The sequence below is a fragment of the Azolla caroliniana genome, unplaced genomic scaffold (genome assembly GCF_043228905.1).
Source record: "Azolla caroliniana isolate FFs.n. ecotype wild unplaced genomic scaffold, voAzoCaro1.0.p SCAF_13, whole genome shotgun sequence".
In the NCBI taxonomy this organism is placed as follows: Eukaryota; Viridiplantae; Streptophyta; class Polypodiopsida; order Salviniales; family Salviniaceae; genus Azolla; species Azolla caroliniana.
Genome location: NW_028230448.1, coordinates 496,261 through 566,778, shown reverse-complemented (window position 1 = coordinate 566,778; position 70,518 = coordinate 496,261). Strand labels below are relative to the sequence as shown.

The following is a 70,518-nucleotide window of genomic DNA, read 5'->3' as shown; positions in this document are numbered from 1 at the left end:
CTTCGAGGTCACCGTGAAGGAATGCCGTCTTCACGTCCATTTGTTCTACCTCGAGGTCCATACTTGCCGCTATGCTCAGCACCGTCCGGATGGAGGTCATCTTCACTACCGGGGCAAATATCTCGTCGAAGTCGACGCCCTTCTTCTGCTGGAACCCCTTCACCACGATCCTGGCTTTGTATCTCGGGGGGTTTCCGGCATCTCCCAGTTTCAGCTTGAACACCCACTTGTTTCGAAGTGCCCGTTTTCCTTTCGGCAACTCCACAAGTTCATATGTGTGGTTCTCATGCAGGGAATCCATCTCCTCCTGCATGGCACTCAACCACCTGCGGCTATGGGTGTCAAGCTTTGCTTCTTCAAAACTCTCCGGCTCCCCCTCGTCGGTTAGCAGCACGTGCTCTGGTTCTGGGAATCTCCGGGGGGCCCTTCTCTCTCTTAGAGGATATCTCCGTTCCGGAGCTTCGGTAACCGACTCCTCCGTTTCCTCTTCATCCGAATCCATTTCGGGATCGGGGCCGGTTCCGATATCAGTTTCATCTTCCTCGGCCGGTTCTGTTTCTTCACCGTCTTCGGCCGGATCCTCGAGTGCTAACCGGTCCCTTGCCGGTCGGGACTGCTCTTCGTAGAGTTGATCCTCACCGGTCGACTTGGAGCTCTTCATCTTCTTCTCCGACTCCCAGTCGGCGAGTGTCTTGTCCTCCATGAAGATGATATCACGACTCCAGGATATCTTCTTGTCGACCGGGTCCCATACTCGGTAGCCGAACTCGTCGTCGCCGTAACCGAGGAATATGCATGGCCGGGTCTTTGGATCTAACTTTCCTCTCCGGTCCTTTGCCACATGCACGTATGCGAGACACCCGAACACCTTCAGATGCCGGTAGGACACTTCCTTACCGGTCCACACTCTCTGCGGCGTGTCTCCGTCCAAAGGTACTGAGGGTGATCTGTTTATCACGTATGTCGCCGTCGACATTGCCTCAGCCCAAAACCCCTTGGGTAATTTCGCATGCGCCAGCATACTCCGGACCCTCTCCATTATGGTCCGGTTCATCCTCTCGGCCAGCCCGTTCAGTTCCGGCGTCTTCGGCACAGTAAACTTCAGCCGGATTCCCTTCGAGCGACAGTACTCCTGGAACTGCCCCCGGTATTCCCCTCTGTTATCCGCTCGTATCACTTTCAGCTTCTTGCCGGATTCCCTTTCCACTCTCGCGTGGAGTTCTTTGAAGACGCACAACACTTGGTCCTTTGTCTTCAACGGTGCCGTCCACAGCTTCCGGCTGTGGTCATCAATGAATGTCACGAAGTACTAGGCTCCGCCATGTGACTTCGTTTCTACTTGACACACGTCAGTGTGCACCAACTCCAATGGTGCGCTACGTCTCGTCGGTGGCCTTGAGTGGAAGGAGGTTCGGTTCTGCTTACCGGCCAGGCAATCGGTGCACTTCTCCAGGTGCACATGCTTCACTGGAATAAGGTTGTCTTCTGCAAGCCTCTTCATCCCCTTCTCACTCATGTGGCACAGTCTCTTGTGCCACAGCTCACCGGCAGCGTCGGCTGCCACGTTCAACTCCTCCGGACATAGCCGGGAATTCATCAGGTACAGTGTGTTGACCTTCCGGGCCCGAGCCACTATCAGGCTCCCTTTGCTGAACTTCATGACACCGTTCCAGATGCTACCCGTGTAGCCTTCATCATCTAGCCTCCCGGCCGAAATCAGGTTCAATCGAACCTCCGGAACGTGTCGGACATCCTTCAGCAGCATCTTGCATCCGGTTGATGTCATCAGCCACACGTCTCCTATGCCGGCAATCCGGCATGTACCTTCATTTCCCATCCGGACACAGCCGTGCTCACCGGCTGTGTAGGATGAGAAGTATTTCTTCTCCGGGGTCAGGTGGAACGACGCTCCGGAATCGACCACCCAGGTCATCTCTTCACCGGCAAGGTTCAGCTCCCTCTCTTCGGTAATGAGCATTATCTCTTCTTCACTTGCCGCGAGTGCCGTCGTTCCTCTCCGGTCCTGCCCTCGCCGATCCGGACCTCTCCGGTCCGTGGCTCCCCGGTATGCACCGTTTCGCTCCGGTGACTTCTTCGAATCGGTACCGTCGGTTCCGTTGTCTTTCCGGAAATGCCGACAGTTCTTCTGGAAGTGCCCCGGCTTCCCACAGTAGAAGCATGTAGGTCTTCCCCTCGACTGCGACCGTGTCCCCGACTTCTCCCGTCTTTGCGGACTCCGGTTCCGTTGTCTTCCCCGTTCCGATTCGGTAAGCAGCGCCTTCGAGTCGGAGGTCGGTTCTTTGTCTCTCCGACGCGCTTCTTCATTTAGAATACTTGTCTTTACCGTTAGTAAAGACAAGTTCTCTTCCTTATAGGAGGTGCTGAGAGTAACTACCAAGTTCTCCCAGCTCTCCGGAAGGGTACACATCAACATGATGGCTTGCATTGCGTCATCCAACGGGAACTTGATCGCCGCAAGCTGGTTCACAAATCCCATGAACGTGCTGACGTGTTCGACCATGCTCTCGCCATCCCGGTACTTAAGATTCACTATCTTCCTCATCAGGGAGGTCCGGGTCAGAGCATTCTTCCTCTCATACAGTCCGGACAGCTTCTGCCACATCTCATAGGCGTTCGTATCGTTCGCCACATGTTGCAGGACACTTACATCGACATATTGCCGGATCGTCGCTACGACTTTCCGATTCAGAAGCTTCCACTCCGACTCTATTACCCCCTTGGGTATCTCGGCATTGTCGATCGGTTCGTACTGGTCTCGGACGATGAGAAGGTCTTCCATCTTTATCTTCCAGTCGGCGTAGTTCTGTGAGTTCAATACCATCATGCCCGGAGGCCCACTACCGCCGCCTTCCATTTTCTGTGTTAACCGTGCTCTGATACCACTTTGTTGAAAACAGTGCTCGGCCACAACCGAGGAATAGGATCAACTCACAGAAAACAGGAAATACAAAATGCACGAAGACAATAGAGAGAAGAGTACACGGGATGTTTTAAGTGGAAAACCCTAAATGGGAAAAACCACGGGAGTCCTCAAACTCCAACTATCAGTATAAACAGAGATGTACAATGGTGAAGCTACAAGGCAACAACCTTGAGCTCACTGTCTTCGCCACAGTCGGCGGTAGTACACAGAGGCAACAACCTCTTCGTCTCCCTCTCTCTCTCTCTCTCTCTCTCTCTCGGCTGCTCACTTAGCTCTCTCTAAGTGAAAAACCAGAAAAATGAGCAACAACATAAAACTGTTTGCCCTAAGTCATATTTATACACATATGACTTTTGGGCTATTTACAAATATAGCCTCAAGGGCCCTTGGCAAACATATTCACAAATATGTCCCCGCATCCGGATCTCTCTCCGGGTACATTCGTCATCCGGCTCCGTAGCCGGGGTCTTCATCATCCGGCTCCGTAGCCGGGGTCTTCATTCCCGATTCCCGGACATCCGACCATCCCATCCGGAGGGACCGTAATCCCAACACATCTTGCCCATCCGGGTTTGGAATACTAGCATTGGTTTGCCGATTGCGAACATTTTTTCGTTACCTTTCCTGTGCCGGTCGACGAATGCTTTCCGTCGCCGTTGCTCCAATTCTAAATGTAGGATGCTGGCCAACCGTTGTTCCTCCAGCTCACACAGCGCTGTCAACCTTATTGTCTCCGACTCCTTCTCGTTCAACCGTTCTCGTAGCTGGATCCGTAAGCTAGGTACTTGAAATTCTATCGGCATGACCGCCTCGAGTCCGAACGCCAACCGGAACGGTGTTGTTCGGATGCTCGTTTTGTATGCCGTCCGGTATGCCCAAAGCGCGCTATGTAGCTTTGTGTCCCAATCCGTCCGGTTCTCGTTGACGATCTTCCGAAGGATGTTCTGGAGCGTCTTGTTTGTTGATTCCGCTAATCCGTTCGCCTGTGGATAGTAAGGTGTGCTTCGTTTGTGGACCACGGCATAGAAGGTTGTTAGGCTTTCCACTACTTGTCCGAGAAAGTGCCCCCCTTGGTCACTTATCAATTCAATGGGGCATCCATAACGGCACCAGATGTACTCATATAGAAACTTTGCCGTTGACGCAGCGGTGTTATCCCGTAAAGCTTTGGCCTCCACCCATTTCGTGCAGTAATTCGTAGCAACGATAACGTACCGATTACCCGTTCTCATTGCCGGTGGCTTGAACGGTCCTACAAAGTCCAGCCCCCACTTTTGGAATGGCTCGAGTGGTAGTACCGGCTGGTGTGGCATACGAGTCTGCTCCTTTGGCTGGCCCATTCTCTGGCATAGGTCACATTCTTTTGCGTACCGTACCGCATCTTTTAATGTCGTTGGTCACCATAGGCCACTTTGCCATATTTTTCTGGCTGTCGCATCTCCGGCATAGTGACCTCCGGCAACTCCGCAGTGGGCTTCCCTCAGTATCAGTTCCTTTTTCATCGCTGCGCACCGCCTGTCTCCATATGCCGTCAACGCCCTTGTGGTACAGTGTGTCTTGCAGTAAGCAGAAATGTCGGCTTTGTACCGCCAGGCGTTTCCGTTCGTCCCAGTTCAGCTCTTTCGGAGGCAGTCCTGTGCTTAGAAACTAGTGCATATTTGTCAGCCACTTGTCTTCCTGGGCCACTGTCTCATCTGCTGCCGTCTCCGTAGTGACTCGAAACAGCTCCGCATCCAGAAACTCATCCGGTACTCCGTCACCCATCTCTCCGAACTCCAATCGGCTTAAGTAATCCGCTACGGCATGCTGTATACCGGGTTGGTGGAATATTTCAAATTCGAACTCCTGTAACAATAAGGTCCACCGGGCCAATTTGCCGGTGAGTGACGCCTTGGACACCAGGTAAAGGAGTGCCGAATGATCTACATGGAAGGAAAACTTCCTTCCCAATAAATAGTGCCGAAATTTTGTCACATTGTAGATTATTCCTATAGCTTCCCGTTCCGTAGTAGAGTAGTTCCGTTCTGCTTGGGATAGCTTCCGGCTGCCATAGTACACTGGCCGATACCACTTTGGTTCCGTAAGCTGCATTAGTACGCTTCCGATTGCGATGTCGGAGGTGTCCACGAACACGTGAAATTCTTTACTCCAATCCGGAGGTTGTACTATCGATGCCTGCGACAATAGTACCTTGAGGGCCTTATACGCCCTATCCTCAGTATCGGTCCACTGGAATGGTGTCCGATGTACGGCGACATGCAACGGTGTAGCCAGGTCGGCCAAGTATCGGAGCATCCGGCTGTGCCACCGGATCTGGCCTAAAAACCGGCTTAATGCCTTTGCCGTTGTCGGCGCCGGTGCTTCTAATACGGCTTTCACTTTGTCCGGGTCGACTGCAATACCTTCCTGGCTCACGATATGTCCTAATAAAGTTCCACGGGACACGCCAAATACACATTTTGCCGGATTCAAGCTTAGCCGGTACGCTCTACACTTTTCTAGACAAAGACGGAGGTGCTGAAAATGGTCCTCCTCCCGGCTATAGACGGCGAAATCGTCAAGGAAAACTTGCATAAAAGCCGGTATATATTCACCAAAGATTTCCATGATGATTCTTTGAAACGTTGCCGGTGCCGTTTTGAGTCCGAACATCATCACCACGGCCACAAACACCCCCCATTCGGTGACGAATGTCGTTTTCTCCTGGTCGTCGGGGTGCATCCGGATCTGATTATACCCGCTGAATCCGTCTAGAAAGCTATAGACCTCATGGCCGGCGACGACATCCAACACTCCATCTGTGAACGGAAGTGGAAACGCATCCGTTACCGTAGCCGCATTGAGTTGTTGGAAACAAGGTCGTCTATGCGGAAGATCAAGAAGAGTATTCGATTAGGATTGAGTACCTGCGTATGACAGTTTCTGAGATCGTGCACAGAGAGAGAGAGAGAGAGAGAGAGAGAGAGAGAGAGAGAGAGAGAGAGAGAGAGAGAGAGAGAGGCACAAAAGAGTCTTTCTATTCAATAGAAACAATAATACAACCCCCAACCTTACAAAAAGGTTACAAGGTCACTATATATAGTGACCGACTTAGGGCAACTACCCTTTATGCTAATTACACAAATGGCCCAAAGGGATAGTGTGAATACGTCCATTATACACTTGTATTCGACACTCCCCCGTAATGGGCGTATACATGGGTTATCTAAGATTACAGGTATAGACTTAGGTTCTCGGACATATCAGCTTTGTTCGAGTCGGCAGGGTCCGAAGGCAGAAGACCGAACTGGTCGGGTCAGAACAGTTGAAGCCGATCATTAAGGAACTGATGTCGGTTGTCGGGAACCATCCTGCTCTGTGTCCGGCTCTAACCGGACTGGTTTGTCATTACGCCCATCTGATGCCGAAGAGACCGAAAACGGTCTGCCGAAAGACACTTGGTCATTCCATCTGCGACATTGTCGGTTGTGGATATTTTCTCTAGACTGATTTTCCCTGAAATGACGCAGTCCCGAACGAAGTGATATCGAACGTCGATATGTTTGGAGGCGTTGTGGTGAACCGGATTTTTCGACAAGGCAACAGCACCTTGACTGTCGCTGTAGACAACTGGAGCCGAGTCATGGTCGACTTGTCGAAACGTGTGCGCCAGCCGACCGAGCCACAAAGCTTCTTTTGCTGCGTCGGACGCAGCTACATATTCTGCTTCGGTCGTTGAGGTCGCTGTGCACTCCTGAAGTTTCGACTTCCACGAGATTGCTCCATTGCCGAATTTGAAGCAGTATCTGGTTGTTGATTTCCGACTGTCTATACAGCCGGCGAAATCCGAGTCGGTGTAACCGACTACGCCTGAGGTTCGGTTCGGACCGAAAAGAATGCCGTGGTCTTTTGTGCCAGCCAGATATCTGAACACATGCTTGACTGCGTTCCAATGCGATCGGCCAGGGTTATGCATAAATCTGCTAACGACTCCTACGGCATGAGAAATATCAGGCCGTGTCGCGACCATTAGGTACATAAGGGAGCCGACTGCCGGTGCATACGGTACCGACTTCATATCTTCCCCCTCCGAACCAGATGTCGGGCAGTCTCGCTGAGAGAGCCGAAGATTCATGGGGAGCGGGGTTGAAGCAGATTTGGCTGATTGCATGTTGAAGCGTTCCAAGACACGTCCGATATAGTCGGTCTGAGACAAAAAAAGATGTCGTTTATCGCGATGCCGACTAATCTTCATGCCGAGTATGTGTCGTGCCGGACCGAGGTCCTTCATGGCAAACTTCAACCGCAGTTGCCGAATGAGCTCGGCAAGTTCGCCCGCGTGGCGTCCAGAGATTAGCATGTCGTCCACGTAAATGATGAGGAAGATGGGTGATCCATCTTGAGCTGTGTTGGTGAAGAGACAATGGTCCTCATCGCTTTTTGAGAAGCCGATCGATTGGATGAAGTCGTCGAACTTCTTGTACCATTGTCGCGGTGCCTGTTTGAGGCCGTATAGACTCTTCCTGAGTCAGCAGACTAGATGTTCTTGGCCAATTGCCACAAAGCCTTTTGGCTGCTCCATATAAATTTCCTCTTCAAGATCACCATGGAGGAAGGCTGTTTTGACATCTAGCTGAATCAGCTCCAAGTTGTCGGCTGCCACTACGCCGAGTAGGAAACGAAGGGTTGTCATTTTCACCACTGGTGAAAAAATCTCGTCGAAGTCGACGCCATATTCCTGTCGGAAGCCCTTCGCAACTAATCTGGCCTTGTACTTTGGGGTGGTCGAATCAGACGTCTCTTTTAGTCGATAAACCCACTTGCAAGGAAGAGCACGTCGGTTCCTAGGTAATTCGACCAGGTCCCAAGTCTTGTTTGCCCGGATGGAGTGCATTTCCGACTCCATCGCCAGATGCCAGGTGGCTGAATCGACAGATGTCGATGCTTCTTCGTAAGACGTCGGTTCACCGGCGTCGGTGAAGAAAATTCCAGGAGAATACCTCTCCGGAGGTTGCGACAGTCTCTCGGATCGGCGAGGTATGATTGGACTGGTCGCATCGGGTATCGAGGTCGGATGGTCCGAAAGCGAATCATTCGGCTGTACCGAGTCGGAGTTGTCCGAGTCGGTAGTGTAAGGTGCAGCTACCCGTGAAGCTGACCGTGTGTTAAGAGCGGGGCCTTCTTGAAGGGTCGGCACATCGGAAAATGTTACCCTTCGGACTTCGATCGGTGTTTTGACTGATGGAATCATAGCCGACTCGTTGAACACAACGTCCGAACTTCGAACGATTTGTCTGCGTTCGGGGTCCCAGAGTCGGTATCCCATTGCGCCGTCTGATCCATATCCAAGGAAAATGCATTTCCTGGACCGAGGTGCAAGTTTTCGGCGATCATCTTTCGGAATAAGGGTGTACGCCTCGCATCCGAAGATCCTCAGCTTGTCGTAATTCGGCTTACTGCCGATCCATAGTTCCTGAGGAATTTGAAGTCCTAGAGGTCTACTTGGCGACATATTGATTATGTACTGCCGTGAGTAGAGCCTCTGCCCAGAAGCCATCCGACAGTCCGGAGTGTTGGAGCATGGAAACTATCCGTTCTTGGATTGTCCGATTCATTCGTTCTGCAATCCCGTTTTGCTCCGGACTGTGTGGTGCCGTAAATTCACGTCGGATGCCGCGTTGTCGGCAGAATTTGACGAATTCATCGGATTTGAACTCTCCCCCATTATCGGTCCGAAAGCATTTCAGTTTTCGGTCGGTTTGATTTTCTACCATAGCGAGCCAATCGGAGAAGATCGAGAACACACGATCTTTGGTGCGAATTGGATAAGCCCACACCTTTCGAGTCGAATCGTCAATAAAACTGACGAAGTAAGAGGCACCGCCAAGAGACTGATGCGGCATTGGGCCACAGACGTCCGAGTGGACTAGATCGAGAGGTCTCGTTACTCTTGGTGCTGATGTCGGGTGTGATGCGGCTGCTTGTTTGCCATACTGGCAATGCTCGCAGAATTGATGGTCGGAGAAGGAGAGTTTGGGGATGTACCCGGCTCTGGATAGATGCGTAATGCCGGCCTTGCTGAGGTGTCCTAATCTTCGGTGCCATAGTGATGACACAGGAATATCCACCAAAAATAGGTTACCCTCTCTGAGCGTAACATGTAACGGGTACAGTGAGTGTATCTTGGGTCCTCTAGCAAGCAGGAGGTTCCCCCTGTGGAGTGTCCACCCTCCCAAAGAGAAACCGGCACGAATGCCGTCTTCATCTAGTTGTCCGACTAAGATCAATGGCCTCGAGAGCTCGGGTACATGTCGGACATTGTGAAGTACAAGTGTAGAGCCGCCTGCAAGGTTGAGCTCTACTGTGCCGATTCCGATGATGTCACAGTGTTGTGAGTTGCCGACTCGAACTGAGTCGGAATGACGGATCGTATATTGCCGAAATTGGGATCGATGAGGAGTCACGTGAAATGACGCGCCCGAATCTAAGAGCCATGTGCTCGACTCTTCAGTCGTGAGTAGGACTTCTGATCCAACTGGATTTTCGATTGATAGTATATTCGGGTCGTCTGGTAGCACATCAGCTGAGAAGCTGACGTAATTGATCTCCTCATGCCGGCCACTCTTCTTGTCTGATCTCTGAGACTTGTCGTTCTTGTTCTTGAGTGCGCGGCAGTCGGCTTTGATGTGTCCGGGTTTCTTGCAATAGTTGCAGATTCGATTATCCCGTGACTGGCTCCGTCTTCGCTGATTGTTCGGCGGCCGTGAGGAATCTCTTCCTCGTATGTCCGATCGGTCTGTCGAACCTTGTACTACGTAAGCGTCGTCTGTTGAGTCTTTGGCGAAAGACTTTCTCCGAGCTGCTTCGGTCAGGATTGCGCTCGTGACTTCGGAGTATTTAACAGCCGTGGTTGACGCGTTGCACACGGTTGTGACGAAAGTTTCCCATGATGAGGGAAGGCTGCTCATGAGTATCATTGCTCTGAGTTCATCCTCGATTGCCGTCCCCTGAGATGAGATTTGGGAGCTTATGCTTTCGTACTCGTTGAGATGTGCTTGAACCGAATCGGATTCTTTCATCCGCAAGTTGTAGAGGCGCCGGATCAGAAACATCTTCGTTGCAGCGACCTTCTTTTCGTAGGTGTCCGACAGTGTTTTCCACAGTTCGAATGTTGTCGTACACGATTGCACCGTAAAGTATACCGATTCCGATAGGTGCATCCGAATCGTGGCGCGGACGATTCTGTCCAGCTTCTGCCACTCAATTGGTTTGTATCCTTCTGGAGGTTCTTCATTTTCGATGGGATCGATTTGCCCCTTGACTATGAGATAGTCCTGCATTTGCTCCTTCCAGAAGTTAAAGTTCGATCCATCGAACTTTCGTAGACTCATTTCTGACGAGCCGGATGTTGATGCCATCAAATTCGGTTTCGGTTGACGAGGCTCGGTTCGGAGTTGACTACGAACCTTGTTGGACTGCAGCCGGTTGGCTCACCCGATATCGTTCTAGTCGTATTTGAACCCGAGTCGGTTCGGCTTCGGATATATGTATTGTTGAACTTGCTCGAATTGACTCCGGTAACTTGAGGGACAGAACCGACTGGTCTTCCCGAATGTTGCCGAGTCGGAGTGAGCCCGGTTCGCTTTGGATATATATGCCGAATACCGATTATTGAAACCGATTGTCTGGACCGATTCTGCTTCGGGTGACTGCAGCGACGAGAGAGACGGATCCAACTGATCCTCTCGAATGTCGATCAGCCGGATGAAGCACGAATTGGGGTTGTTGTCTTGAGACCGATCTGCACCGAGTGGTTACAATGAGCGGCGAGCAGCGTTTGTTGACCTCTTCGGATGCCATTTAACCGAGTGGAGCACGATCGTGTCAATGTTGCACAAGGGGATTTCACCTCGAGCGGTTACGATCACAAGGAACAGAGTACAACGCGCTGGCTTACTCCAAGCGAAGATGATCTAACGCGATGAGGTGCAAGCCTCGTTTTTCTTCTTCTCTCTTCTTCGAATGACGCAGGAAACCGAATGCTGTGCAGGCTGAGACGACGGCCGACAGCGGATTGAAGGACCGAATACTGTGCAGGCTCTGATACCAAATGTTGGAAACAAGGTCGTCTATGCGGAAGATCAAGAAGAGTATTCGATTAGGATTGAGTACCTGCGTATGACAGTTTCTGAGATCGTGCACAGAGAGAGAGAGAGAGAGAGAGAGAGAGAGAGGCACAAAAGAGTCTTTCTATTCAATAGAAACAATAATACAACCCCCAACCTTACAAAAAGGTTACAAGGTCACTATATATAGTGATCGACTTAGGGCAACTACCCTTTATGCTAATTACACAAATGGCCCAAAGGGATAGTGTGAATACGTCCATTATACACTTGTATTCGACATGAGTTTCCGATAGTCTACGCAAACTCGAATTTTTCCGTTCTTCTTCGGTATGACTACGATCGGGCTCAACCATGTCGCTTTCTTTACCGGACGGATAAAGCCAACTCTTAGCAGTTTGTCGATTTCTTCCTTGACCTTGGCAGCATAATTGGGATTCATCCGGTACCGTCTTTGTGCCACTGGTTTTGCGTCCTTGCTCAAGTGTACTTGATGCTGGTATAACTGAGGGTCGAGTCCTCGCATATCTTCGTATGACCAGGCGAACACATCCCGGAATTCCGTGAGAAGTGTTATCATCGCCGTTTTGTCTTCGGACTTCATCTCCTTGGCGATGTGCACCGGTTTTGCTTCGTCCGTGGTGCCTAAATTCACCTCTTCTAGTTGTGATGCTTTTACGCGCTGTGAAACGGCCATTTCCCGTTCCAACGCTTCCTGCGCTTGCCGTAACTCCCAGATTGCGTCTTTATCCGGTTCTGCTTCCGCCTCTTTCGGTTGCGGTAAGTACGGTGCTACGGCTTCGGCAATGTCAATTTCGAAGAGGGGTATGATCTTCGGGTTTTCCTGCAGGTATTGAGCTTCTTCTTTGTCCGCTAACCCTTCGAGCATGTTGACGCATTCCGCATACAACGGTGTACATTCCTTGCCAGTGCTCGTCCTTGGCTGTGTTGGTACCCGTACCTTGGCTTTTCCTCGCCGGAAGGTAATTATATTTTTTCGCCAATTCTGTTTGATATGTGCCGTTTTTAACCATGGCCGCCCCAGCAATAGCGGGTATGCGCCTTGTGCCTGTAATTGTAGCACTACGACCGAGATGTGAAATGTATGCCCGCCGACGGTGACTTCTAATTTCCGTATTAATCCTGTCGGCCGCACTGAGCTTGTATCAGCCATCCGCAACCAGAACGGACACGGCTCCCACTCGTGGATTCCTAGGTCCTCACACGTTCGGAGGCTTATTACATTTACCCCAGAGCCTCCGTCTATAACTGTGCTGGGGAGTTCTTTCCCTTTTACAATGGCAGTGATTACCGGACTGCTGGTGTCTACCACTGTTGGTCCCTCCTCCGGATTCGAGAAGAGTACCGGTGCCGGTGATGGTTCTCCTGCCGTCATGGCCGTCTTCAGTCCTTCCGTGAATCTAGGCACGAGTTGTAGGAGTCTTCCTAGTGGTAACGTAATCTGGCATTCTTGCAACGCCTGCCATGTCTCGTTCTCGGAGTGACCACCGCCGGCAAGCCTTGCGGTGTTCTCCTTTTGCTGCTGTAAGTCTGTGACATTCTGCTCGTTTGCTTTCTTTACCCATTCCGTTGCTTGTTTCCGGATGGTCTCCTGTGTCTCCCATTCTTTGGCCATGCCCTTCGACCTTGTGGTCACCTGTTGCAGGTCTGCCACCTCAGGGACTACCATATTTACCGCCGGTCGTTTTTCATAGCTCTTCACCGGGCATTGGTTACTATAATGGCCTTCCTGTCGGCAATAGTAGTAGTAGGCCTTCCGGGCATTGCTAGATTCGGCATTGTCTGTTGTGCCCGGGGCAGGTCCTACGGTACGCGCGGGGTTTTGTACCGGTTAGTTACTTGGAGTGCCTTGTTCCGGATCCCAGGGGTAACCGCCTTTTTTAAAATGTTGTTTTTTGTTATAGCTTTTCTTATTACGGTACTCTTGACAGGGTTGCCCGTTATATCTGCCGTATTCCTCCCGTTGCTGACGATACCCGGGGGAGTGCTCCCGGTCGTACTGTTCGTATCGTCTATTGTAGTCCTGGTACTGATCATGCCGGTCATAGTTCTCTCGCCGATCACCGTACCAGACATCATTTTCCCGTCGCTCACCGTACCAGACATTATTTTCCCGTCGCTCGCCATACCGGACATCCTGTGCCGGTCGGTCACGGTCCATTCGCCGCCAGCGTTCGTCTTCTTCATCCCGGCTGCTGCGTGGCTCAATTTGTCAGACGGGCGGTGCTTGCCGAGTCAACATATTATATTCGCACCTATCCGTCGTATGGCTCTTGGATTGACAGATTACACATTGCGTCCTCATAGTGCATTCTAGAGCCGAGTGTCCGGAATTCAAGCAGGTTGTGCACTGTATTGCTTGCCGAAACCGGAGGTCTTCATCGGACGGTAACGCCCGTTGAAGTGTGACCAGTGTGAGCCAGGAGCTTGTCTTTTCCATCTCTTTCACCCAATCAATGACCTGGTCGATGGTACTTGTGTGGAAATCGATTACCGTGCAAACCGTGCGTAGGGGTTCCCGGAGCGCGTTTAGGAATATCGTCCGTAATTCCTCCTCCGGGGGTGCACGGGTAAGCTGACTATGCATCCGTTGAAACCGGATGACAAATTGGGGAATGCTCTCCCCTGCCTCTTGCCGGATGGTATAAAATAAGCCTACTATTACGGTCTGGTCCACCTTCTTTTGAAAAAATGCATGAATTTAGCTTTTAAATCTGCAAAGGTGTTGATGGTAGACAGGTCCTGAGTCCGGTGCCATCTTGCTGCCGGTCCCTCCAATGTGACGCCAAACTCTGCTATCTTAGAGCGTTCTTCTTCCTCCGGTGTCAGTAGCTGGGACACATGGTTGGCTTCCCATGTCTGTTCAAAGGCGTGCACATGAGCTTCCGCGTCCGGATCATCTCTATACTTGGAGTACTGGAACGACATGTCGTCGTCCGGTATCGGTGCGTGGGCTGGTAGTGTTGGTGCTCGTTCCGGAATTTTCTCTAGTGTTGGTGGTCTTTCCCGATTTGATTCCGGTGTCGGTTGTTTCTCTTCCTTTGGTGACGGAGGCCTCTCCTCCTCGACTTCCGGTGTCGGAGGTCGTTCTTCTTCTGCTGGTTCCGGGGGTTCCAGCGTTAGCACTTTCGGTTCCGGTGTCGGTAAGGTATCCGATCCTTCGTCCTCCGGTCCGCCCGGGGTTTCGTTGCTGCTACGGTAGTTCGTGTGCACGCTGTATTCCCCTTCGGAGTCCGATTCATATGCTGAAAAGGCCTCTGCTTCGCCTTCTCCGTTTGCCAACGCGTGGAGAAGGGATTCGGTTTCCCGGAGGCTGCTTAGGCTGCTGCCGTCGTCCGGGTGCGATGTTTGCTGTAACCAGAGGGAGTCCTCCGCTACTCTCCGGATTACGTTGGAAAACGAGCGATCCGCTCTAATTTCCTGCGCCGCTTGCTGGAAAGCCTCGCATCTCCTTTGCCTTTCGGCAAGGCGTCGAGTTCGATCTGTAACCAAGTCGTGCGTTGATCTAGACATCCATCCGTGCCGTCGTTCGCTGCAAAAACAGGAATCTTGGTCACCAAAAACTGTGTTAACTCTTCGGGCCGGACAATGGCCTAACACAGGGTGTCTACGGGAGACACTTCACCAAAGGGTGTTACGGCAACCAGATTAGACTTCAACGCTTAATCCGACTTAGTTAAGTTACTTATTAGGATCGTATTTCATAACACGCGTAAGATATAACAATTAAGACAGAACGGCAATTAACACAGAGATATAACAACGCTTAAGCTTTCATTAATTAACCGCTAAATATTACATTGTATCTGGGCCTTTAAATAGGTTTCCGGTCTGTATTACAAAACGGTGCCATCCGCACTTGTTCGGGATCGGTCCGGATCCGGAACGGCATACCGATTCCGGTCCGTCCGTCCACACTCATAGCTTAATTACACCCACATTCCTACTACTTAATTAGCTCTCCGTTTCCCACTCTGGACTCCTTTGCCGGCCGGTAACAACACACACACACACACACACACACACACACACATACACACACATACACAACAAAGAAGAGCTCTCTCTCTCTCTCTCTTTCTCTTTCACACACACACAATACAAAGAAGAGCTCTCTCTCTTTCTCTCTCTTTCACACACACAATACAAAGAAGAGCCCTCTCTCTCTCTCTCTCACACACACACACACGCACACACACACACACACACACACACACAATACAAAGAAGAGCTCTCTCTGTCTCTCACACACTCACTTGCACACAAAACACACACACACACACACACACACACACACACACAAACAAACACACAGAGACTAGAGTCACACTGAAGACGGAGGCTATCCCTGAGTGCGTGCGTACTGTGCAAGGTTCCAACGCCTTCTTCTTCGCCTCGAGGTATGACCGCCGAATTTTAGGGTTTCCTGTGCTGCATATGACTCGTGCTCCCGCAAACCCTTCCTTTTCCTGTTCCGTTCCCCCGAGAGATTCTTCTCCCTGCTTCTGAGTCTTTCAGTAGCAAGATGTACATAGTTTTTATGCGTTAAACCATCTTTGTCGTGTATATATATATATCTATGTTGATGGATCTGTTCTATGTATGCCTCACTGATCCGTGCTTTGTTTTCTCTTCTGCAGATCTGAAGGCCTAGTGGAGTTGCCTTTTGATTTGTACCACCAAAATGGCGACTATCAGGCCCATTTTCTGTGGGAACTTTGAGTATGATGCCCGATCTTCCGAGATAGAGCGATTGTTTGTTAGATATGGAAAAGTGGAGAGGGTGGATATGAAATCTGGTAAGGAAATTTCCCTTAAATTTGAATTTGGACTTCTCTTGTTTCGTGATTGGGAGTAGGACCGGACCGTAGGAGAAATGGTTATGAAACTAGGTAGGGAATTTTTCTCTCAGGTTTGAAACAGGTGTTTTTTGGTCGAGAAATGGAACTGTGGAAAGTAGATACGGAATCTGATAAGGCAATTTCTCACGAGTTTGAGCTTTTTGTTTTTCCGTCTATAATTGAACATAGATATGAAATTCCTTGAATGAATTAGAACCTGCCTTTTTTTGGTTCAAAAATTGGAAGTAGGGATAGTAGCAGTGAAATCTGACAAAAAAATTTCCCTTGAGCATTGTTCTTTGGTTCAGAGATGGTAGTAGGAAAAAGCTTGGAAGAGGATGTGGAAAATGATTCATAGAACTGTCATTACTATAGCCTGAGAATGTTGCAAAGAATCATAGAAAGATTCAAGAAAAGAAATCTGAGATGTATCTTAAAGCGCAATGCTGTGAGAGAGAATCTCCGGCTCTGTAGACGGTATATATAAGAGTAGACTAACAACATCTTGCAATTCTTGGCTCTAAAGGTATTTTGATATATAAGAGCAGCCATTTTGGTATGCCAAACAGCTGGATACTCGTAAATTTGCAAGACTGGATTTTCTTCTCAACCACTGCTCACATTTTTCTTTTTTATGGGGGGGGGGGAGTGGTCTGGCGAATCCTCTCTATGCCTAAGATATATGTTTTTCATGCAATAAAAGTCTGTATATCTTCCCGGTGCCAGTTACCTTTACCCAAACAACAAATGCTATGGATATGGGCTACCATGGAGGATATATCGCGATTCCAGGTGAGAGAATATTATATGGATGAGAAGAAAGTAGTGTATCCACGTAGGAGATTTTCTAGTATACCTTTCTCCAGAAAAGCCCAAGGAAGCTCCTTAATTTAAAAACAAATTTAGAGAGTGCTGATTATTCCACTGAAAGGTGCATTAAAGGGATTGATTTCATGATCCGTACTTTTGTAGCAAATTGTAGAGTTCTAGGACTTAAATGTATGTGCTCTTCTATAGGGTGATGTCTTCAGTGAGGCAAGTTTTACTTTATGCTGAATGCAAACGAGGTACTTAAGTTTTGATTTGGCGCAGGCTTTGTCTTGAACGCTCGGAAGCCCTTTGGCTTCTTCAAGTTTGTTGATCCTATCTCTTACCTGACATCCTACAACAATAGAAAAAGCAATGGGAATCATCATCCACAGCTTTGTCAGATCATCCTCATAGCTCATCCATGATGATTCATTGCATGCTCAACGGGCACATCCTGACCGAAGACCTCGTCCATTGTCAACGTGCAGTTCATCCTATTGTAGCTGACTCTTCCAGTCATCATAAGACACTTAAACATGTTTGTGCATAACATCACATAAGTAGAATGTGCTTTTAAGACTGAGCCACCTTCTTAGACGCTGGACCGTAGGAGATATGGTTTAAATTGATGCACTAATTGTTTTTTTGCATTGCACAGCAGGATTTGCGTTTGTGTACATGGAGGATGAGCGTGATGCAGCTGATGCCATTCGAGCGCTGGATAATTATGAATTTGGGAGACAAAGACGACACCTTCGTGTAGAGTGGGCCAAGGTTGTGAATTTATAGTAAGGATTTGAAATTGAATTGGGTGCTCTCTTTTAGTATTGTTTTGTAAGGTGATCTGCTGGATTTCAGCAAGGTGATGGTGCTATTCGAAGCCGTGAAGATGCTAGGAGAAGCAGCACGAAACAGCGACCTACAAAAACACTTTTTGTTGTCAATTTTGATCCTGTGGACACAAGGTCACGTGACTTAGAGCGGCATTTTGAACCTTATGGAAAGATTGTTCAAGTTAGGATTCGAAAGAATTTTGCCTTTATCCAGTATGAGACACAAGAAGAAGCCACAAAAGCACTTGAATCCACTAACATGAGGTTGGCATTCGTTTACAAATTGAGTGGTTATTTGTGTGGCACTCTTATGTCAAAAAGTGTTTCAATCTGTCTAGGAGCTGTTTCCAATCTTTTGAAAATGTTTACAAAAATGCTTTAGACAAAAGTGTCAAGTTGCTTGGAACAGTGCTACATTTTTTTGAAGTTAGAAAACTGTTTCAAATTTATAGATAAGTATTTAGAAAAAGATTTCAACGTGTTAAAGTTATTATATGGCCTATGCTGATTAATGTTCAATGTAACAGCAAGATACTGGACAGTGTCATAACTGTTGAGTATGCTGCACGTGAGAGAGAATCTGGTGAACGTCGTAGTGCTAGTCCCAGAAGAGGAAGACGAGATAGTCCAGATTATGGACGTGGAAGGAGCCCTGGATATAGACAGCATTCAAGGTATTTGTGTTACCTCTGCAGTTGTGATTAGAACTTTCTCATGATGATGCTTATTAGTATTGGATTATTATTACAGATCACCTCCACGTCGCTATCGCAGCCGATCTCCAGATTATGCTCCATATGGAGGTCATCGCTAGTGAAGTATAGTGAGTTACAATGCTGCATGAAGGACATAGATTGATTGTATGATTTTAAATCCAATCTCGTCTTGCAGAGCTGGTTAACTACTGGCGATTTAGATTGATACTTGTTTTGTTTTAGTTAAACCTTTGCCGTGTCTTATTATAGAGCTGCCTGATGATAGGAGGGTTGTCTCTCAACATGTCAAAAATAATGAATGATTTTGACTTTTAAGGTAGCTGTATATGTGAAGTACCTTTGAAATCTCAAAGGCATAGCCACTGGGATGTTTTAGAATTCTGGTTGTGGTCATGGATATCTTATTGTTATGATCATAACGAGAAGCTATGTGGTTCAATGAAATTAACTGATACCTTCTTTATTGCAATTCTCTTTTCATTTGCATGAACTTAACTAATAAGCATTGTCTGGAGATATTCATTTGACTACATATGAATTCATATGTAGTCAATATTGACTTTTTCCCCAACCATAATCTCTTCGTTAATCATGTTATGCGTATTTTTTTTGGGATCTTTTTCATTCAGCCAGGAAACATCAGCTTATGACATGCATTGGTGATGTTATTATATGGTCTTGATACCATCTCTATATTGTGTGTAGTTTCTATTCTGGACGGTATAAGATAATACATTATCAGAGTTTTTTCTTTGCAAGACTTTCACTGGAAATCTATCCAATGCACAGACAGTGAGTGTACAAAGGTTACACCTTGCTCAATCATGTCCGTTGCTTTATGCTACATCCTCTTTACAGACATGATCAAAAGCAATTCTATATGACACATTTAGCATGTGAAAATGCAGTAACCACAGGTAATAATCAACCAAAGACAACAGCAACTACGTAACGTAATCATGTTGAAGTTAAAGGGTCTTTTACATATAGTTTAAATCCATCCTTGAAGGTTGCAGTGTCATACTCTACAAAATGCTTGCAGTGATCATGTTTTGAGATGAATGTAGGTTTTAGGAAGAGATCATAGTAAAATATCTAATTAAAGCTCCAAGTGCATGTCATTTGTAATAAATCATATAGGCATATTTGGTTATTGATGATGCGTCCAATTTGTTACGAATTATATTTGGAGTCAATGTGGAAGGTCTTGAAATGGTATTGTCAGTCATTCAATTTTTATGTTTCATGGCTTTATTTAGTTCATTTGTATGTCACAGATGCAAACTTCATAGCTGATACAAGTAGAAGATAGTTTGGTCTAGCTTGAATTTACGTGTGCTTGTTAAACCACTATGTCCTATGGTGAGCTAGCATGTGCGAAATGCTTGAATCTTGCACTATCAAGTGAACTATAATAATGATACTTGAAGTAGAACATATGAAAAAAGGTGTGTGGCACAGATCCAAGTCGTTTTCTGCATTTCTATATTAAAACTGGCAGTAAATTACAAGCTAAACATATAGCCTTTACGGAGGGAGATTTCACATTGAACCTAAGTCAGTATGTTTATGTCATACTTGGATTAGATTATAAAACTGTATCAGATTATAATCATGAAAATTGTTATGTGAGTGGTAATATTAACTTTAAAATTTGAAAGAATATCATCTGTGTTCAGATTAGTTTTATCGATCCAATTTGATGTCATTCATCCTCATCTTCGTTATCTTTGACACCCACCCAGTTTGTGAATGCGAACAAAAACTCTTTGAAGGTAATTTTACCATCCTTATCCCAGTCCATTTCTTCTGCATGACAAAAAGATCAACATGCAGGCAGTTAGTAGTTTATATTGAAAGATTGAACCTCATTGAATGAATATCATTCAGCGAAAAGGAGACAAACCAAATCGTTTGATCCCAATTTGATCATTGCCCTTCTTCCCTGATGAGGATTCATCGATAGCTGAGATAATTTCGGCTTTGCTCACGTAGCCATCTTTGTCCTTGTCAAAAAAGAGGTACGCATCGACTATGGTATCAAATGTGGCTTCCAACTCTGGCAAGCCAATTCTTGATTTCTAGGATAAGACACAATCAAGGAATTATTTGCATCTTTCATGATGAGGACCAATTAAAAAAATCCAAGTGCGTATGAAATAATGAATGTCATTAGTGAAATAATGAATGTCATTAGTGTATCGCCATTTAGCACAAACTCAAGGTTAGCTTTAATTTCTCCATCTATATGTTATCATTGCTCGCTTTTTGACATTTCTCCGTTTGGTTCCTCGGGTACATACCCCGAGAAACCTATGGTAATTTCACATGGCCAATTCAACCATCGATAGATCCAACTTGGATTCAATTGTAACCCAAAACGCCATTACAATTTAATGGAAGAACACCAAGTTTCCTATATTCATATGCATGGAATTGCATAGAGTCTGATTCCAGAAGTGTAGAGATTGATACCGAGGAGCCTTCGTTTGATGTTCCAAGAAGGTAAACAAGCGCCAACACAATGATGAATTCCTTGAAATCCACTCCTTTGCTCGAGTCCATATCACTTTCCTCATGAAAAGCTTTGACCTCTTCATCTGAAAATGAGACTTGCAGTTGCCTAAAGCACTCCTTCAGCTCGTTCAGATCAATGGTCCCACTACCATCCTTGTCTGAGAACATTCAATGCAAATCACATTATGGACTGCCCAAACATATAAGTGAAAGATTCCTTATTTTGCAAAATAATCTTACATGAAGACCCATCATAAAACAATTATTCCCTCCATGCAAAATGTTCTATGAAGACCTATCATTAGGTTAATGCATGAAGATCCATCACAACAATTTCCCTCCATGCAAAATCTTCTATGAAGACCTATCATTAGGTTAATGCACGAAGGCCCATAATCCAAGTTGTTGTGATCCATCACAACAAATTCCCTCCATGCAAAAACTTCTATGAAGACCCATAACCAGCATATCTTAACACTGGAAGCTTACTTACAGTTATAATTTAGCGACGAAGAATATCATACACCATGATAAATATCCATCGGCGAAGAGTGAAGATGATGGAACATTACCAAAACGCTTGAATGTGAATCTGACTTTCTCAAATGTGGCATCGATCTTTGAGAACTTCATGATGATGCTATTGAATGATTTGATGGAGCTCTTGGCTGCCGCTCCACGGTCCTTCATTGCTTTCACCATTTTGTACTCAATTCCTGATGGTCCCTTGCACTTTTGCTGCTTTCCCACTCTTGAACCCATCTTTGATTCCTTCTTCTTCTTCTTTTACTTTTAAATGTGAATATTAATAAAGGATCTCTGAATGGAATGTTGGAAAACATTTAGGTCTTTAAAATTGCAAAACATTCATCTAATAGTTGGATTATTCCTAAACCCTAAAGGTATGTATGTACCTCTCTCTCTCTCTCTCCACATGTTAAATAAACGAATCCGTATAATGATTTATATACTGTGAGGGAATGGCATACCATATCTACCAATGATTTGAAGCCATACCACACACACACATATTTCTAAGCCATCCCTGGATGGTTACTCATCAGGAATAAATGCGATGAGTTAATGAAATGATTTCTGGGAATGCATGAAAAGAGATAATTCATTCCATGTCATAAAATGATCATCAAGAAGACTCACATAACAACCATGGAAAAGCCCATATGATAGCATCTACATAATCAGAACTGGGAATGCGTTCAAACAAATTGTTTTTCAAATGGGATCCTTTTGGAAGCCATTATCATGAGAATGCGGTTGGATTCTGGGCTGAGCAGATTGATTGCGCTTGGTGTGATTGTCCAATGTAAAGCAACAGATATACAATCTATTCTTCTTCCGACGTTAAAGGAGAAGGAGACAGAGAGATCTCTCACCTGAAGATTGGGTCTGGTGCAGAATTTGAGAGGGGTGGGGCGGGGAACAGATGTACACAACATATTCAGGAGATTGAGGAATCACGACTCCTCGCATTTCAAACGTTTTCTTATGCAGAAAAAAAATAAGAAAAGCCTGGGTGAGTGTAGATGGAGAGAGTGCCCAAGCCTAAACCGAACCAAACCGAACTGCCAAACCGTCTAATAACGATTGAACGGTTCGGTTTAGGCTTGAGCCGAGCCTTTGCCGATTCCTACACACACACACACACACGCACGCACACACAACTCTTTTCTTTCCATGAGATGAGATGCCTGGAGTCAATCTCGCTTGCCTGACCGATTCATATGTATGTATGTATGTCTACATGTCTCTAGGGACCGTTGATCATGAATGGGTATTCATTCAGGGAAGTAATGAGAACGGGGGGGGGGGGGGGCTCCTCTCTTCCGAGAGGGGCATGCATGGTTGATCAAGTGGGGGCATTCGGGGAAAATAAAATGGAAACCCTAGGCCTTGTCTTGGTATGTTCACTAATGTCAGAAAAGGACTAATGTGATTGGATAGAAGGAATTATATGTGCATGCACTATCATGATCTTCACAACCAATGAATGGAAAGACAGTTAGAAAAGCATATCTGTTCAAAGGGCCTAGGAAGAAGTATAAATATGAGGCCTAACTACCCTCATCAAACTCATTAGGTTGGTTCACATTGTCATTGTTAATTTTGTATTCCATGCTTCTTTTTGCACTCCCACTCCTCGTGTTGTGAGACAAGCGTGAATAGGTTCCACATGTTTACGATGGTCGCAACTTTCGCCACACATTGCTATTCTCTGTAGCATGAAACATGTGCTAAAATAAGGATTCAATTTGTGTGGTCATGGGAGTCATTGTTGTGAAACTCTCTCTTGCAACAACCCACCATTTATAACATTAAGGATCTATGTTAGCTAAAAATGCAAGGATACATTCTCATCGTCTCTTAGTCAATCCAAAAAACAAACAAATATGCCCTTGGCTTACCATTCAAGGCTTGGTTAACTCTTTTTTGTCTAATCATTAATCTTAAGATGAAATACACTACTAAACGTTAGTTTTGGTGCCTAGTCTTGCAAATAAACGAGTCCTTGTGAAATGAGTACCTCGATCTACGTACCAAACGCTTTATTTGTAGTTGGAATATAGTGTGCCATTTTAGTCAACCGGTCAACTATAACTAACATTGTATTGTGTTGACGTTAAGGTACAAGACAAACCCATAACAAAGTCATCAGACACGTTTCGTTGTTTCCTATCTAGGATGGCCAAAGATTGCAACCCTCTCATACTTAAGAGGTCTAACAACAAATGCATCGAGACACGTTGTCTAGGACATTTTTGGCCATACATGGTCACCAATAGCAGCATTCAACCAATTCTAAGAGTTTTCCTTAAGGACTGTATGTCCAACACATGGACTAAGATGGGAGTACCTCATATTGTGGTTCATAATGGGAACCTACCAAACATTGCCCTACAATTCAATTGGGGAGGATGTACAGCGAGCATCTAATGGTTGTGGTGCAGGACACGATCCAAGCTTTCCACATAAGAATTCTATAGTTGCGGATCATCGATTCCCCTTCCCCAAAGAATTCTATTGGTTTAGGAGGGGCTCCCCCCTTTCTTGAAGATATATAAACCGTGCTCCTTGTTGCCTCCTAGAGGGAATCATGTAAGGCCATTGTAATTTGGCCATGAGCCCATGTCAGTGTAGCTAACCAAGTGGTGTGGAGACACTCTCGTTCTGATACCACCCATGTTGTTTGGCCCGGAGTCAGTTAAGGTCCTCCATGTTTCTAAGAGGAAAGTTGAGATAAATGTTTTCCATACCACCCATGTTGTGTAGTCCCGAGTTAGTTAAGCCCATGCATGTTTCTAAGTCCTCAAACGATATAAGGAAAGTTTGAGTACCACATAATGCTCTCCAAACAGGACATACGGGGTGATTCGATCGCTTTAACTCAATCTCAATTGCAATCTCAATCGGCTCCTCGATTCTAGTCGTTTCACTTGTACACACATTTCGATTCGATCCCTTCAAACGAGAGAAAGCTCAATTTGCATAAGCTTCTTTGTCTTTGATGAGCTTGAGTTCAAATCTAGCCCTTGGGCCTTGGGAGTTGGCATCTCATTCAACTACATACCTACCTCTTTTATGTATGTATATGCATGCATAGATGTGAATGTAAGGCTCCATCGGAAGAGAATGGCGATTCTGCTCTGCCCTTGTTTGCTTGCCTTTGCCTGTATGCAGACCAGACTCCCATTGGAAATCCTCCTCTCTTGGGGTATGTACAATACCCTCAATCTCAACTACTGGTGTTTCTTGTTGAGCAGATGTTTGTTGTTGTAAAAGCATGCCATCTGCACTGGTGGGTGGGGTTGATCCACTTCTGCCCATTACGAAGCAGAGCTTCATAACTCTATGCAGACATGGAGAGATTGGCACAGCTCTCCAAGTTGTGTCTCGCATGGCTGAGCAGGGGAAACTGGTCCCAACCAGCTTCTTTTATCATCTTCTTGTGGGCTGTGCCCACAAGAAAGACTTGGACATTGGCAGAGAAGTTCATGGCCTCCTTCGGAATAGCGGGTTGCATAAGACCCCCTTTTTGGGCAATCACCTCATCCGAATGTATGATTCGTGCGGGAACCTATCTGATGCTCTTAAAGTTGTTTTTGATCTTACTCAAACTGATGTATTCGTATGGACTTCGCTTCTTTCGGCTCATTCAAAGCATGGTAACATTGAGCAAGTTTTCCATTGCTTTCATCAAATGCACGAATTGAATGTCCAACCAGATGGGCATGCTTTTGTTGCAGCCCTTAAAGCTTGTGTAGCTAGCAAAGTAAGCAATAGCTATGGCCATTTAATTCATGCCCATATTATAGAAACTGGACATGAAATGAACTTGTTCGTTAACAGTGCTCTTACTGATATGTATACAAGAAATGGAAATATAGAAGATGGTCTTTGCATCTTCCATATGATGCCTGATCGGAATGTGGTACTTTGGAGTACGATGATCATGGCATATGCACAATGTGGGTCTTCGTGGGAAGCTCTTTCTTTCTATAAGCAAATGCAATTCGAAGGAACAATGCCAGACCTAGTCACTTTCATTAATATTTTGAAAGCAGCGTGTGCAAATATAGAGAGATTTGAACAAGTTCTCAAAGTAATACATGTGCAGATCATCGAGTCTAGTTTGCAATCAGATGTATGTGTCATCAACACTTTGATCGACGTGTATGCGAAAGTTGGAGACCTCGTACATTCATGGAAGGTTTTTGAAGGATCATGTACTCGAGATGTGGTGACTTGGAGTGCTATGATTGGAGGATATGTGCAGCATGGCTGTGTTACAGAGGCTCTCAACTTATTCAATAAAATGCAACAATCAGATGTAGAGGTGGATCGAGTTACATGTTTGAGTTGTTTAAAAGCGTGTTCTAGCATAGGAACAGGTGCACATGGAAAGTTGATTCATGGTTTGGTCATTGAAATGGGGCTTGAACTAGATGTCTCCATTGGCAATGCACTGATTGATTTGTACACTAATTCAGCTTGCCTAGAAGATGCATGCAAAGTTTTTGATAGTATATCGAAACGAGATGTGATCACTTGGACAACCATGATTTTAGGTCATAACAAGTTTGAGCAAGAACACATTGGTCTTGTTTTATTTAGTGAAATGATAAAACAGGGGATACGACCAGATAACATAGTGTTTATAGGCATTCTCAAAGCATGCGGTAGTTTGAGATCTTTACAAGATGGAAAGCTAGTTCATGCAAACATTGTTGAGAACAGTTTTGAAGTTGACATAGGTTTAAACAACACCCTAATTGATATGTATTCAAATTGTTGGAGTCTTGAGGATGCATGTAAGGTTTTCTCTACAATGCCAAAGCAGGATACCATCACATGGAATGCTATGATTGCAGGTTGTTTTCAATGTAATAGCTATGAACTTGCTTGGAGAAAATATGAAGAAATGCAGCATGCAAACATGGAACCAGACAATGTGACTTTTCTGAGCCTCCTCTCTGGCTGTAGTAATCAGGGCCTTGTGGTTAGAGGCTATGATATTTTTAAGTCAATGAGGGAACACCATGGTTTGGAACCTACTATTGATCATTGTAACTGTATAGCTGACCTTCTTGGTCGTGTAGGGGATGTTGAGGAAGCTGAAGATGTGCTAAAAGCTGGTGAATCAGGATCAAACATTATTGGGTGGACATCACTGCTAAGTCACTGTAGAGCACATAGCAATATAGAAGTCGGATTGCGGTGTTTCCATCGTGTAGTTGTTCTGGATCCCAAAAACTCTAAAGGCTATATACTCATGTCAAATATCTTTGCTAATGCTGGTAGACCGAATGATGCAGAGATTGTGGAACAACTGAGATACTGTGGTAATGCGTGGAATAAGCCTGGAAATGCCTTCATTATGATTGAAAATAAGGTGCATAGTTTTCTTGTTGGAGAACAAAACCATCGTAATGTTGGAAAATTGAAAAATCTAAGTATACAAATGCAAGAGGAAGGATATATGCCTTCTTTAGAATTGGCACAGACACTAGCTTGTGATAATGACATGCAATGTTGCTTCAACTAATTGTCCAGTGGAAATAGTTCACCTGTATGTAGCAAGAGCCTTTTCCAGTTAGGAGCAACTATGGTGATTTCTAGAGTTGCAGAGAGCTTATTGATTTTATTATTCATTCATATTTATTTTGTAATATCAATAAATCTTCAGAACAAGAGAGAAGTACAAATTTGATCTTTAAGGTTCACATTCACACAAAATAGAGCCTTAATCTACTTCAAATCTTATTTTTGACAACACTGTATACTCCTTGTTCAATTAAACAACCCTGTATTGCACAATCCGAACCCTTGTACAATTCATAACCCAATCTGAATCTCTTGTTGTGTGGATTGTATTTCAAAAGGAGTCCTCAATAAACATATGGCATAAAGAGATAGTCACGACATTGCATGAAATATGCACATGTTAAATGGAATTTTCTGTTGCAGTGATGTAGAACTTTGAGGTCTGGTAATGTGCATGAAGACCTTCATGGTCTCTATTGTTGATGTATAACCTCACTTGTATCATCATCGTGGAGGAATTTATAGAGATTCATGTGCGCTCTGAAAGACACAGGTTGCTCTCGATAACACAGGTTCATGAATCCAGAAAGTTAATGGATACTTCTATAATGCAAACATGATGTTTTTTGTCAGACTTAACAGGCAAATTTGCATTTCCTCAGTTGTCATAGAATTTATGAACCTTCCAGTTTAACAATCTTTTGATTCAAGTCACTTTGCTGTGTGATTTAAATGTATTTATCGAACACAGTAAGATTATGTTAAACACTGTCTTGGGGGAAAATTGAAGACTTAGAGACAATAATACGGATGCACATTGTGACATACAGTGACTGTGTCACATGGAGAAAGAAGTTCACAAAAATACTTACATGTTATATTGAACCAAACCCTCATACACTACAGTCATTACAATCCACTTTAAGGATGCACATGGAAATACTAATAGAATCACCAAGAACCTTGTTGAAGAGTTCTAATTTGATCCAAAACCCAACATCAATCACAGAAGTTTATGGACCTCTGAGGAAATCTGTCTTCATGTCATAGGCGAGTGGACAATCAACATTACTGGTGTTCTCGGTTAAAAGTTCCATGTGTGAGTGGGGAGGGGAGAAAATAACTCTTATTTCCATTAAAACTGATGGAAGCTGAGAGCACACTCTTGTACATAGATGTGGCTTCCTCTACGAATTTTGCTCTTATTGTTTTCTGACTTTTATGACAGTTATCTTAGGCTGCATTTTGCTGCGACACTATTCTTTCTATCCACAGCAGTATATATACAATGCAAGTAGGGATTTTGTACCATTATCTAAAACGCATTAGCTGTTCCTTTATTAAAATAAAAAAATGATGGTAACCTGTGGGAAATGGGCTTTGTCCCCCCCCTCTTTATAGAGTAACAATCTTTGTTGAATCAATTTACGAACCACATATATCCTTCAGAATTTTCCCTGGTCGGGACAGCTTAAATGCTAGGAGCCTGCTGCAGCATGCATAGGGAATAGTGTCTATTTAGGCAAATGTTCTTGTACTAGGCGTATCGGTTGGCTTTTTTTTTTGTTTGTACGCAAGTAAGTCTTAATCACAACAAGAACATATTCCATTATTAAATTTATGTATACAGTGTGTATCAGCAATAATTATTTCACGCAGTTCAATCTTTGATATAGCCTTTGTTGCTGAGTGACAATCTACACACATACGAAGGTTCTTTGCAATCCTAATGGTAGTGCCTTGCGGTGTACTAATTAGCCCAAATGCTACAGCTAATTTCTCACAATGTCCATTCAAGGCATCCTCCTTCTCTTCTGCAGATAATGGACCTAATACTAACTCCACACATGGCTTATAACCTTCCTGCTTCATTTGTGCACTCAAACCTTTTAGCTTTTCACGAATTTCGTTGTTGCGCGGATGATCTCTCTCTTCTACCGAGAAATCATGCACAAGATTGTCAACCTCAATGAATGCCTTTCCTGGTTTCTTCCATCCATTTGCAGATAGTCTCAGCTCATCTATCTTCTCTGCATTTTCCAACATACCAGAACGTGCATATATGTTGGACATTAGAACATATCCTGAAGCTTTTGAAGGATCCATTACAACAACATAACTGAAACATCGTTTCCCTAAGCTTAAAGTAGTGTATGTTCTACAGGAACTGAGCAGAGACATCCAACCCACACTGTTGCAATGAAATGGGATAGTTTCAAGTAAATCTTCTGCCTCCTCCCACTTCTTTGCATGGGAAAGAATGTCAACCATTGAGTTCATATGTTCCAAGGTTGGTGACATGCCAAAACTCGTGATCATCAATCTCAAGTAGTGGCAACCTTTGTCGACTAGACCTGCTCTGCTAAATGCTGAAAGAACGCATATGAAAGTGACTTCTTCTGGTTGTAATCCTGATTGTACCATATCCTTGAAAAGTTTTTCAGCCAATCTATACTCGTTGTGCCGAGCACATGCGGAAATGGCTGCATTCCATGTGACCGTTGTCTGTGTGTTGAGTAAATTGAACACACTGTATGCATCATCAAAGCTCCCACAATTTGAATACATATCAATGAGAGAACTACCAACAAACGCATCACACAATAACCCATTTTCAATAATGTGGGCATGAGCCTGTCGGCCTTTAACAAGAGCTGAAACTTCTGAGCATGCATTTATAATGTTCACGTATGCAACTTCATCTATATACAAGTTATTTTGTTGTCTCATTTGATCAAACAACATAAGAGCTTTATGACCATGGCCTTGCCTAGTAAGTCCAATGATAAGTGCGCTACATACCACAATATTGCAATGATCCAACCTTTCAAAAATTATGCATGCATCCTTAAGATTGTCACATCTAACATACATATCAATAAGACTGCTAGCAACAAATTGATCTGATTCAATTGCATCTTCAATTATTTGAGAATGAATCCATTTGCCATTTTGGTGTAGGCATGGACAAGCTTTCAACAGTGACGCATATGTCACTGGACCGGGATTCATTCCATGCTGGTGCTTCATCTTGTCAAACAAGTTAAAAGCCTCTGCAGTGCATCCACTTTGTACATACCCATCTATCAAAGCACTCCAGATTACAATGTTTTCCTTCCTTGATAAGTCGAATACCCTCTGTGCATCGTCTAACTTTCCATGCTTCATCAAAACACTGACAAGGGTACTGGCAATATAGTTGTCAACTTCAAACGTACCTTCAACTATGTAGCTGTAAGCCCACATAACCTCATTAAGAAAGCCTAACTTTACACATCCTTTCAGGAAACTAACAAATGTGTAACAATCTGGTTCTATACCCTCATATATCATACTCTGAAAAAGCTGCAACGTAACCTCACCATATCCATATTGTGCACAACCAGCAATCAATGTATTATACGTTACATGATTCCTCTTTGGTAGCTTTTCAGAAAGTAAGCATGCATCCTTAAAAGAGCAGCGGTTCACATACATGCTAATGAGACTGTTACCAACAAGCCTGTTACTTTCCAGACCATACTGGATAGCATAGGCATGGATCTGCATGCCTGAATTCAGCCCGATTTCCAATGACTTGCCCTTCAAAATGCTTAAGAATGTGATGTGGTTCGGTTCTAATCTGTCTAACGACAATCGTTTAAAAAGACAGAAGGCCTCTTGAACATACCCATACCGACTGCAGGCCATAATTAATGTGTTCCATGACACAATATCTCTCGTCTCCAACCTGCTAAAGACCCTAAAAGCATCATCTAGACTACTCCTACAATTCCCATATATATCTATAAGCGTGTTCGCGATGTATACATCCAACTCAATTCCACTTTCAACAATAAATCCATGAATTATCTTACATTCTTCTAGATCTCCCATGTATGATAAGGCTTTCAAAACCTCTACAAAAACATGTCCATTTGGTTTTATGCCCAAATTTAGCATTTCATGATAAAGGTTAATTGCCATCTCATTGTGCCCAAGCTTAACATGGGCTGAAATGATAGCATTCCATGAAAATACATTAGGTTCGGCCAATTTATTAAACACTTGCTTAGCTTCAGGTAGCCTCGTAAAAAAAGCAAACATGCGAATAAGGTGGCTGACTAGAAAAGCATCAGTATCTAACCCGAAGCCGATTATAAGACAATGAATAGCCCTAGCATTTTCTATGCTTTTCTGGCTGATACATCTTTCTAGAAGGTGGAAAAATACCTGACTAGTTGTCATTGAAATAGAGAACCCTCGTTCTTCTTCTGCCTGTAGCTTCATCATCTTCAATGTATCAGTTAATGATAAAGTCCCACGTGTCTCTTCCAGCGAAACCGTCCCATAACTAGGACCAGACCTTCATACAAACGCAGAACAAATGATGTTTAGAGGATAGAAAAAGAAAGAAAATGATTACAACTAGCAGGTAACCTTGCCTGTAATCTTTCCCATTTGCTGTACCAACAGAAAGAAGTTCTTTGAGAGAATCTCCGATAGATGGAACCGGGGACAAGAGCTCGAGGTTTTCTCTGCTATGTAAAGAGCGTGCCTGCTGCATAGGAAAACAAATCAAATGAAGAGAAAAGAAAAGAAGCCATAGTGAAAGAGAATTCCCGGCAGAACCAAAGCGAGGAATCTATGGGAGCTTCCAAAAGAGAAGGAAGAATGGGGACCTTGGAAGAAAGGGTTGAGGAAGGGGTCCGAGGGTTTAGGGTTACAGGGGAGGAGGAGGAAGATGGCAGGAGGAGCTCCATGAAGCAATCAAAGCAGGAGCAGGAGCAGGAGCAGAGGAGCTCAGAGCGCAGAGCAGGGGAAGAAGAAGAAGGTAAGAGAACAGAAGAGGAAGCTTGACTTTTGGATATTTACAGAAATACCCCTCCCAAAGGTACTACTGCATGTACATATATGTATGTACATATAACCGTATATGTATACGTATTTATATATATATATATTGTATATCGTATTGCATTGCATTGTATTGTATATCGTATTGCATTGTATCGTATCGTATCGTATCGTATTGTATTATCGTAAGAGAATAGAAGAGGAAGCTTGACTTGGATATTTACAGAAATACCCCTCCCAAAGGTACTACTGCATGTACATATATGTACATATAACTGTATATGTATGGGTATTTGTATATATATTGTATTGTATATTGTATTGCATTGTACTATTGTATCATATCATATCGTTTTGTATTGTATCTTTGAAGATTTTATTGGACGAATACTTTCTTAATTTCCCTTACTTTTCCTCTCTCCGTACTTATCCTATAGCTTAACTAATTTACATCGTCGACCATATTATGAGGATTTTGTTGGATGAACAAACACATGGTACGTGTGTGGGCTAGAGGCTCTCTCTACTGGGAATGAAAACAAAAACATGAATGGCCACCAACATTCACCACAAAGTTGGAATAGTAATTGTTAGGGACACATTTCGTGACAAGCTTGTGTCACCCTTTGATTGCCATGATGCATCGTTTAGTGACAACATCTGATTAAGACTCCAAGGGTGTATTTGTTTGATGGTGTAAACATATGGGGTGTGAATCTTTTGAGGAGTTAGTTCTTCCCAATGTTCTTCTACATGAGCAAAGCCATCATCTTGAAGTCTCGATTATAACCCACTTCGAAATTTTATTACCATTATGGAACACATGATGGACTTCTCGTACTATTGAGGATGAGGGCAATGGTTGGATCTCAAAAATAGAATGCCTATGTGCACAGTGACAACTACTTGCATTATGCCTACACGCCCAATGATGATCAAAACTGTGCTGCCACAAGTACATATGAGATGATGCCTACACGTGTCTCACCTTCTAATGTAATTATTAATAGCCAAATGCCATCGTACCCCTTGTGGTAGAGTGTGTCATAAAAAAACGGAGAAGTTCCACTTACAAATTACAAGGTGCAACACATTCATCTTTGTTCATACCCATGAGAAGGAGATTTAGGTCGATGAAGAATTGCATTTCCATGATCCATGTGTTGGGATCCCTACTCCTTTGGTGTATGTCATCATTGGTACAAATGTAAAGGTTGCAAACTTCACATTATATTTTATTGCTGAACTTAAACTCATGTCCTCTATATGAGGACAAGGGCTTCAAGGTAGACCACTTCACCTTTCTCTTTTTCTTTTTTTCTTTTTTTCTTTTCTTTTCCTTTACGTTTGTATTGTTTGCTCAAAGATATTTGATTGCGGTCATTCAAATGTATGATCTCCATGTATCATAGATGCTTGATCATTGGGGCTTGAGTTGAGTTTCTAAGGTTATTATGATTTATTTTATATTTTCAATTTGATCTTCGTGTATAGTAAATGCTTGATTGTTGGAATCAAATTGATTAGCTTAAGTTCATATAATCATCGAATACTCATAATAATTGTTAATGAGAAATCCCTTTTATAGAACTAAGGGCATCGCAACGCACACAAAGAACTTGAATCAACCTCGTAAGAGATGGAAACAAATGTTAAGAGCCCCCATTGATGGATTATGTGGTTTTGTGTTGACCTTCCTAAATTACAAAGGGTTTTCAATGAAACCTTAACCATGAGAGTCTCGTACAAATACAAACATATGATTTGCATTCACAATCCAATGAATGCTTTGTCAACTTGTTTTCTACCTAAGTGCAAGTCATGATATGGTGGTGGGAGATAAACACCATTCCATTTGAAAAGTTAAAAGTGAAGATTTTCTATCCAATAAATGTGAAAACATCATGTTATAGTTTACCCAAAAATAGATTATTAATTTCAAAAGCCTAAGTTGATTACTATCATGACAAGTTCCTACTACAGTTTAATTGTTTTTTGTTACAATGTACAATTTGATAGCAAACTTGAAAAGGGTAGAGTTAGGTTTTGGAATTGATGGGTTATTTCTCTTAATCAGTGTCTTACCCCTCAAAACATGGTGGTCAAAACCTTCACTTCCTACTTCACGCCACAACAACTAAAATACCCCAATGCAATTTTATTATTGACAACCACATGCCATAACTCTCTCCCTGCCAAAAGCATGACTTTCAAATTCATGTGAGCAATGCTCATTATAATGAATTTGAAGCTTTGTCAAGATATATAGAAAGTGTCTTTGAGAAGCTTACATAATAAACATGTGTTTAGGCTTTAAGAATGAGTAAAAAGACATGCATGATTTTCTAATCTTAAATATAATAGAAACCCCGTGTGAAGTAATATCTCAATGCCTGTCAATCAAATAAAAAAAAAAGAATAAGATTGAGGCATGCCATAAAAAATGGTGAAAATCGAAGTGCACACAACCTGAAATCAATATTCCATATCATGGCTTCATTTTTGTGGCTTTGCCCTTCATACAAGTTTGAACTACTTGTGCTTTATTCACTAACTAGGCTCGATGCGTTGAGAACCTATAGAGAGCTAAGAGTATTTTTTTATAGATGGTCACATATATGGACAACAAAGGTAAATAGATTGTGTATGATTTGTATATGTGTGTGAGGAAGAATAGAGAGAGATAGACAATACACAACATTACTAAAAGACAGTACATTAAAAAAAAAGGGGGATAATTAAACAATGATAAACAACTAATTTACAATTCAACAAAGTACAAACCAATGATAATCACCGCTAAAGATCACACATTAATTAACGCTTGAAGCAATGGTTTATATTGAAACTTTTATGTGTGTTCTTCTAATAGAAGTATGAACCTGTTTGCTAACTAATGCGAACTAGTGTTCTTTTTGGAAAAATAAATAGAAGTATGAACCTATCTAGAGACTACCTTGATAGAAATTGGATGGGTATGTAAATTGTCTAGTTCTTTCAAAGAAAGGTACATATTTCCTATTCATTTATCACAATTTTGGTTGCTATTCCTTCCAATGGCCATCATGGAAGGAAGGAGTTGGATGAAAATTGAACATTATTAATAAAGGCCCCTAACATATAGAATATTTCATATCAAAGCTATCAAATGCTTTATCATAGATGTTTTGATATCACATCTAGGCAACATTCTCATGTGTTAAATATAGAGATATTGGATTTGTAGATATTTGTTCTTATGCTTATTTGGGTTGGGAAGGGGATATTCTGGCATCTTATTTGGTTTATTCACGTCAACAAGCAACTTTGCATACCGGCCAATTTCCAAATGCTTTAATATTTGGCAATGTGGACATTAGTCACTTAGTCACATCCATAGTATATGAGGACTTCTCCTTCGGCACGTTACTTTATTGATTCGACGAAAATCGGTTGAAACTATTAAAGTCGAACCTTGGAAATTTGAGTTTGCCAAGATGGAAGAAGGTTACGATTGATGACACGTTGGTGGATCCAACCACAACACTGTATACATGACTAGACATCTGTACTTCAGCAGATCGCTTTTTCCACGAGCATTGTGTTGGATATTATACATATTCTAATGGAAATGAGCTCATTTCATTCAAAAGTAGTTTTTAATACAACGAGAGAAAAAGGGTCGATTTGCTTTACGGTGGATGACATTCATGTATCGCGGGACCGGAGACTGCTTTTGCTTTTTTGCCTTTCTGCTTTTTGCTTTTTGCCTTTCTGCTTTTTGCTTTTTTGCCTTTCTGCTTTTTTGCTTTTTTGCTTTTTGCTTTTTTTTTGGGCTTTCCTGCTTCTTCTTGGGGCTTATAGACTTATAGTCATCATCATCCTTCCTTCCTTCTTTCCTGTGATCACAGGAGAGGTAGAGAGGTAGAGAGAGAGAGAGAGAGAGAGAGAGATAAACAGAGGAGATGGCAGGGAATGATTGGATCGATGGTTACCTTGAAGCGATCTTGGATGCTGGATCATCCTCAGCGGTAATGGCAACAGCAACTACTGCGCAGCATCCCATCCCTGCTCCGATCGCGGAGAGCCGCATCTTCAACCCCACCCAATACTTTGTCGAGGAGGTTGTCGGAAGCTTCGATGAGAGCGATATTCATCGATCCTGGCTCAAGGTCAAGTTCCCTGCCAAATTTCATTGTAAATCTTAACATGAGAGATGATGATGGTTGCTCTGTTCTCCTGCACAGAGGATTAAAAAAGAAGAAAGGAAGGGCATAATGAGCCATGTGATCTCCAAGCTTTCACACAGTAGCTAGCTGAAATGAAATCAAAATAAGAATGTAGGATCTTGTTGTAGCTAGGCATCTGATTCGAATATGTGCAAGAATGGTGACCCTTTTAGGAGTTCCTGGATTGCAATGTGACATGTCTCAGGCTGATCAAGTCTGCATTGGTGACATGTTCTCTTCTTCTCCTCAATATTCTGCCTTACTCCACAAATTTCTGGTCTCAGGATTGTCTTCTTCTTCTTCTTCTCAATATTCTGCCTTAGAAACATGTTTCTGTTTTCGTCATGTGAGCATGTGAATGCATCAACAACATGATGGGATGCCTTGCTCTCATGCACATGGGTGCTCAAATATGGGTCTGAAGCTGAATGTTGGTCTGGGCTGTTAGCTTTCGATTGCTTGTAATGCTCTCAAGACTGAGGATTTATGTAGTGGCAATAGTTTTCGAACAAGTAAAAAAATTTGTCTTTATGCTATGTGGTCTTGTCATCCTCGATTCGGACATTCAAGAACTCTTCTATGTTCTGAAGTGCAAACCATTTAGGAATGGCAAGAAACTAAACCTGAAGAAATGCGTTTGCTTTAGTGGTTCTTCTGTGGTTTATCGCCTACTTCCAATTTGGCCTTGGGTAGGAGGTGAGGCATAATACAAGGATATCTCGCTCTAGGTGCAGCAATCAATCCTTGTATTATGATGATTTTGGCTCGTTTCAGCCTCTGACTGTGCTCATTACTCGTGAGCTGAAGTGCTTCCCCAGGGAAGGAGTTCCAAGAGTTCACATGTGGGGTTTCTTTATTGACAATGTTTGGCCAAGAACTTGGTGTGTCTTCTGCTTGAATTCTTCTATTTCCGTCATCGTTACGTCGAACTTGGCTTTGCTTGCTGAGATTACCCTTGCTTGTGTGGCCATCCTCTCTTCAAGTTGTCTATGTTTCTCCTCCAGTTGTGGTTTAGACCTCGTAATTCAAGTTTGTGCTAAAACAGTTGTTCTCGATTGTAACTCCAAATTTGCTTCAGATTGATGGCTAGCCATGGCTTGATGACCCTGACCATGTGTTTAGAGCTTCGAGCATCCTCAATGTGTCGCCCATCCACTCTCTGAGCTAGAGATTCCCATATTTTAAATGGGGATTTTTGAAGGAATTTTCAAATTACTTCTATTATGTCATGTTTTAAGGTCTCAAAGCATGCACATTGGAGGAGTAGGGGCACTGGAGGCTGAATGAGAAGTAAAAGGAGATGGAGGTAGAGGGATATTGGAGGGGCAGGCTGAGAAATTACAGAGGGGAGCTCTGAGAGAGAGAGAGAGAGAGAGAGAGAGAGAGAGAGAGAGAGAGAGAGATTACTGCAGGCAACTGCGACAAAGAATATCCACGAACGGAACATCCGGTTGGAGAACATGTGTTGGAGGATATGGCACCTTGCCCGAAAGAAGAAACAGGTAGAAATTTAAGTTATTAAATGTTTGATTTTTTCCTCATTTCATGCATTGAGGAAATATTGTTTAAGTATTCATGCATTAAGAGGGCAAGATTTCTTGATTTTCTATATAGAAAGCCTAATGCATTTATACATTAATGAGGGAATGATTTTTTCTCTATTGAGGAAACCTTGTGCTCTAACTGAGCCTCATTGATTGATACATCAAGAGGGCCAGGCTTTTGTATCTTCAAGAGTCCCTAAAGCTTCATGCTCCTGTTATTGATCCAGATTGCATGGGACCAAGCTCAGAGGCTTGCAAAGCGACAGATTGAACGTGAGGAAGGACACAAAGATGCAACTGAAGACCTGACTGATTTTTTGTCAGGAGAGAAACCGGATTTCTCATCATCAGCTGTAAGCACCATTACTGGTGGTAAAGGAATGCCAAGAGTGAGCTCTGTTGACCGTGTTGCAGAATGGGCGGAACAGCCAAAAGAGAAGAAATTATACATTGTTTTGATTAGGTATGGCAGACCATTTCCAGATTTCTTTGATGCATTTAGCACCTGCATGCATGAGTGACAAGCTTATGTGAAAGCATCTTATTTTCCTTTTGCTGTACTTTTTGCAGCTTGCATGGACTAGTGCGAGGTGATGACATGGAACTTGGTCGAGACTCTGACACAGGTGGCCAGGTGAGCTTTGTTTGCACTGAAAAATTATGAAGCATTTTGAAACTTCTTGTCTTGAACTGATATTTAATTAAACAGGTGAAATATGTTGTAGAGTTGGCAAGAGCACTGGCCCATATGCCGCAAGTGTACAGAGTAGATCTCTTAACTCGTCAGATATGTTCAGAAGATGTTCATTGGACATACGGAGAACCCACTGAGATGCTTGGTTCAAAATCATATGCTACTGAAGAGCAACAGATTGGGGAAAGCAGTGGAGCATATATAGTTAGAATCCCGTTTGGCCCAAGAGATAGATATATTCGTAAAGAACTATTGTGGCCATACATTCAGGAATTTGTGGATGGTGCACTGGTTCATATCTATAACATGTCAAGGGTCTTGGGTGAGCAGGTTGCTGCGGGAGACCTTGTATGGCCTCATGTTGTTCATGGTCACTATGCAGATGCTGCTCATGCAGCCTCTCTCCTATCTGGTGCACTAAATGTGCCGATGGTTACTACTGGACATTCTCTAGGTAGAAATAAACTGGAACAACTTTTGAAACAAGGTCGTCAATCTAAAGAGGATATAAATGCAACATATAAAATAATGCGCCGTATAGAAGCAGAGGAGCTGTCTCTTGATTCATCGGAACTTGTTGTAACCAGCACTAAGCAAGAAATCGATGAACAGTGGGGCCTTTATGATGGTTTTGATGTTAAGCTTGAACGGTATTTCCGTGCAAGGGCTAAATATGAGCTCAGCTGTCATGGTCATTACTTCCCGCGGATGGTGGTAGGTTCTCTTTCTTCAGGCCATAACCCTATTTATTCCAAAATTTTCTGACTCCTGGAATATATGCAAGAGCTAAGCAAGGTGTTCTTAGGTTATTCCTCCTGGAATGGAGTTCAGCCAACATCTTGAATCTGACTCTGGAGATGCCACTGACAGTGATGCAGATACAGGTGGAGATATGTCTATTGGAGAAGAACCACCAATATGGGCTGATGTGAGATTCCCTGTTCTTGTACGATAAATACTTCATACTAATTTTACAGAGAAAGCAATAATCACTCTGGTTATGATATCCAGATTATGCGATTCTTTACAAATCCAAGGAAGCCAATGATCCTTGCACTTGCACGACCAGATCCAAAGAAGAACATTACAACACTAGTAAAAGCATTTGGAGAATGTCGTCCTCTTCGTGATTTGGCAAATTTAGTATGTGTATATAGACAGTTCTACTTATGGATGCGTGTAATATGTACCTATTTGCATACCTATCTATATATTGATACATGCATATATACATCCATAAACTATACAGATGCATGTAATCGTTCATTAATATGTTCTTTCTAGTCGAGACTTTCATAATCCTTCAGGATATAATCTTTGATTTGTGGTAGACTGGCTTTAGTTTTTGGTTCTCTTGATTTAACTTAATGTTTCCTTGATAGATATTTGCTTTCTTCTGGGAAACTCTTAATACTAATAAGGAGTCCTATCTTTAGTTTACAATGGAATAAGATCCAGCTTAATTTAGTGAAGTTTTATGCATGTAAGTTGCTGATAGGATATGTTTGATTCTTTAGACACTTATATTGGGGAATCGTGATGATATTGATGAAATGCCCACGAGTAGCTCTACAGTCCTGACAACAGTTTTGAAGTTAATTGACAAATATGATCTTTATGGCCTTGTGGCATATCCAAAACATCACAAACAGTCAGAAGTCTCTGATATTTATCGGCTTGCTGCAAAAACGAAGGTACCAATTTGTTTGTATTGAGAATACTTGATTATGTTAAGTTTGTTAATGTAGGGTTTTTGTGAGGACAATAAAAAAGTGTCAACAAAATTCCACTGTTGAAGAAAAGATTTTATAATATAAATCAGATGTACTCCAGAGTGACTTCTAGAGTGTCAATGACAATTTCTAATGGTTTACTGGATGTTTGAAGATGCACATGTGAGGAGTGTTTGAATCCTCATGACATCAACGCAGAAATTTGTATGGTTTTTCCTCATCTTTCTGGATGAAATGGCGTTTTGGCCTGTCCTTTTATGCTTGTGATGATTGCCAAATGACACTTAAATTTTTTTCTGTTCAGGCTCCACAGTCATTAGTTAATGAACATATTAGTGCCTTAACATGACTTCTCACACGAATGATTTAAAACTGCTAATGCGTTATCAAATTCTGAAGAAGGTTTTGGGAAGAATCATAAAGTTCCTGGTCTTCAAATGCCAAGAGCTCTACAGAACTTATTGAATATGTAAGGATGACATATCTGAAATACAGGCAATATCACGTAGAAGCATCTTCATGAAAAGGCGCGGCCTGTTCATTTCCTTCGGTAGCATCTTATGTCTTCTCATGCCGGAAGTGTGAACTTGGAGAAAATTTCTCTCTATTAAGCCTGCATTCTTTCAAAATTTCTGAATTTTGGCTAGGGTTTGAATGTAAAATATTGAAGTTTCTAGCAGCAGTAAATGTTCTGATGCCAGGCAATGGAAACTGAAATATGTATAGCAGCAGGATATATTGTCAATTATGATATTGTTAATAAACATCTGGAAGTATTAACAGTCCATGTTTTGCTGCATACCAGGGTGTATTCATCAATCCTGCTTTAGTTGAACCTTTTGGGCTTACATTGATTGAGGTATGAGGCACACAGTGATAGTACTTTTTAATAATTCATGTAACCTGCTGCTATCATCACATCAAAAGCAAACGTGATAATAACTGTGTTACCTTCCACAGGCAGCATCAAATGGGTTACCGATGGTTGCAACTCGAAATGGAGGACCAGTTGATATCCATCGGGCACATATCTAATACCCACCCTTGAAATCAACTTATAGCTTAACTGAAGTGTTCTTTGTTTTATGTTGGAAGGCATCTTTGTTTCAAACCTGGAATGTGATCCCAAAAGCTACTTTCTTCTATGACAGGTATTAAACAACGGGATACTGGTAGATCCCCATGATCAAGCAGGTGTTGCGGATGCCTTACTGAAGCTCTTGGCTGACAAGCTATTCTGGATGGAATGCAGGCGTAATGGATTGAAAAATATACATCTGTTTTCATGGCCTGAGCATTGCAAGACCTATTTGTCAAGGATTGCCTTATGTAGGATGAGGTATCCCAAATGGCAGAATGATGATGACTCAGCGGCTGAACCCGATTCTAATGAAGACTCGTTACGTGATATTGGTGATCTTGAAGTCTCATTAACCTCGCTTGATGACATAGATATCTCAGAGGGGAGTGGAACCACACAAACACAAACTGCTAACTCTGTGCCCAACAAATTATCATCATTTCCCAAACTGCATACTGGTAATTTAGCATTCCGAACACCAAACGTCAGAAGAAGGAAGCGCCTAGTCACCATAGCTGTTGATTGCTATGGTTCAACACAAAGCCAGGGTGCGGATTTGGTTTCAGTAATAAAGAATATTTTTGAAGCCACACATTTATCGCCAACATACCGTAATGCAGGATATGTATTGTCTTCTTCCTTGAAATTGTCTGAACTCCTCACAATCCTGGAATCTGGCAATATTTCTGCATATGAGTTTGATGTCTTAATCTGTAGCAGTGGCAGTGAACTCTTTTATCCAGGCTATCTAGGTTCAGAAGATGGAGGCAGCTCTGATCCACAGCTTTGTGTAGACGAGAATTATGACACTCATATTGCATATCGTTGGGACAGAGTGAGTGTGAGGAAGACGATGTCTAGATGGTTAACAAAATATGAACAGCTTTCACGAGCACTAGTTGAAGACGATTGCCCTTCCAACCAATATTGCCTAGCTTATAATGTGAAGGATGTAGACATGGTATGTGTGTGTGTGTGTGAGAGAGAGAGAGAGAGAGAGAGAGAGAGAGCTGAGATGGATGTAGCTTTGTTAGTAAGGTTGCCCAATGGAGACCAGAAGCTCATGAGTTCAACTGTTACATTCCACAGTGGTATCTAGTAAATTAAGAGATGTATGGAGTAATAGAGGTTAAAAAATTTGGTTTTGAACCCAAGATGTTGTGCTAGTCTTAACAACTTACCAGCAGGGTAAATATGATAAACGAGATTGGGCTAGTGAGAGTATATATGGTGTTACGAGAGAAAAAGAGAAAGGGAGAGAATTATATTTTTGTAGCGAATATAGTCTACTTTATATCCATCCTTAATGTATTCTTGCAGTGCTGGAAAGTGGATGAGATCAGGATGCAGTTTAGACTTCAAGGCTTAAGAAGCCATTTTATTTACTGCCAACATTCCACAAAACTTCACATTATTCCCCTGTTGGCTTCTCGATCTCAAGCCTTGAGGTGCATTTTCTTTATGCATGTTTGAAACGTGCATTCTCAACTAGGCACTGTTAGCTTGGCTTTGGGATCATTATGCTCACATGCTTTTATGAGAATATGAAAATGATGACAGGTATTTGTTTGTGAGATGGGGAATCGATGTTGCAAACATGGTGGTGTTCATTGGCGAGGCTGGGGATACTGACTATGAAGGACTACTATCTGGTGCACATAAAACTGTTATATTGAAAGGTAGTGTAAAAGGTGGTTCTGAGAATCTTCTCCGAAGTGGTGGTAGCTATGCAAGGGAGGATGTGGTTCCGTCAAACAGTCCTTGCACTGTGTGCACAGAAAATAACTTTTCAACTGAAGAGATTATCAAAGCTCTGAAGCAATTGGGGTAGAAGAATGCCGAACTTCATAAACAGTGGCTCAATTAACGCTGCCATTAGAGCAAAAGAAAAGAAGATATACGCTACAGAAGACTGGACCATGTATATAGTTTGTTTCGATGTATAAAGTCGTGGTCACATGTCTTGTATGTAGTCCTTATGAGTTCAAGCTCAGCGATATAAAAACCGAGGGTATTATTTCATCTTGTTTGTAAACTAGCTCATAAACAGACTCCTCTCCTCTGTTAAGTTCGAATATTAACTAAGTTACTGAAAGTTAATTATTTCAAATCATGCTAATCACAAATAAAAAGAGATAACCGTGTATAGTTTAACTGAATATCATTTAATTTCTGAGTAAACTTGAGAGATGATAAAATTTAATGACAAATCTACTTCTGATAAGAAAATTGAGTAAACATTTACTTACACCCGTAGCAGATAAGTTTTTTATATCCCGTAAGTCCTAATTCTAGCCAGGGGGCAAAGCCAAGGTATATATAGTCAGGTTCATATTAGCACCAATTTCAAATTCATTTTTATAATCTACAGGAAACTTCAAAAAACAAAGATGGCATGGAGACAAAAAAGACAAAATTGAAAGCAAAATGTTTGTTTCAAAAATCATACTAAAATGGTCAAAGATTAAAAGGCACAGGAAATAACCAGAGTAAAATTTTGTTTCAAAATTACATAATGATGACTTAAAATCTCTACAATATAGATATGGATAACAATCAGTAAAGGGAATATGTTTGCGCCAAATTTATGCAGGCAGGAAAATTTATTCTGATACTTTAGACTGACTATGTTGGTAAGACAATAAATCTTTATATAAGGAAAAATTGATCCTTGTATATACCCCAGTCACACTCCACAACTTACATTTTTACTCCTTGGTGCATTAGATTTACTCCAGAATATTGCCTTTTAGCATGGGTAAATGTGCACTTCACTTCACTCTCAAACTTAGCCTAGCAAATGTAATAATAACAATACAAAATTCACTTGGTTCCCAAACCTGAGGCGTGCAAATGTAAATAACAATATGAAATTCTGGACAGAGTATAAACCAACATTTTCTTTGAAAACGAAGAGAACTGAAACTGAGTTTATACACCAGGTAAGAAAAATAATTGCCATGAACATCATAACTATACAGACCCATAAATGTATTTACAGTTGGGTATTTTCCAGATAGCACATGGCTTGTCAAACAAACATACAAAAGAAAGAAATTTACATTTTACTGAATAGCTAGGGATCAGATGGACCTGCCATTTCCTCATCACTAGACTCATACTCACCATCGCTCAGCTCAGCATCACTACTTTCTTCGGGTTGACTTCCATTATCCTCGGCTTTTGCATATTTTTCACAGTGCTCTGAATAGCAAGAGCTCTCAGTATTAGAATGTAACCATAATTCAAAGCCGTGCAAGCTCTTGTGGATAAAGTGTATGTACATCAAGCAAAACGTGTTGACAACTGTTACAGTGCTCTGCAAAAGGATTTTCCTCTCCTTTTTTGTTTCCTATTATTTTTACTTTTCCTTTTCTTCGTGCTTAATTGTTTCTCACTCCGTGACACCCATATTTGTCTGTTGTCCCACTTCCTTCCCAAATCATCTAAATATGTATGTAATCTTTCCTATAGCAGGAAAAACATTTGCAGTTCTATTAGGAATTCATAAGAAAGCAACATACCTCTTTACATGTTCCTTTCTTATGAATTCCAGTAACATACCTCTAACATGTTCTTCATATTTTGCTTTATCCCTCATCATCATAGCAGCTGCTTCACCATTCAATGGGTCGGATGGATTTGGATACAACAAAAGTTGTGGAAGAAATACTTCAAAGACATTGACAAGATCTGCACACAAACATAATCCCACGCTTTCAATAAAACCTAACACTATCAATAAGTGTTTGTTATGGGCACATAAATGCACACCAAGCATGCCAAATTTCAACTAAGACAGAACAATCATCAAATGCTTTAAATTTAGGTTAATAAAAAATGCTTACCAAACATTGGGCTCCATGTTTGATTAATTACATCTAAACAAACTGAACCTGACCTGTTTTGTACAAGAAACCCCAATTCGCATAAGTAAATTTTCTCTACTGGCAAACGAATTCATAGGAAAGTATGACAAGGTTCAATTATCTTATTTGAAAAAAATATCCCTGAGCTTTATTGGTGGAATCCTAGATAAAAAAGTTGCATATATAATATTCTGAATAAGACATGAATAAGACCTAACATTCTGAAATATTCTGCTAAACATAATATGCGCTATTTTCGTAAGACTGTTAGAAATCAACCATAACAGAGGACGTAAAGATGGCAAAAAATTCCTGGTCCTGGATTAATTTTAACAACACACATGAGATAACATGAATATCACCCTTCATAATACTGACAGTGAAATATGAAAACTACAAACTAGGTCTGTTAATCATAGTCCAAGAATCTTTCAAGAAACTGCAAGGTTTTAAAGAGTTTTCAGAAACGTTGATAAATTGTGAAAAGCAACTCACATTTCATCAACATTTGGGTGAAATATCTTGTTCACAAAACCAATTGATGGAGATTTGTACGGATATGCTTCTGGTAGCCCCACTCTAACCTTCCACACTCCATTTTGGTAAGGGCCTGTATCACAAAATCGATAAACATAAACATATGCTTGTAGAAGATAAGTTAGACACGCTAAACTTCCACATTCAATTCTATATGATTCATATGGGCGTAACCTTTGGTCTCATATATCACCTTGGACTTTTGCAAAAAATATATGTTTATACATAATTCATTTCTGGCGTGGGGTATATACAAATAAATATATATGAAAAATCCCTTCAAATGCTCCATGGGGTTTCTTTTTGTCACAATACTTGATCATTGTGTAATATCAGATACCTTCGAACCTTTACTTTTTTCACAAGCTTCTGTCATTGTATATGCCCAATTCCTTCTCTATCTGTTTCTCAAGATCAATCCTTATTAAATAAGCCCAAAAGAACTAACATTTGTTTCCTCTCATTTTTGCAGCGATTGATTGAGGATACAGAATGTTTTGCTGATAAAGCACCTCCCCTTTATCATGAGATCAGTCTCTTTGAACATTTTATACAAGTTTATTTCGCATTGTAAGTTATAGGAACTACATTAAAGGTGAAAAGACTGCAGATTCTATAAATTAGGTGAAAGCATCCATGATTGTTTACCCAAAAAATGTGGATTGGAAATGTGGCAAGCCATGAAATTAAGAAACTTGGTAACCAGAAAAAGAAGAACATACTGTTTGGAGGCCCATGAAACTCGACTTTGAAATCATTCATTCCGTCATTTATCATCTCAACTTTGTAGTCGCTCATCATCCTAGAGATACAGAAAAGAAACAAACCCCAACCGCCCCCCCCCCCCCCCCCCCAAAAAAAAAAAAAGAACATAGAAACAAGGAAATAGTGAACAACAGAGAATCTGAAAGAAAGATATACTGGAGAGGATAACTTTTCTTTCGAGACTTACAGCTTCATGACATCCATATCTCTGCGCTTGCTTGGAGAAGACATGGCGAGGGATCAGAGAGGCTAAGACGGAAGAAGACAGAAGACAGAAAAGGGACATGGGCGATGAAAAACGACCCATTCCAAATATGTACACATACACGACACACAGAGAAGAGAGAGAAAGAGAAAGAAAGAGGAAGAAAGAGAAAGAGAGAAGAAAAGATATTTTAGAGGAAATTATAGAAATGGCCTTTCTACAAGAAGGAACCCCATCCTCTCTTTTACAAAACTCCAAAAATAGGGCTTGTTTTTGGCTAGCTGGCTACATCTCTCTCATCTCTCTCTCTCTCTCTCTTGAAGAAGATATGGATCCATGTGCACCCAAGAAGAAGAAGAAGAAGACGAGAAAGATGAAGAAGAATATGGATCCATGTACTCCCTGTAGAAGAAGAATAAGAAGAAGAGTATGGATCCATGTACATCGGAGAAGAAGAAGAAGAAGAAGAAGAAGAAGAGTATGGATCCACGTATACACACATTGTTCGTCAATACCTTGTCCTTGGCTTTCTCTCGGGTTACGTGCCATTCTTGTCTCGACCGCCGGAAATAGAAAAGAAGACGACGAGGGCCCGTATCTGTTTGGTTATCCTTTGGAGATCGCAATAGTCTCCACACTATTAGCTATATGTTTGCCTAGTCTCGGCTCTTTGTGTAGCTTAGGGGATAATATTGTTTCTTGAAGTAAAGAACCCATAGGGTGGATCCCTTTTATGATCGTAACCTTTATTCGCTACTTAAGCATTTTATGTATTCATACACATCACACATGTCCTCTTTTTACTAAACCTTAAGGGTCCCACTCGCATAAAGATGTCCGAAGCAAGAACATACATACACACACAAATCCTTTGTTTCAAACGTAAAAGATAACTGACATTGGAGTTTTTTAAGAAAACCGTGCTTTCACGTTTTAAATTATATGAGTGCTCCTAGTTGTTCTCGATGATAATGGAAGATGCCTAAAATATGCAATGCATAATGAGATTATGGTTTTTCAATAATTTGTAATCTCATTTGCCCCCCTATCTTTGACTTTTAAGTATGTATAAGAATTTAATCGATGCATGAATGTTTTACAAATATTTGTGAAAGCCTAGATAGTACTTGCTAAATAATATGATATCATTTCCTTATCTCTCTCTCTCTCTCTCTCTCTCTCTCTCTCTCTCTCTCTCTCTCTCTGGTAAAAGCACACAATTATATTAATTGTATGTAAAATCCACTTAGTTACAACACTTCTTAGTCTCCTCTACATATCATATGCCTATGTAGGGAGAGGGACATTCCGTAATGCTACTAAAAAACCTGAATATGCATTTGAGGAAATGATCCCCACATGCTCTAACATCCAAAAATTCCACATGAGAATACCTTTAAGCTTCTTTATATAGGCTTTCACCCCATGTCTATTATCAAACATGAAAGCATTACGTATATTCCAATTGTGTTGTAGACCCCAATAACGTAAAAATTGGAACAAGATCTCCATCTCATCATTTGATCCATTTTGAACATATTGAGAAAAAACCCATTGTTGAGGCCTCAAACAACAACGGGTTAAAACTTGCCAAATGTCCAATAAGTACTTCCAAATGGTACACGCTATAGGACATTTAATGAACCTATGTGTACTATCCTCCAATAGAACAATGCAAAAGAAACAAGTGCCAAATCCTAGTCCTCGTCTCTTTAAGGCCGAACCTAATGGGAGCCCACCAATCATGACTCTCCATATGAATACCTTTGCATGAAATGGTAGATGGGAATGCCAACCACGTTGTAATATTTTCCACCACATTGCATCTGACTTATATACATTCCACACCTTCGTTGCTTTAGGAAATAGCCAATATAATGATGCCATCGCATGATGATACAATATATTTGTAGTGACCGATAACAAGCGTGTACCATCTTGTAACCGCCAATCTACCCAAGGTGCAAAATTGGTTTTCAATGGCAAAGATCCTTGCAACAATGGTATATCATGTAATTTCTCCCAAATAAATCCATAATTTGGGGGAATACATAACCATCTCTTGGCATCTTCAAAACCCGACAACCTTTGAGATTCATTATCAACCACATCTTCCAAATGTACAATCCCCAATCGAAATAAACGATTGAATTGAGATCTCAACTTCTCTTTCCCATGCCAAAACAACACTCGAGAAGAAACAAACAATTCATTTTGTAATGAATTACAATATTCTCGATCACTTGATGGTCCCTATTCAAAAAGAGATAATGCATCTTGCCACGATCTTACCAAATGTTGTCCACATACAGAATGTCGAATCTTTAGAGGAATACTTTCATTCAGTAGTGACCACCATGATGCTTGAATCTTTGTTTTCCCATGCATCAATCCTTCATGCTCAATAAAATATTGCATCATAGATATCCATGGTTGATTTTGTTGACATATATCTCGTAATAATGTAAATCTACGAGCCATCAAGTGCCTTTCCAAATCCAATATTGCTGCACCACCTAATGTTTTAAGAGTAGCCAAATGGTCCCATGAAATCCATGTAACTCCCATCATTTCTCCCTTCCGCCACAACATGAACCGAATAGGTTGTAACATGCTTTGTAATGCCTTCTTAGTCCAAGAAAGTAAAGGCAAAAAATATAATAACATGGGTATCAAGATACATTGCACCACTTTGAGTCGTACATGAAAGGGCCATAATTGAGACTTCCAATACATAAATTTGTCCCTCAATTTACTACCAATCCAATCAATCAATTGAAATTTGTAACATCAATGCCCAATGGATAACCCAAATGTCAATAAATTGAACCTCGTGTAATCACTGACCCTCGCCATCCCAAACATTCCATATCACTCTCCGTACAAGAAATAAGGCGAGACTTCCTCCAATTGATATACAACCCTAAAGCCAAAGCAAATTGATCCCAAACTTGCATACTCCTTTTAAGATTTTCTTTTGAGGCTTGTAAAAACATAAAAGAATCATCTGCCAATGCTTGTGCCACCAATTGTCCACTAGAAGGAAGATGCAAACCCACAATATCACCACTGGCCGCAAGATTTGACAACATTACTAACAAAGGATGTGTAACAATAGCAAATAATAATGGGCTTAGTGGACATCCTTGCCGCATGGATCTAGTAAGAAACACTTTCGGAGTGACTCCGCCATTAAGCATCACATGGGAGGTTGCATTTTGCCCTAGCAAAAAGATAAGTCGACACATACGAGGACCAAACCCCATATTATACATCACACCTGAGAGAAAAGACCAATTAACATGATCATATGCTTTTTCCAAATCTAATTGCGCCATAACCATTTCTTGATGTGTATGTCACACATAATCGGTCGCCATTTGAACATTCAAAACATTATGCAATATATTTCTACCTATAATAAAACCATATTGATATGGATGAATAAGTTGAGGTAAGAACTTCTTAAGTCAGTTGGATAATATCTTTGCAAACACTTTGTACAACCCTCCCATCAATGAAATAGGCCTCCATAGATGAAATGACTCCGGAGATGGTAGCTTCGGTATCAATTTGATTAAGCCCACCTTCCAGCTCTCAGGCATGAAACTAGAATAGAATCCCAACATTGTTGAAACATTTGTGTGAATGGACTCTTAAGCAGGCTCACATACTTCTTAAAAACTTCATTTGTAACACCATCCCAGCGAGGGCTTTTACCATTTGGAAGGTGTAACAATACCTTTTCCACCTCAACTTCTTCAAAATCAACATCCAATTCTTGACAAATATTTGTATTCACGGCACTCCCAATTACATTATAAAACTCTTGTTGAGCTTTCAAGACATCCTCATTAATAATCAACTCTGGCCCAATAAAATTCTTAAAATGAGTAATACATAACTCAATAACCTTGACTGGGTATACAACAATGTCATCCCCTATCCTAATTTGTACCACATTTGAACGAGCATATGGTGGTCTTAATCCTTAAAAATGTTGGGAAATCAGTCCTTGCATGGAAGAGACTACGGGAACCGCAACCATAAACACCCACCGAGGATCCCAATATTTGGCACACATATATTGAGAGACTCTACCATGTCCCGAACCAACCACCCATCCCAATGCCTTCCACACCTCGACCTAACATGGGGACATTTTTCACGACCTCTAGGGTCACGAAGGCCATAAAAAAATTACAACATAGGAAATCCATGGACCACACAGGATTGCGAGCTGAGCACATCATATATGTTCGAGAGTGCCTAGCCCCCTTTCTCACTCTAATCTTCAACCGCACCCTCGCCGAGGGTTTTCCACCACAATGGACCCTGAACATAGTGGCCGCTATACATAAAGGAGGGGACCCAAATACATATAGGACCATTATGATAGGCCATACGCTTGCTAAACTATATGGTGCGGTAATGGAAGTAGAGCTTAGCGATTATATGGAAACATTAAGTCTTCGAGCACCTGAGCAGGCTGGCTTTAGATGAGCCTTCTCCACTATTTGCCATATCTTCACACTTAGGTGCTTAATTGACCAGATGAAGGCTCGTAAAAAGAAACTATATTGTTGCTTTGTGGACTTCCGCAAAGCCTTTGACACAGTTCCTAGGGAGAAGTTGTTTGATAGACTTAAGAGCTTGGAGATACCAAATGACATGATTTGGGCCATTTATGCCCTATATGAGCAAGTCTCTAGGTGTGTAAGATCCCTAGGTGGCCTATCCGATTGTTTCACTAGCACCATTGGTGTAAAACAGGGTTGCCCCCTATCACTGACTCTTTTTGGGATCTACATTGATGAGATCACTGATTTTATTGCTCGTAAGGGAGGCACGAGATTAGCTATTGGGGATATGCAAGTTAGTCTCTTACTCTATGCAGACGACATTGTCTTGCTCTCAGAGTCAAAACACGACCTACAAAAGCATCTTAATGCCCTAGATGACTTTTGTACACAACGAGGGCTGATAGTGAATCTAGCGAAAACTAAAGTCCTTATCTTTCATACATCATCCCGAGTTAGGAGTAAATGTCACCTAATCCTCTCCCATAAAATAGTTGCGGTAGTTGGATCATGTGTATACTTGGGAGTCACTTTTAGTGCTCGCTCAGGTAAATTCTCGATGACCCAGGTAGCCAAAGATAGGCTAACGAGAGGGTATGCATCCCTCTCACTCCTAGAGAGACAAGGCCACTAGGCATACTTTCAAGAGCCACGAACTAAGGGATGGCTCTTCGACTCATTAGTGACCCCTTCCCTCATGCATGCATCAGTAGTATGGGCTCCATGTCTACCATCTTTCATGTGGATGCAATTAGAGAGACCTTTGGTGACGATGTTATCACGTCAACTCCGAAGCAAATCGACAGTACCACATGACATTATTAGAGCAGAGTTCAGTCTACCCCCGATGTTAGTAGAAGCACTGTTTCAAGTGGTAGTTTTTATTCATCGGATACATAGCCAACCACAAGATAGGATATCCCGTCGAGCCTTTGAGGCATCTCGATCCCTACATGCGTCGGGAGACACTAGCTCTTGGTATAACATTGTGGTGAGTTGGTTACTCGCAAATGGCATAAACATTAATAACCTACCCCCCATTAAGTACAACCATGGGACTGACTAAACCCTAATATCTCATGAAGACAGTAATAGAGTGATACACCAAGAAATATAGCAAATTTACACTCGATATAAATGGATCACCCCATGAGAGGCACCCCCATCTAAAATGTTGTACTATAAGGAACACTTCTTGCACTTCTCTAAGTTAGGTTTTATTACACAACCAAGATATCTAGATACATTCTTATCAAATGCAGTAAGGGTTGCCATTGGACAACTTAGGATATCATCTCACCAACTTGAGATTGAGAATGGTCGAGCTAATAGAGTCCCTAGGGAGGAAAGGCTATGTAGGTTGTGCCACATAGAGATAGAGGATGAGTATCATTTCACATGCAAGTGCCCAACTTATGCTGAGATACGAGTGGATTACCAAGACATATTAGGACCCTCTCCCACCCTCTCCAAACTATTAGATACCCCGAGTGTAAAGAGACTAGGTAGGTATATCTTAGAACTAAAACAACATAGGGAGAATAAATTACAAAGTGTTAACCATAACCCTTTTACTATTCATCAACTTGTAACTAGTGTAATTTTTCAAGAGCAAGGGCAGACGATGAATGTGGATACACTGATGCTGTTATGCCTCTCTTTTGAGGAAGCCGAAACACAAAGAACAACCAAACGCCCTCGGATGTTGGGCTTCAAAACAAGTTGACTAGGAGTAGAAAGGATTAAGAAGATAAGGGAATGTGAGGTACGTTGACTAGAAGCTATGGTTGGGGTACCTTTTACCTTTTACATTGGGGCCACGAGCCACATCCACATCGAAACCCTTTGACCTACCGCTTCTCTTCGAGAGACTTGGATGGAAATGAAATTAGGCCTAGTATAATATCATTTTCATTGTAGAACATGTTTCTATTTTTATTTTTATTTTTTACTTTCGATGAATGGGTAAATATCCCATTTTTTGTTGTAAACCATTTGTCTCATGGGCCAATTTTGGCCTTAGAAGACGTTAATATATCTTTCTCTCTCTCTCTCTCTCTCTCTATGCATTGATGAATTAGAAGAAATGGTTACCAAGTTTGTAAAGGAAGAATGTGTTGAAGAAGTTGCCATTGGGAATGTTGTGATTATGCTTTTGTTATATGCGGATGATGTAGTGCTTTTTGCAAATACTTTAGGAGATGCACAAAAGCTTATGAAGGCATTGAATTTTTTTTGCATGCATACTAGATTAAGTCTCAATAGCTCTAAAACAAAGATTATGTTTGTGAAGAGTCAAAAAAGAGATAAACCATGCATTATGTACAACAATGAGCCACTTGAATGTGTGGAAAGCTTCAAATATCTTGGCCTTGAAGTTCCTTCAAATAAGAAATGGACGGAATGTGCTACCCGCTGCTTAGAGGCGGGTAAGCGAGCATATTATGCATTTGAGATCACATGCAATCTTGGAGATATTAATTGTTGGGTCCTCAAGAAATATCTTTTTGACACTTTGGTGACACCGGTTCTTCTTTATGGGGTGGAAGTATGGGGCGGTAGCATCCCTAAATCTACGTGGAAAGAGTTTGAAAATGTCCAAAAACATTTTCTTACGAAGTTTCTACAAGTTAAGAAAGAAACGCCGTACACCCTCCTCGTCCTTGAGACGGGATCACTTCCCATTGAGATCATGGCCATGGAAAGGGTTGTTGAATACATGCTTAAGGTTCAAAAAAGCCCCTCACATCGACTTCCTAGAATTGCATGGGAAGCAAGCAAAAGATCTAAAAGACACATAAAAGCAAAATTTTGTGTTCCGGTTGGATGCAAGATTTAGAAAAATGGTTTGGTAGATGGGATGCGAGACACTTGCTTCATGATGCGTCACTAGATTCCTCTGTAAATGAGGCCTTTTTGCAACGCCAATGTATCATGACATGGGACAAATGTGGTGGCTCACGCTTCACACATTATACTACAAATGTTGCACCTAACCACAAAACTATATTCTTCGGGAACGGGAAAGCCGTACACATCGATACATGTTAGAGCCCATCCTGATATCTGCCATTCGGAGCATTGCTTCCATGTAACTTAGCTCACACGCATTGAGATGTGAGACAGAACGTTAGGGCACAAGTGATGAGAGTGGCCGACTATGCACACTTTGCCCTAAACAAGTTCGAGAGTCTGAGTATCACACTTTGATACAATGCTCTGCCTTTGATCATATTCGACCATTCTTTCCACATCTCTTCGATCGAACCCAATCCTTGAACGAATTTCTCTCACAACCACGATGTGCACTCTCGATTGCAACATTCATTGGTAAAGTTCTTGAACATCGAGAGTCGCTAGTCACCTTCACACGTATCACGTGAAATGTAATATTTTTGGTCTCATAGGTCAAATATGACCTCTGAAGACGATAATATAATCTATATATCTATCTTGATTTATTTATTATTATTATTATTTATCGTAATTACCTTACCCTACTGGTAAGTTGTTAGCACTACAAGCAATGCGTTTTGGGTTCGAAACCCAACTTCCTCACCTCTCTATTATATACTTCTTATATATCTCTTAATTCACTAGATGTCACTGTGGAATGTAAGGGTTGAACCCATGACCACCTGGTCTCCATTGGGCAACCTTACCAACTTAGCTACATCCATCTGGGCTCTCTCTCTCTCTCTCTCTCTCTCTCTCTCTCTCTCTCTCTCTCTCTCTCTCTCGTGAAAACACACAATTATATTAATAAATGTTTGTGAAAAACACTACTTACAATGGGTGTCACAATGGAGTATGGTCACCCACTAACTACATGGGTTGTGGAACATGTTGAATTGCCAATAGGCAAGGCGAACACTCCACTGAGAAAAAAATTTCCACTTTCTCCAATAATGAAAATTGCCACATTAGTACTCCTGTAAACTTTCGTAGATATGCTTTGACTCCATGCCTACCATAAAATACAAAAGCATTCCCCAATACCTCAGAAATAGGAAAATGATCTCCATCTATGATGTTGGGTCAAATTGTGTAAATTGTGCGAACACCCATGTCCCAATTATGACGCATTCCCCAATACCTCAGAAATAGGAAAATGATCTCCATCTGTGATGTTGGGTCAAATTGTGTAAATTGTGCGAACACCCATTGTCTAGGCATCAAATAACATTGTCATAAAACTCGGCAATTTTGAGAAATGTAACTCCAAATTTGACAAGCAATCAAACAATGCATGAAACAATGAGTATTATCTTCCATTTGAACAATGCAAAAGAAACAATTGCCCTTTGTTAGTCCACATCTCTTTAGAGCTAATCCCAAAGGCAAATCCCAATCAAAACTCTCCAAATGAAGACCGTTGTTGCGAGCACCAATTTAGAATGTCAACGACGTCTTAAGATTTTGTCACCATCCATAATTAGAGTTATGTATTTTCTATTCTTCTTCAACCTCAGATGATCGCCATCGAAGAGACTCAACGGAGAAATGATACAAAAGATTGATAGTCACTTGTAAAAACAACGTCTAGCCTCGTAAAGACCAATAAATCTACAATTGCTCTCCTATTTGTAAACGTAAAGGACATTGCATCAATGCAATATTTTGTTGTTGTTACAAGATAAACCTGTAAGTAGGCGGGTTGCATAATAATTGTCGTGCTTCAACAAACCCAAATTTCTTTGAGATGCAGCCTCAATTATATCTCCCACCTCTTTGACCCCCAAATGAAACAAATGATTAAATTGAGAGCACAATCTCTCTTTTCTAAGCCAACATAATAACCGAGAAGACACAATAACTCTTTTTGCAAAGAATTACAACATCTCTCTCTCTCTCTAAAACAATTTTTGCATGCATACTAGATTAAGTCTCAATAGCTCTAAAACAAAGATTATGTTTGTGAAGAGCCAAAAAAGAGATAAACCATGCAATATGTACAACAATGAGCCACTTGAATGTGTGGAAAGCTTCAAATATCTTGGCCTTGAAGTTCCTTCAAATAAGAAATGGAATGATTGTGCTACACGCTGCTTAGAGGCGGGTAAACGATCATACTATGCATTTGAGAACACATGCAATCTTGGAGATATTAAGTGTTGGGTCCTCAAGAAATATCTTTTCGACACTTTGGTGACACCGGTTCTTCTTTATGGGGTGGAAGTATGGGGCGGTAGAATCCCTAAATCTATGTTTAAAGATTTTGAAAATGTCCAAAAACATTTTGTTACAAAGTTTCTACAAGTTAAGAAAGAAACGCCCTACACCCTCCTCGTCCTTGAGACGGGATCGCTTCCCATTGAGATCTTGGCCATGGAAAGGGTTGTTGAATACATACTTAAGGTTCAACAAAGTCCCTCACATCGATTTCCTAGAATTGCATGGGAAGCAAGCAAAAAGATCCAAAAGACGTATAAAAACAATATTTTTTGTTCCGGTTGGATGCAAGATTTAGAAAAATGGTTTGGTAGATGGGATGCGAGACACTTGCTTCATGATGCGTCACTAGATTCCTCTGTAAATGAGGCCTTTTTGCAACACCAATGTATCATGACATGGGACAAATGTGGAGGCACATGCTTCACACATTATACTACACATGTTGCACCTAACTACAAAACCATATTCTTTGCGGAATGGGGAAACCATACACATCGATACATGTTAGAGCCCATACCGTTATCTGCCATTTGAAACATTGCTTCCATGCGACTTAGCTCACATCCATTGCGATGTGAGACAGAATGTTGGGGCACAAGTGATGAGGGTGGTCCGCTATGAACACTTCGCCCTAAACAAGTTTGCGAATCTGAGTCACACTTTGATACAATGCTCAACCTTTGATCATATTCGACCATGCTTTCCACATCTCTTCGATCCAACCCAATCCTTGCACGAATTTCTCTCACAACCACGATGTGCACTCTTGATTGCAACATTCATTGGTAAAGTTCTTGAACATCGAGAGTCGCTAGTCACCTTCACACGTATCACGTGAAATGTAATATTTTTGGTCTCATAGGTCATATTTGACCTCCGAAGACGATAATATACTCTCTCTCTCTCTCTCTACAAAACAAAACTCAAAGAATATCAATGCCTCATCTAAATTGGCCCAATTGAGCTTTCTCTCTAGTATGTCTTATTCACATCAATCAATGCATGCCTTTCTCATGTTGTGTCCACACCTTGTTGGACTATAGCTTGACCCTTGATTTTTTAGGGCTTGTTCCTTTGGCTTTTCTAGGTTATGCTCACAACATCCATATACAGATGCATAAACATTTATTCACGACAACTTTCTCATATAAAAAGTGTTAGTCTCTATTTTAAAATCAATATATATTGAAATGCTCTTGTAAAGAAGCATGAGTGTAGGTGATCTTGTGTAGCGGAAGTGAACCATGTGTGTGTGTGTGTACGTAAGACAAGTAGGAGAGAGAGAGAGAGAGAGAGAGAGAGAGAGAGAGAGAGAAATATTAACATCTTCTAAGGCTAAAATTCGCCCATGAGACAAATGGTTTACAAAAAAATGGGATATTTACCCATTCATCGAAAGTAAAAATAAAAATAAGATAAAAATAGAGTTTAAGCTAAATAGTTCTATGAAAATAACAAGACTGTTCTATATAAAAAACATGTTCTACAATGAAAATAATGTTCAACTAGGCCTAATTTCATTTCCATCCAAGTCTCTTGAAGAGAAGCAAGAGGTCAAAGGGTTGTGATGTGGATGTGGCTCGTGGTCCCAATGTAAAAGATTATCCAACCATAGCTTCTAGTCGACATAACTCACATTCCCTTATCTTCTTAATCTTTTCTACTCCACGTCGACTTGTTTTGAAGCCCAACATCCGAGGGCGTTTGGTTGTTCTTTGCATTTTTGCTTCCTCAAGGGAGAGGCCAAGCGGTGTAAGTGTATCCACATTCGTCGTCTCCCCTTGTTCCTGAAAAATTAAACTAGTTACATGTTGATAAATAGCAAAAGGGTTATGTTTAACACTTTGTAATTTATTCTCCCTATCTTGTTTTAGTTCTAAGATATACCTACCTAGTCTCTTTACACTCGGGGTATCTAATAGTTTGGAGAGGGGGGAAGAGGGTCCTAATATGTCTTGGTATTCCGCCCGTATCTCGGCATAAGCTAGGCACTTGCATGTGAAGTGATACTTATCCTCTATCTCTATTTGGCATAACCTACATGGTCTTTCCTCTCTAGGGACTCTATTAGCTTGACCATTCTCAATCTCAAGTTGGTGAGATGATATCCTAAGTTGTCCAATGGCCACCCTTAGTGCATTTGATAAGAATGTATCTAGATATCTTGGTTGTGTGATAAAACCTAACTTAGAGAAGTGCAAGAAATGTTCCTTATACTACAACATTTTCGATGGGAGTGCCTCTCGTGGGGTGATCCATTTATATCGAGTGTAAATTTGCCATATTTCTTGGCGTATCACTTTATTATGGTCTTCATGAGAGATTAGGGTTTAGTCAGTCCCATGGTTGTACTTAAGGGGAAGTAGGTTATTAATGTTTATGCCGTTTGCAAGTAACCAACTCACCACAATGTTATACCAAGAGCTAGTGTCTCCAGACGCATGTAGGGATCAGGATGCCTCAAAGGCTGGACGGGATATCCTATCTTGTGGTTGACTATGTATCCGATGAATAAAAACTACCACTTGAAACAGTGCTTCTACTAACATCAGGGGTAGACTGAACTCTGCTCTAATAATGTCATGTGGTACTGTCGATTTGCTTCGGAGTTGACGTGATAACATCGTCACCAAAGGTCTCTCTAATTGCGTCCACATGAAAGATGGTAGACATGGAGCCCATACTACTGATGCATGCATGAGGGAAGGGGTCACTAATGAGTCGAAGAGCTTAATATTACGTTTTACAATGTTTACAAGGGTAGTGTTTACAATGTTTTCATCCTAGTTCTTTTTTAATATTACGTTTTACTACATCAACCCACCCAATTTTTGCTAAATTAAATTCTATATCGCTTTTAACCTCTTCCTTAACCTTTTTTATCTCATCCTTAATATCCTCTAGGGAAGATATTTTACCATCTTTCCTACATGTCCCAAGGTCCTTAATTTGTTTTTGAAGGTTCACATTGGCTAGTTTAAGTTTCGCTACTTCAGCAATAAGCAGTTCTCTTTCTTCCTTATCTTTTTGTTTTTCGGCTTTAATCTCTTTCGCCCATTTTTCTATTTTAACTAAACGGTTAAGGACATCTAAAAATTCCTCCTTACTTATAATTTCTTCGTGTGTTTCCTTATGGTTTCGTCTAGAAGTCATGTTGTAATTCCAAAGATAGAAGAAAGAAAAGACAAAAAGGACAGAAAAACTTAGTTGGGCATCGATGCCTTGCGCGCTAAGTTCGAGTGTAGAAGCACATGTACGCTCGCTCGTTTACCCAATCGATGAAGTCATCAAAAGTGTAGGTGATAGCGGTGACCGACAATGACAACAACGGCAACGACTACACCCGACAACGGCGGAGACGACGACGGTCAAGAACCAACGACGGTAGACGAAGATGACGACGACGACGACGACTGACGTCGGGCGACGACGACACTTGGCAGACGTCAGATGACGACGGCGTGGACAACTACAACAACAATGGTAGCAGACGGCGGTGACAATAGGTGATGATAGCGGCGACAACAAAGGACGACAACGGCGACAACAATAGATGGCAACAACAACGGAAAGAGTCGTTACAAAGAGAGAGGATGAGAGAGAGGATGAGAGAGAGAGAGTCACATGGAATACGCTGAGAGAGAGAGAGCTTGGAACAAGAAACTATATTAGCAAATGATAAAATTACATCCAACAATAACGAAGTTACAACAGGTTGGTTTAAATACCAACTATCCTAGGGCAACTAACCTTTTTTGCTATTTACAAAACTAGCTTAGTGTGTCCACAACTAGTGTGCAAGCCATTCCACTGGGGAAGTTCGATTTGATTCTCAACACACCCTTTCGAACGCAACTTCCGATCATCAGAGAGATTGTCTTGTCATTCGGTTCGTTTCAACTTTTTAGATTTCTCGGCTCTATGGCCGAATAGTCGGTTGGCTCGGCTTTGATCGTTTCGACTCGTTTGATTTATGTGGCTTTTTTTCAACTCCCCTTGGTCGGCTTGTGTCCACTGATTACCCGATTGGCTACTATTCGGGTGCTACGTTGTACTCGTCGGTTGTTGTACTCCCCCTCAAGCTTGGCAATGCACATATCGTTAGACCTAGGTCCTATGTAAATTGCTCGAGCTTGTCGACTCCTAAGGCTTTTGTGAATATGTCGACAACTTGAAGATTTGTGCTAATGTGCTGCAGGTCAACATCTCCAGCCTGGATGTGCTCTCGGATGAAGTGATAGTGTACTTCGATATTCATGCGCACGTGGAACACGGGGTTCCGAGCCAAATGAATATTCCTCATGTTGTTGTAGTACAGGAGAATCAGATCCTAAGTTGATAGAAATGACCAAATACTTCGAAATTCTTTTGAACCACATGGCTTCACATGCGACGACGGTCGCGCCCCTATATTCAGCTTCTGTGCTCAACGATGCAACTGTCGGCTACTTCTTGCTACTCCACGAGATGGCTCCATTGTCGAGGGAGAAGTCGAATCCCGATGTTGATCGTCTATTGGCTTTATAGCCGCCCCAATGAGCATCTATGTACCCTTTGAGTCGAATGATCGTGTTCGACTTATACAAGATGCCAAAATCCATTGTCCCACGAACGTACTTGAGTACTCTCTTAGCGCAATCGAGATGAAAATTTTGAGGGTTCTGCATGAATTGGCTAAGAGACCGACCGAATAGCTGAGGTCGGGTCGTGTGATGGTTAGATAGATTAAGATACCGATTAGTTGACGATATTCAGTCGGCTCACACTCTTTTGTTCCTAAGTCAACATCGAGCTTAAGGTTGCAATCGAGGGGGATTGATAGAGGTTTTCACTCAGTCATTCCGAACTTGTAGAGTAAATTGAGAATGTAGTGTCGTTGGGAGATCAATATCCCGACTGATGTACGAATTACTTCGATACCGAGGAAGTAATGGAGCTCATGCATATCTTTCATTTTGAATATGCCTGATAGGAGTGATTTGACCTTATTGATGTCAGCTAGATTCTTTCCTCCGATGACTAGATCATCTACGTAAAGGATGATGACAATCAGGTTGTTCGATTCGCTTCTAATGTAGAGGGAATTATCCAATTTCGACATTCAGAAGCCGATTTGATGAAGATACTGAGTGATCTTCGAGTGCCAAGCACGCAATTGCTTGCTTGAGTCCGTACAATGGCTTCTTGAGTCAGCTGATTGTGGTCAGATGCTTGGTCGATTCTAAACCAGGGGGTTGAATCATGAAAACCTCCTCTTCTAACTCACCTTGAGGAAAGGCGTTCTTTACGTCCATTTGATGATGGAGATGCCAACCTTTAGCAACTACGAGAACATTGCTTGTCTCAACAATTGTCATTTTTGCCACCGGGTAAAAGGTCTCGTCATAATTGACTATGTGTTTGAGCATATCCCTTAGCTACGAGTTGTGCCTTGTAGTGGTTGACCGAGCCATCAACATTCTATTTGACCTTGTAGATCCACCGGCAACCGATCGCTTTCTTGTGTGTGGAGCAGGGACTGAGATCCCATGTCTCGTTTTTGCAAAGTGCATGCATTTCCTTGGTCATGGCTTCGACCCATTGTGGATCCTTGGCTGTTTCGGAAAAAGTTTCTGGTTCTTGGATGGTCGCCACCTTCATCATAAAGGCATAATGATATGCCATAGAGTCATCGTAGCCGAATCGACTGACTGGGTTTTTCTCTAAAGTGGAGCGATAGAGCTTCTCGTTTGCAGTAGCTATGGCTTTCTTAACTCTATTTGTCCGGATAACTGGGACATCAAGGGCTTCGAACTCACTGTCGAGGGAGTGAGTAGACTCGTTATCGACTGGATCTTCGTACTTCGGCATTTTGGCCTTTCATTTGTCCAACTTCGGAGTTGGCCGAGTTGTGCTTTGATCGCTCGACGGGTCTTGAGGTTCAGTCAATCTGGTCGTTATTGGATTTTCTTCGAATATGTGTCGAAATCGACTTTCGTCTTCGATCTCTTGGTCCGCCGAGTTCGGGTCAACTGGGGTTGGTGTCAGAGTTGTCGCGCTGGTTCATACCAGGATGCCGATTCGTCGAAGATGACGTCACGACTCACTCAAACTTTTCGGATAGCTGGGTCATAACACTTGTACCCCTTTTGTTTAAGTGAGTACCCTACAAGGATACATTTCTTCGACTTGGGATTAAGCTTTTGTCACTTCTCGGTGGGAATATGTACATAAGCGATTGAGCCGAATATCCTGACGTGGGATAAATCCGGCTTCTTTCCGAAGAACTTCTCGTGGGGTGTGACGTCATGTACCTTAGAGTTTGTACACCTGTTCATGAGGTAGACACTTGTGTTAACCGATTCTTCCCAGTATGAGTTCGGCAGGTTCTTCTTGTTCATCATTGCCCTTGCCACCTCTACTATGTGCCAATTCTTTCATTCGGCTACGCCGTTTTGTTGAGGTGTGTGTCGGCACGAGAATTCTCATCGAATTCCTTCCTTTTGGAGATAAGTTGTAAATTCGTCTGAGTAGTACTCCTTGCCCCCATCTGATTGAAGGCATCGGACATGCCAATTTGTGCCTTTTTCGACTTCGTTCTTAAATGTTTGGAAGTGTCTTAGAACTTCACTCTTTTGCCGCATAGGGTAGATCCAAGTGTGCCTGGAGAAGTCATCGATGAACGTGACATAATATTGGCATTCGCCGAATGTGGTTGTCTGTGTTGGTTCCCATACATCTGAATATACTACATCTAGGATCCCTTTGCTCACGTTCCTCTTTCGAGAACGATTGTCGGTGTTGTTTACCGAATTGGCAGGCTTCACATACGCCTGCAATCTCCTTTTCGGTAAAAGTCGGGAGTTCGATGACGACTCCTTTCGACTGCATTCCCTTAAGGATGATTCTCTTGTGCCATAGTTTCAAGTTGGTTTCGACTTTGAGGCCTTTTGCAAACATGGTTGAATTCACCTTGTTCGACCCGAGGATGAACATTCGGCCTTCTCGTCGACCGTGAGCTATGAGTCAATTGTCTTTTTCAATGAAGCACCCTTCATTGTTGAACCGCACTTACATGCCTTGTTTTTTTTTTTCCATAAAACATATGCTCCATTGGTATTAATAAAAGGCCCGGAGGCAGTATACAGATAGTACATAATATTGTTTCATCTCCACAAATATATATTATAAAAAACAAGGCCAAATATAAGCTTTGGCATTTATCAAGATACTGCTAATTATAATCCATGAATATAACTCGAGTTGGCTGACCTTGTCTCTTGCTAATGGTGGGAATTGCGTTCTCGGGTTGGCTGACCTTGTCAGTCTTGGCCGAATCGGTCTTTGTTTCCTCGATCGAATCCTCTTCCCTCATCCCATTGGGAGTAGAGCATATAACCATTAGGCGCATTGCTCCTTTGTTCGACATGATTTTCTTCAACCAACAATATCGATTGAAGGTCGAAAAAGGAGGGAGGATTCTCCCTTGCAAGAATGGCCGATCAAATCGTGTTGAATCGTGGTGCTAGGCCGCCAAGGCATATTTGCACCATTTCATCATTGTCGATGATGACATTAATTGATCCAAGGGCATCACACGGCTCCTTGATCTTCAAGGTATAGCTAGTGATCGACATATCCCTTTGTTGTATATTGTTCAACTTCTCTCAGAGTTGAAGTTTACATGAGCCGTATTGGTCACAAAAATCTTCGTGAGATTGCCCCAAGATTCTTTTGGTGTTTTTGCCTCTCGAATATATATGAGCATGTGATCATGAACGCATGATGCAAGACAATGCAACACATGGCTTGCCACTTGCTCCCATGTTGGGTAATCGACGTGTGTTGGGTTCGGTTGCGTTTCTTGAGCTCCCTCGATATATAACTCCAATATCCTTGACCAACAAGATATTGGTGCATCTTGTATTCCCAAGATGCAAAGTTCAATATGTCGAGTTTCTCTGTGGGCAGAACGCTTCCCATCTGAGTGTTCATTTTTCTCCTCTATCGTTGAGCCGATTGTGTTTTGGTTGTCAGCGTGAGACATAACATGGTTGAATAACCTTGATCAGAAAACTATTCGCTTTGATACCATGTAAAGAAGCGTGAGTGTTGGTGATCTTGTGCAACGGAAGTGAACTGTGTGTGTGTGTTCGTAAGGTAAGCAGGAGAGAGAGAGAGAGCTTGGAATAAGAAGCTATATTAGCAAATTATAAAATTACATCCAATAGTAACTAAGTTACAAAAGGTTGGTTTAAATACCAACTACCCTTTTTGCTATTTACAAAACTAGCCTAGTGTGTGCATTGCTAGTGTGAAAGCCATTCCATTGCGGAAGTTGGGTTTGATTCTCAAAAAAACTATTATAAATAGTAAAGCTACCTTCTACGTGTACTATCTCATTGTGTCTTTGAGTGTTGTGTTACCATTGTGATCTTTCCATTGTTTGCATTCTTTTTGGTGTAAAATCTTTAGGTCTTGAGGGCTTAGTTCATATTTGGGTTGCTCTAACTCCAACAAGGTGTATTAGATTGACAAGTTCAAGTACAATAGGTTAACGATGAAGAAGTTTGGAAGACTCAATAATGCTCAAAAGGAACACTCACAAGAGAAGAAGAGAAATAGAAGATTAATTGAGTGTTGAAAAAATGGAACCTAAGATGGGAACTCAATCACTCAAAGACAATTGTCATTTTCTCGATCTCATCACACATAAATAAGTGACTAATTGCAAATGGGAAGCACTCAAGGGAACTTCATAATGAGAAGGCTAGGAGTTTCAAAAGTATTACAATGCACGCTTCGCCACCCCTTGGAAGAATGACAATTGAGATGTATTAATTCAAAGGTGGAAACAGAATTTTGTCAATCAGAAGAAACCCACCGACATGACAAATGAAGACTGTGAGGATCTTGACTACCTTGTGATGTTAATGACCCAACTTCATCTTGAGAACATCATTAAACTTTCAATCGATTGCCAAACCTCAGGAGAGATGTGGAACAAATTGCATGACGCAAACAAGGAGAGCACTAAATCAAACAAGGTAAACCTCATGCAAGGTTTTAGAGTTTGAAATAAAGGAAGCTTAACTTGGTTGCCATAACATCATTCAATAGTTGAAGGGGTTGAAAATGAGGTTGGACTTGAAGATCCAAGTCATGGTGCTCGTTGTCAAACACATGGGATGCCTTCTACAATGTGCAATCTTTGAGCATACATAACAACTCTCTCAAACATGGAGGTGTAGAATCCCAAGAGACTGAGTGCTTAGCCAAGTGGACAACGTTTGTGTTTTCAAGGACACCAAGTAAAATCTCCATCTAAAGGCAAAGGGTCATTGAAAATCTTGATACACAAGGATTCGTGTGAAACAAAACACAGAGAGACATGTGTTATAACATACAAGGCTCATATGTTAGAACATACGAAAGAGAAAAGGGTTTGTGTGCCTTAACATATAAAGAAGAGGAAGCTCATGCTCAAAGGAGGACAAACATCATGCACTCACCAACACACGAAATAGGAGAATCTTCGTGCATTGCCTTCACACGGAAGGAAAAGAGGGAAACCTGCAGTTGCTTGGTACCCAACCCGTTGACAACCAACAAGCGATCCAAGGTGCATGGAGAGAAAAGGACGACGACCCAAGTGAAACGAATGTAGCACACGAGGCCTAGTGTGCTATCCGTACGAAGGACAATGCTAAAGGCTAGCCAAATGAATCATCACTAGCCCATTGCATGAGGGGATTGTTGACCCTCTTGTTGTTACTCAACGGCCTTCCACTTTACACAAAATTATATGCCTACACCCCTATATAAGACAAATAAAATATATAAGCTTGCAACACACACACAAACCAACCCACATACTTCATGCATACACAAAGCCATACTTGCACAATCACATGTATACATTAGCATAAACATATTTGCACATACAGACATACATGAACACTTAAAACATACAAAGTACATACACACAAATATATATTTGAACATACACATGTGACATACCTATGAACAACCATAATTATATACCTATGTACATACACATTTACTTACGCGCACATACATACATACATATTTACACACTTCCGCATATTAAATCCACATATATACGTACACACATATACATATAAACATAGACAAACCGACATACACATATACCTTGACACACATCTCCTACTTAAGAACATAGACACATTCAATACACATAAATTAGAGTTATGTGTGAACTCAACGAGACATTCCAAGAGATCAAACACCTACATGCAACTAATATTTAGGGAAAATATCGTAATAATTAACTCCATCAAAATCATCGTTGTTGGTTTAGGTTCCTAGTAGTCTCGTTGCTAAATGTGTGTAACTCACGACAACGTCTTGTGATGAGTTTTGGAAATGATATCCTTTGCATGAGCAAGGACACAAAGATCTATAGAGTTCAAGACGACACTGACGAGGATGATGAGCAAGAAGGGTGGGAGCTCATGAACGATTAGTCAACTAAGAGTTTTATCCTGTAGAAAAATTATAATGTCTTCTAGTAATTATAGTTAAAACTATCACCTTAGTTAAGTAGCACCTCATGCTACTTGACTATGAGTTGTATGCTCCATATTTGAAGATGTGATCCATCCCCATGACAAACAATCAGAGAATACTTTACCGCAGACAGTAAATGAATCCCTGAGAATGGAAAGCTCAATGCTGCTGGAGGGACTGAAACCAGAGCTTTTCTTGAATTTTTTGACAGATTAGCAATTTCAAGTTGCGAAAATCCTCCATTAAGGTTGCAAGATTTCAAGAGAATGATTTCTTGCTTTTGATTTCTTTCTCTTCTGCTTAGAATGTTTCTCCTGTGTTTCAGAGTGGTCCTTAATCATCTAGAATGTCATGCATCTCTTTCTCAGCAAGATAATCTTCCTCATTCAGGTTTGTTCTCATCACCAGATCTTCTTCACTGTTTTTTGCAATGCAGCTTGCTCTTCGGCCTGAACCTTGTGTCTCATATTTATTTTTGTTTCATCACTCTTCTGGACCTCATCAACATTGTTCTCACCCATTGGACAAAGATCTAGCTCTTCATTCACTCTGTTGACGTCCTGTTGGAGATTCTCATTGAGCTTTTTCTTGATGCATTTCACTTTCTTATTTCTGGGGAGTGTCTCCTTAGCTTTTTTGTTCCGAGACACCTCTGAGTTATCTTCTCATATCACTTCCAAAGATATTCATTCTATGTTTTTAACAGATTCATATTGATATATATATATATATATATATATATCGGAGATGGGGATTCTGCTGATAAAAATCCAATCCGGTGAGAATGTGAGGCTTTGATGTTTCCCTTTGCAATAAGATACTGTGCGCCTTTCGCAACAAGAGGTTCTGTAAACAGACACTCGGGAAGGATCGCTCTACATTTCTTTCACAAGAGGGTTTCCCTTCATTCAATTTCAATTCTTTCTATGCCTGCATCTTCTCTTCAATGCTAGAATCAGAATACTCTTGCCATAGATGCCGCATCTCAAGGAATCTATTGCCATATGGTTATGGTATTTCCGACGTCTCTGCTGCCACAATATTATAGCATCTCTATATGTGGATTAACAAAGTGGTTACATTGTCCTGATTTCAGAAGGTCCCTCTGATGGAGGGAGAAGGAAAGCCAAGCTCTCTCTCTCTCTCTCTCTCTCTCTCTCTTCTTCATTAAGCACAAACTTCCATGTCTCGAAAGAGAAAATCTGGCCAAGGTCAGCTATGGAAAAACGTTCAAGAGGCAGGGCACATACCTTTTCTCCGATCTGACACATCTCCGATGTCACCCAATTCTTCCCACAAAGAAGACGGCAATGACAGTGATGAGGAGGGAATTGCTGCAGATCGTCCGGCAGATCTACTCACCTGACCATCAGAATTAGAGCCATTTCCTGCAGAGGAAATTAGCAATTAGGGTTTTGGTTTAGGGTTGATCGCGTTAAATTTATGATTTGGTTTAGGGTTTTGTGGAAGTGCAGGAAGAAGCAGAGGCAGAGGAAATTAGCAATTTCTTGTTGGTGGTGATTCCATGGTCTGATTGATATCTCTGTCTATGCATATCGTTGTCTCTGTGTTCTGTCTTTATTACTAATTGTAATTAGCAATTTAGCTTAACCTAATAGTAAGTAATAAGCCCACTTAATCTTTATTGCTAATTGTAATTAGCAGTTTAGTTTACCCTAATGGTAAGTAGTAAGACTACTTAATCCTAGGCCTTGGGTTCGAAATTCAACTTTTCTTGTCTCTATTATATACATATTTTCACTAACAAAATCCTATTCATCTACTCCTCTCTCATCACTTGGCTTAACCTAGTTTAAAATTGAGAGAATATTAAAACCATATTGATTATTCTAATGAAATCAAACTAACTCCAAAATAATGTCCTCATGCACTTTGGCTATATGCACAAGTGGCTACAAATTAAGTAATTCCATCAAATCACGCGGTAATTGATTGGTGAACTCTAGGTTTGAGCCATAGCCAAGGTGAACAATTGCGGCGACACATTTCTGTTATATTGAATCATCTAACCACAACCAACTCGAAATAGATATCTATGATGCATATGTTGGATTGATTATAGTATACTTTTAAATGTTATCATCGTCCACCTAGTCCACCATAACAAATTATACGTATTTTAAAGGAGGCAAACGATCCCTCGTCACCATATAGTGTCACATGTGGGAGGGATGAGGTTGATGGAGGGTCCCACAAAAACCCTCCCCATAGACACGATTGAAGAAAACAATTGGGACATGTGCAACAAATTTAAAACTAATGTAAATATTGGCATTATATTTTCATGTGTTAACTATTATATCACGTGGCGAGAACTAATGTCTTCCTTCTGATCCTCCTTTATCGATGTGACATTTTGGTTCTTCAAATCGTACTATACTTTTGGAGAAAACTACCTCTATCTCATCAACTATGTTGTGCTTAAGGGGGATCAAAGCCAAGAGACTATGTCCCACTACTGAAGACCATATGTAGTATTAAGGCAATGATATATTTGCATTATTTGTACATTCAATATACATATATGGTATACCCAAAAAAGTGTCCCCCGACCCACCATGAGCCACATATCTTGATTATTGTGACATAAAGCTAAGGAAAAAGTGCCCCCTACCCCTCCAACATGAACTATTGTGCTTGACATGTCATATGTTCATAATATGATGGACGTGTTTGTCTTCAACTTGGGTCGCTTAATTCACAGTCCCATATTGCGATCTTAATCTATATTATGCTAGAAAATACTTCTAGAGATAACTACATATAAACACAAAACATATTGTTAATGTCATGCATCTAATAAAAATGTGAAGAATTGGATAATCGATGGTTAATCTTTAATATCCTATTAAACATCGATGCCCATATATACATATGGAAAGTTTTTTCCATGTTTCTTAGATTTACCCTCATCTCTTAAAATGCATGTGATGTACACATGGAAAGATAGAATGCCGATTCATCCCTTAGGTGAGCGTTTCCCACACGTGCAAGCAAAGTGTGTATAAGCTTTGGTTTTGTAGTTCGAGAAACGAAAACATTCGCAAGTATGTATTAAGTTCGAGAAATGACAACATTCATAAGACTCTTTGAAGAGAGAAAATGCAAAATACAAGCATTTATATATTACATATATAATAATAGATGGGTCCTCATGATCTACTTTATGTACATAATCCATTCTAGTGAAGTTTAGTAAGTGGATCACATGGTTTCTAATATATGATGTTTGTCTCTCTCTCTCTCTCTCTCTCTCTCTCTCTCTCTCTCTCTCTCTCTCTCTCTTGGTACTACTTTTGTCTATACACATTTTTGTCCCAACCACATAACCAACCAACTTTCACTAGGTACTGAGTGTGCTCACCACCTCATTGACTATCTATGTTGACAAGAACATAACTATCCTCCTCCCCAACCAGATGATCATGATGGTCACCATCACCACCATAATCCTCATTATCATCATCATTAACATCATCATTAACATCATCATTAACATCATCATTAACATAATTACCACCATTAATGTTGAGCTTGTGATGGACCGTGAGCGCATCTCCTCCTCGATCGTTAGCCCCCCGGGCTTCCACAAAGACATAGCCACGTAGAACATGGTCCAATAACACATCCTTGTGCTCATCATAAACCTTCTCAAACTCAGATTCATTGCCTTCATACAATTTGACCTCATGGCCATCACCATCATCATCACCATCACCATCACCATCACCATCACCATCACCATCATCACTATCCTCTTCTTCCTGCTCCTGCTGCCTGCAGTCAATCTCATCTTCTTCCTCATCGTCCCGATCCTCCATGCCATCATCATACAGCTTCTGCTCATCGCCATCGGTTCCCTCACCCTCGTGAGCTTCATCACCATAGCCCAC

General features: G+C 41.7%; 6 protein-coding genes and 1 long non-coding RNA gene across 13 annotated transcripts; 3 read left to right on the top strand and 4 right to left on the bottom strand.

The window, feature by feature from the left end:
- Positions 1 to 15,368: 15,368 nt before the first annotated feature.
- LOC147855902 (serine/arginine-rich splicing factor RS41-like) lies at positions 15,369 to 18,739 on the top strand. 4 transcript variants are annotated; one of them, XM_087329397.1, is made up of 6 exons: positions 15,369 to 15,470; positions 15,711 to 15,869; positions 17,383 to 17,495; positions 17,580 to 17,818; positions 18,082 to 18,228; positions 18,305 to 18,739. In XM_087329397.1, exons 2-6 carry the CDS (start codon positions 15,755 to 15,757, stop codon positions 18,366 to 18,368), a joined length of 678 nt encoding a protein of 225 aa, XP_087185523.1. In that variant the 5' UTR covers positions 15,369 to 15,470; positions 15,711 to 15,754; the 3' UTR covers positions 18,369 to 18,739. The 4 variants fall into 4 exon arrangements, with proteins under 4 accessions (XP_087185523.1, XP_087185522.1, XP_087185524.1 ...); XM_087329396.1 differs by having other exon boundaries at positions 17,380 to 17,495; XM_087329398.1 differs by lacking the exons at positions 15,369 to 15,470; positions 15,711 to 15,869 and adding an exon at positions 17,118 to 17,259.
- A 991-nt stretch (positions 18,740 to 19,730) lies between these two features.
- Positions 19,731 to 22,285, bottom strand: LOC147855901 (Calcium-binding EF-hand family protein). 3 transcript variants are annotated; one of them, XM_087329041.1, is made up of 5 exons: positions 22,182 to 22,285; positions 21,360 to 21,606; positions 20,746 to 20,945; positions 20,177 to 20,351; positions 19,731 to 20,079 (listed from the first exon to the last, which is right to left on the bottom strand). In XM_087329041.1, the coding sequence occupies exons 2-5, from the start codon at positions 21,547 to 21,549 to the stop codon at positions 19,976 to 19,978; spliced, it is 669 nt and encodes a 222-aa protein (XP_087185167.1). In that variant the 5' UTR covers positions 21,550 to 21,606; positions 22,182 to 22,285; the 3' UTR covers positions 19,731 to 19,975. The 3 variants fall into 3 exon arrangements, with proteins under 3 accessions (XP_087185167.1, XP_087185168.1, XP_087185166.1); XM_087329042.1 differs by having other exon boundaries at positions 21,360 to 21,576; positions 22,182 to 22,264; XM_087329040.1 differs by lacking the exon at positions 22,182 to 22,285 and having other exon boundaries at positions 21,360 to 21,999.
- A 2,133-nt stretch (positions 22,286 to 24,418) lies between these two features.
- On the top strand, positions 24,419 to 27,316 carry LOC147855900 (pentatricopeptide repeat-containing protein At2g33680-like). Its single transcript, XM_087329152.1, has one exon. It carries the CDS (start codon positions 24,587 to 24,589, stop codon positions 26,846 to 26,848), a length of 2,262 nt encoding a protein of 753 aa, XP_087185278.1. The 5' UTR covers positions 24,419 to 24,586; the 3' UTR covers positions 26,849 to 27,316.
- A 386-nt stretch (positions 27,317 to 27,702) lies between these two features.
- Positions 27,703 to 31,618, bottom strand: LOC147855899 (pentatricopeptide repeat-containing protein At3g57430, chloroplastic-like). Of its 2 annotated transcripts, none has more exons than XM_087329150.1 (2): positions 31,509 to 31,618; positions 27,703 to 31,384 (listed from the first exon to the last, which is right to left on the bottom strand). In XM_087329150.1, exon 2 carries the CDS (start codon positions 31,117 to 31,119, stop codon positions 28,432 to 28,434), a length of 2,688 nt encoding a protein of 895 aa, XP_087185276.1. In that variant the 5' UTR covers positions 31,120 to 31,384; positions 31,509 to 31,618; the 3' UTR covers positions 27,703 to 28,431. The 2 variants fall into 2 exon arrangements, with proteins under 2 accessions (XP_087185276.1, XP_087185277.1); XM_087329151.1 differs by lacking the exon at positions 31,509 to 31,618 and having other exon boundaries at positions 27,703 to 30,902; positions 31,060 to 31,212.
- Positions 31,619 to 35,606: 3,988 nt separating this feature from the next.
- Positions 35,607 to 43,001, top strand: LOC147855898 (putative sucrose-phosphate synthase 2). The gene is made up of 13 exons (XM_087328985.1): positions 35,607 to 35,834; positions 37,304 to 37,393; positions 37,663 to 37,898; positions 38,006 to 38,069; positions 38,145 to 38,843; positions 38,935 to 39,057; positions 39,141 to 39,272; positions 39,647 to 39,823; positions 40,668 to 40,721; positions 40,823 to 40,885; positions 41,014 to 41,904; positions 42,264 to 42,391; positions 42,504 to 43,001. Exons 1-13 carry the CDS (start codon positions 35,628 to 35,630, stop codon positions 42,772 to 42,774), a joined length of 3,135 nt encoding a protein of 1,044 aa, XP_087185111.1. The 5' UTR covers positions 35,607 to 35,627; the 3' UTR covers positions 42,775 to 43,001.
- Positions 43,002 to 43,889: 888 nt separating this feature from the next.
- On the bottom strand, positions 43,890 to 46,454 carry LOC147855897 (ubiquitin-conjugating enzyme E2 5-like). Its single transcript, XM_087329827.1, has 6 exons — positions 46,302 to 46,454; positions 46,072 to 46,151; positions 45,308 to 45,422; positions 44,792 to 44,844; positions 44,508 to 44,636; positions 43,890 to 44,147 (listed from the first exon to the last, which is right to left on the bottom strand). The coding sequence occupies exons 1-6, from the start codon at positions 46,343 to 46,345 to the stop codon at positions 44,020 to 44,022; spliced, it is 549 nt and encodes a 182-aa protein (XP_087185953.1). The 5' UTR covers positions 46,346 to 46,454; the 3' UTR covers positions 43,890 to 44,019.
- An 11,080-nt stretch (positions 46,455 to 57,534) lies between these two features.
- Positions 57,535 to 67,988, bottom strand: LOC147855896 (uncharacterized). The gene is made up of 2 exons (XR_015530668.1): positions 67,855 to 67,988; positions 57,535 to 57,861 (listed from the first exon to the last, which is right to left on the bottom strand). It is a non-coding gene; the product is annotated as an uncharacterized LOC147855896 (long non-coding RNA).
- Between the last annotated feature and the right edge of the window lie 2,530 nt (positions 67,989 to 70,518).

Coding starts and splice junctions, on each gene's coding strand:
- LOC147855900 (XM_087329152.1), top strand. CDS start 24,587: ATGCCATCTGCACTGGTGGGTGGGGTTGATCCACTTCTGCCCATTACG.
- LOC147855897 (XM_087329827.1), bottom strand. CDS start 46,345: ATGTCTTCTCCAAGCAAGCGCAGAGATATGGATGTCATGAAGCT. Junction 44,637..44,791: donor AACATGGAGCCCAATGTTTG/GTAAGCATTTTT, acceptor GTTTGTGTGCAG/ATCTTGTCAATGTCTTTGAA. Junction 44,148..44,507: donor ATATGAAGAACATGTTAGAG/GTATGTTACTGG, acceptor CTTGCTATTCAG/AGCACTGTGAAAAATATGCA.
- LOC147855899 (XM_087329150.1), bottom strand. CDS start 31,119: ATGATGAAGCTACAGGCAGAAGAAGAACGAGGGTTCTCTATTTCAATG.
- LOC147855901 (XM_087329041.1), bottom strand. CDS start 21,549: ATGGGTTCAAGAGTGGGAAAGCAGCAAAAGTGCAAGGGACCATCAGGA. Junction 20,946..21,359: donor ATTCACATTCAAGCGTTTTG/GTAATGTTCCAT, acceptor GAATGTTCTCAG/ACAAGGATGGTAGTGGGACC. Junction 20,080..20,176: donor AATTGGGATCAAACGATTTG/GTTTGTCTCCTT, acceptor TTTGTCATGCAG/AAGAAATGGACTGGGATAAG.
- LOC147855898 (XM_087328985.1), top strand. CDS start 35,628: ATGGCAGGGAATGATTGGATCGATGGTTACCTTGAAGCGATCTTGGAT. Junction 35,835..37,303: donor TTCATCGATCCTGGCTCAAG/GTCAAGTTCCCT, acceptor AGATTACTGCAG/GCAACTGCGACAAAGAATAT. Junction 37,394..37,662: donor TTGCCCGAAAGAAGAAACAG/GTAGAAATTTAA, acceptor TTATTGATCCAG/ATTGCATGGGACCAAGCTCA.
- LOC147855902 (XM_087329396.1), top strand. CDS start 15,755: ATGGCGACTATCAGGCCCATTTTCTGTGGGAACTTTGAGTATGATGCC. Junction 15,870..17,379: donor GAGGGTGGATATGAAATCTG/GTAAGGAAATTT, acceptor TGCATTGCACAG/CAGGATTTGCGTTTGTGTAC. Junction 17,819..18,081: donor CTTGAATCCACTAACATGAG/GTTGGCATTCGT, acceptor TCAATGTAACAG/CAAGATACTGGACAGTGTCA.